Raw genomic sequence first — 72,089 nt, 5'->3', positions numbered from 1 at the left:
AGCCTATGGCACTACTCCCTTAAATTAAACCTAACCTTACCCTAACCTCAAATCGAGGGAATTCGTGAATTCGATTTTTGCCATGTTTTTAAGAGAATTTTAAATAATTCGTTAAGTGTACACAATGTGATCAAAAGTATTGAGGTCATAGCTCTTAATGTTTGAATGGTTGGTGTATAAACTCTGTACTTATCTATTTCTTTACAAATTTCTAAAAGAATGATTCATTCCCAGGCAATTGATGACGCCTTATTTTATAACCAAAGAATTCTATGGTGTTATACACATTTTCTTTTTACACTTTTAGCACCAGTAAACCAGCAATTAATATGCTGAAACAGCAGATATCTGATTCAACAGGTCAAATAATTCTGCATAATTACAATGCATGTCTAACCTCAGGTATTAAAAAATCCAACACGGGTGAAATCTTAAGAATTATAACTTAAAATGTCAGCTTCAAAGGTTTCAGTCTTGGTTGATTTGGCACAACCTGTAGTTAAGCTACTGGTGGTAAAAGCAACAGCACTTTAAAACAACAGGTCAAACAATTCTGGGGGCAGCAAAACAAGCTAGTCCACAAATTATAGCCATTTTTCCATCATTCGGCGAACAACTGTGATCTGATTTTATGCTGCACACGGCATGAGCCTGCGAACAGCAAAGCACAGTGAAAGTTGGTTACCTCACCGAGACGTCGCCTGCAGCTCTTCATCTAACAGCTCGCTGCGGTTTCTCCCTCTTGTTCCATTACTCCGTGCAATATTTCAAACTGATCTGCTGTCAAAAATCGCAGAAAGTGACTGTTGTCTTGTTTTGCAGTCAGTGGCAGATTACTTAATAAAAAAGGTCAACTCATGTTTCCACGGTGAAATGCTTTTAATGTGAAGCTGCAGCAGTAGGAAATATTTGGTTTACATTAGCAGTAACTTAATACAGCATTTCCCCCTGGAAAGACACCACAGACATGCTGCTCATAATACTACAAATGCATCAATATTGCAGTACTTTCATTTGCTGGCAGCTGTACACTGTTGTTACCTCATTCAGCAATAAACAGTGTCACATGAGACACCCATAGTCATAAGACTGAAACTTTAAAATATAGTGTTTCATATTAGATAATCTCCCACTGAACCCATTTAGCATGTCTAAAATCATATATACACTCACCAAACATGATATCAGTTACTTCCTGCTAGCACTGGGTTGGGCTCCCTTTTGCCTTCAGCATTGTTTAATTGTTTGTGGTATACATTCAAAAAGTGATCAAAACATTCCTCAGAGAGTTTGGTCCATACTGAAATGACATCATCAAACAGTTGCTGCAGATTTGTTTGCTTGCATGAAGCAAGTCTTCCCTTACACCTCATCGCAAAGATGCTCTTTTGTATTGAGATCTCCTTTTGAGTACAGTGAACTTACTGTCATGTTCAAGAAACCAGTTTAATTGATGTGGTCAGTTAAGAAACTCAGGTAGATTATAATCTTTATGCCAAATTATAACCTTACCGTCTAAATTTCGCAGAAGAAATTTACACTCATCAGATCAGGCAATGCTTTTCCAATGGCAGTCAGTGTGGTCTTGGATGTAATAAGTGGTTATTTCAGTTACTGCCTTCATATAACCTCTTTGGAGTTCAGCTATTCTCTGACTTTTGGCATCAATAAGGCATTTTTTGTCCAAAGAACTGCTGCTCACTTGATGTTTTCTCTTTATTTGGACCATTCTCTGTAAACCCTAGAGATGGATGTGTGGGAAAATCCCAGCAGTTTCTGAAAAAAATCAAACTAGCCCATCTGGCATCAACAACATATCAGTTCCAGCGTCAGTAAATCACCTTTCCTTCCTATTCTGATGCTGAGTTTGAACCTCAGCAGGACATCTTGTCCATGCTACATCTCTATATGCATTGAGCTGGTGCCTCTGGGTTGCCTGATTAGATATTTGTGTTAAGCATCTCCAAGGGTGTACCTAATGATTGGCTGGTTAATGTATGTTTCATTAGAAAAAAGACTTAAATATTTATAAAGGTAACTCAGATCACAAGCATGCAGTTTGTGATAAAAAAAAATGTGATTGTGAAGTGGTGAAGGCAAAGTAGGGCATTTTAATTGATTTAGTCAAATTCCGATCTTTACCACAGAGCTCCCATTGGTGATAGGTGGGAAAAATATTATTTTATTAATAATACTTAGGAATATAATGAATTACTTGTGGCCACAAGATGTGCTATCTGATGTGTACTAAGCACAACAGGCCCATTATCACGTGCGGTTAAATTGAATTCATTTTTTTTTAAAATTAGGGATGGATGATAATGATATCATGCAGTTGTTGTTGTCGGGCAATTATAACAATTTGCCTTATCACATAAAATAGTATTTTTGATCAGGGGATGTAGTGCAATCAGAAGAGGGTATTGCTCAGTGGGTCTAGGAAAACAAAAAAACGACACAATGCATCAAAAAACTGACCTATTGGCGTTAACTACTAAAATTAAACCAGCACCATCATCACAAAGTATTATTTAATTTAATTTACTATGGAGAGCGTTGACAGAAATATCACTGTCAATAACATCTCGTGGCCATGCAACAATTTTCCCATCCATGTCATCAGAGTGGGACCAAAGTCTCACAGAAGACTGTGGTTTGGCTGAAGTTCTCCACAATACAATGGCAGCAAGAAGTCTAATTATAGCTGCAAAGAGGAAGTGATAGTGAATATTGACGGCACAGTAAATCCCTGGCACAGAGAAGAGCCCGTGATTGCAATATAATAATTTGGCGTTTGGCTAGACAAAAGAGGCAGCAAAGACATATTTCTGAAGACTTAGACAGAAAAATGACAACAAAAGAAATAATGGTGTAATTGAGGTGAGATCTCGCAGAGTTACTTGTGTGTGTGTGTGTGTGTGTGTCTTTCGGTGGTCCCCACAGCTTGCTCCTGAGTGATGTGTAGAGAGCCTTATCGGCAAAGGAGAGGAAGTACGTGTTACATTTTTTTGGTCTGATAATGACAGATGAATGGAGGCAGACAGAGAAAAGAATGGTAGAGTGATAGAAAGAATTGCTAGATAAACAGGCAGGTGGAGCGATAGATAGATAGATCAGTTTTACAGTACTGTCTGCCAGTGAAGTTTGAATGTGCTTAGGAGCATGTCTCTCACAGTGTAGGAGTGATTGTCGGTGTGTAGGCTCTGTGAATAGAATATCGAGCCTGGATGAGCACATTTAAGATGATTGTTCAAACACACAAGCTCACAACGACGCACACACGCATTCACAGCAGCACACACACAATGCACCGTGTGCACAGTTGCTTTTTAAGATCAATTAGCATGAAAATGCCTTCTTGATAAAATCGAAAGAGGCAAATGCGAGATGACTGAGAGAAGTGGATGATTGCACGTGCTGCCTGTCTTCCCGTCTTCTTGCACACCGTTCTTTTTATTTCTTTCCTCTCAGGTAGAGACAGACAATGCAAATAGCAAAACACCAGTCTGCCTTTTCTGACCCCTAATTTGTGTCCAGCATGCCACTCTGAACTTTAACATCTTGACCGTTATGTTCGTACCATTCTTTACACAGTGTGTGGACTCTGCGGAACAAATTAAACAGTATTTGTGCGAAAGACGCATACCAAGCATCGAAATCCATCAGCCAACAAGTCTGAACAAGGCCGCAGCTTCCCCAGCTCCTGGCAGACACCAACACGAAGGGGCTTCCTGGCAACAGCTTTGCTCAGGTAGAGAAAGGTCATTAATAATGAATACTAAATCAGCATGTGAAAAAGGTTACCATTTTCAAACGCTGCACTCGCTTCCTTGTACCTCTCCCATAGCATTTATTATAGCCTTTTCACTTTCCTTTCACTGTCACCTCTTTTGTCAGTGAAAATATGAGCTATGGCTTTGCTCTGGTTCTGTAGGGGGCAGGAAGGGAGATGAGAGGAAAATGGTAGGATAGTGTGATTCATTCATAAAGATCAAGTGTGATGGCTCTAGGAGTTGTGTTGGACTGTTTTTTGTCACTGTGTAAGGCTTTTCATAGTAATGTGTTCTTAAAAACCTGTGGAAGGGTGTACGATTATAAAACTGTGAACTCTTTAAACCAATAACTATACAATGATTAATTATTTACTGGTCTGCAGTGCTTGCTTGCTTACTTTGCTCATGTATTAAAGCACAAACATGTGTGTTAATTTCTCTTCTTATTCTTTCTTTCTTCATTATATCACTGTATACAGTCAAACAGAAAGAAAGGTACGGCAAAGGTACAGCAGTTCTGAAACACAAAAAAGAATAATAAATACTTACATTTCTTCTTCTTCTTCTTTACAAGCTCCATATTCATTGTACATGACAAAGTAATCAATCACAGGCACCATTAGCGTCACTGGTTGATGAACACTTATTTGCAGATATGCATGGCAACACAATCTAGTGACATCAAAATAACGAAGCATTTTTTAAGCAAAATGTATTTAAAAACAATAACATGCACGTAACGTATGTGTAACATTAAGAATGCAGACACACCCATAATGTACACGTAATGTTATTCTTTAGCTCACAGTGCTACTCACATGTGACCTATGTAAGGAATCTTCAAATGTAAATGCGCACAAGGATAAAATGAGTTCACTAGCTGGGACCACATCCTCGGTAACAATGGGCAATGAGGGATGAGGAAGTGTGAACTGGCGCTGCAGTTTGGGGAAGGCCTCGAAGGGGACTGGTGACGGCTCCCGGGCCGGGCAGATCCCCATGTACTAATGGGAAATGAATTAAGGAAAGGAAGAGAGGAGAAGAGAGGGAAAATGGGGGGGGGCATGAAAATGAGAACAGCAGGTATTGGAGAAGGGGGGCTTTTATAGCCTGGGGCGTGAAGGGGGAGTGGTCCCGCTCCTGAAATTCAGATGATATCTCCACTACAAAGAAGTTAATAGTGTTACAAACAGACTTTCAGATCAGCTTTTGAGGGCCTTTAAAAGGTGTGAGCTTTGCAAAAAATCAGACATGAGCACATTGGGACATTCCTTCCCTCCTCTCCTCATCTTCGTTGCTCTAATAGTGCCTCAAGAACTTTGCACAAACCATGACATACTTTGCCAGTGTTCATGCAATGCATTGCCTGATCTTCAAATACATCACCTAGTCTTCTTGCAAAGTGCTACTCTCTCACGAACAGCTTCCCTTGATCCTTGTGGAGGACTCCTGGAGGACACTGTGGTGTCATGCTGTGAGGCTGTGGCCACATATGTGTGCACCACATGGTTCCCCTGAGGGAACCGTCTGATTGGATATGGGTGCTGGAGCCTGTCGCCTATCTGTGAACTCTCCCTTAATCTGGATATAGTAAGCCCACAGGGAAAGACACATCACAAGGGCTAAGTTCACTGTTGCCTTCACTATCTTTCTTTCCAACTCACTCATGCAGCTGACAGAAAAATGTATTAAGAGGACTGTTATAAACTTCAGCTTTTATATACTGACTACACTCAATCCACATGGTGAAATCACATTTTATAGTGCTGCACATGAACAAGATTTGATCAGGTTTATGGGAGCTGTTTGTAGAGTGGAAATAAAACAATATGCTTAAAATGTTCTTCCCTTTAGTAACACTTTGCATATGTTTTTGTAACCTAAATGGTGATAGCTCATGGTTAATATATTTATATATTCATCTTTTGAATACGCCTTGCATAAACCAGAGTTCTTCATTTGTCAAAAAAATCTGAGAAGTGTTATCTTCTTGTAATTATATGTCCTGCTACTAAGAGAGAAAAAAACCCTCTGATGCAGGGTTGTTGTTAATTACCCACCTAGACCTCATTACTGAGGTGTTGAATCATTAGGCAGTAGGAAAGTTAACAAGGGTGATGCTGCTAGGAGATGTTCCCAAGGCAACTTCATCTTACGTAAATGTGAATACGCATCCAGAATCTGAGCTGATGTAGTTCTGACATTATTGTTAGGACAACATAAAAATAAACTGTATTTTCAACTGATTTTGCCAACCAAATAAAGTTGAAATCTCTATAAAAATTATTAAGCGTAAGCTTAGACGTATATATGTTTGAGTTTGTGTGTGTGTGTGTGTGTGTGTGTGTGTGTGTGTGTGTGTGTAAGCGAACCTCTACACACACATGCCTAATGGACACAGGTGTGTCGGCCTGACTCTAGGTGGGTGACCTCTCCCTTTATGTTAGAACCTCATGTCATGCAGAGGCAGAGACAACACTTCCCAGGGTGGATCGATCTCCTCTACGCCGCAGTACTCTGCTCCCCTGTCTCAAACACAAAGGGAATGCACCTGCCTGGAAGTGCGGCTTTGACATAAAGCCTGGAGGGAACCAGATGTCTCTGAGGCATGTTGTGGAATTAATGCTTCCACCTCCAATCATTTATATCACACTAAAATAAGTGTAGTGCAAATGGATTAAAACAGGAAACCAATGCTATCTTTACTTTGTCTAAAAAGAACCAAAATCAAACAAAAAAGTTTAGTTAAATAAAGATTCTATGAGATGGGGTTTTAGTGCTGTTCCCCAGCCTGGGCTTTCACAGTTCTTTTCCATGTGCTCCAAGTAGTGAAGATGCTGAAGACTTGGAAAACTTTGATCTCCGGGAAGACTCAAGTCAGGAGTTTTAGGATGACACGGAATCTTTCGAGAGCAGCTGCTGACAACAACAACAACGTCTGCAGTGCTTTGCACATACACTACAGCTTGTTATACAACACATACCGAAGAAGACAAACGTTCTGAACACTGTCATGGCAAGAGTGACTAAGTTCTATAGTTTACTACATTCTACTTGTGGACTAAAAGAAGCATTTGAGATGGTGTCTGTGGAGCCATCCGGCACATCCCTACAGCTGTATCAACAAGATGGACCAGCACTTTACGCTTTGTAGAGGCAGTCACTGACTGGAATCCCCAAATTTTTGGAGGCCCAGGGTCATAAAAGGCTCAGCTTATCAGCAAGAGAGTTGGGTCAGCTCAAAGAACTTGTGGAAATTTTGGGTCCATTCATTCAAGACAAAGAGACCTCATTCAACTTAGTAACTTAGTGCAGCGCTTCTATCTGTCACTTACTCACTTACCAGACACCTCATTAGGATGCCAAATGCAACCCATTCACTTGGTGTGTTTTGTAACAGCACTGCAGAAGTCTCTCCAACTGGGATATTTTTGATCCATCATTCTGCTTCTTTTGACTGGTGCAAGATGTTCAAGGGCCAGATGGAGTCAAACGGGAGGTGAAGGAGATGATAACCAGTAAGAACACACCCTTTTCAAACATTTAATGATTCTATCATCTATGTGAATTTCATTGTCATTTATTTAATTAAATAACAATGAAATATAATGTATTATAGCTATGTTATAACTAATTGTGAGTTTACTGCAATGTTTCAGAACTTCTGTTGGTAGAAACACGGAGTCTGAGGACGGTAAGTGACGGACGTGACGGGAGGAGGTAAGCGAATTATGCTGTAGGTAACGTCAGATGCCTGAGATTTGGCGGAAAAACGCAAATCATAGCACAGAATTTAAAAACGCTTCAAGTATTCCAAATACAATAATCAATTGTCATTTAACTAACCACATCTGTCCAACTATCTCCAACACCCTGGAGGATAACGAGGAGAGTTTAGACGCTCTCCAAGATTTCATCGACCGGTGCTTCCATGACCTAGTAATGAAGAAGGCCCAGAGCGCGTCTTCCCCAGCCAAAGTTGAGACGCCGTCATCTAAAAGATGTCGCCCAGCAGACTCCCTTGGCACACCATCGCCTGCCGGCAAAGACGTTGTAGACATCCTGGAGTCAATCGATAAGCGATTGTCCAGTTTTGATGCGAGGCTGTCCCTGGTGGAAATCTTACGCCAGGAATTTAAATCTCTAAAGGAATCCCTGGAGTTCAGCCAGCAGCAGGTGGAAACACTTGCTGCGGAAAACGCCACGCTGCGGGATTCGGTCAAATCTCTAGCCAAAAAGGTGACCCAGTTAAACATAGAAAATAAAAAAATAAAAGAGACCGTTATCGATCTACAAGCCCGTAGCATGAGAGATAACCTTGTGTTTTCCAGAGTCTGCTGGAGAGGGCCCGGAAACGACCGTGAGAAGCTTCATTAAAACCCACCTGAAGCTGCCGGAGGACACGGTGAAAAACATAGGGTTTGAAAGAGTGCATCGCATCGGGGCTCCGAAGACAGGAAGCGGGAGACCACATTTACAACAGCCTCACAGCACACACTCAGATGTGCTCACACTTGCTCATATTAGTTATTATGCACACACATAATCAGACCTATGGAGCTTCTCGACGCGCATTTTTCTTCTGTGTTTCCATTTTCCTCACCCATTTAAGTGAGACACACAGCGTACATCATTCGCCATACACACACAATTATGGGCACACTAAGGTTTGTCACATGGAATGTGCACAGAGCTGGCTCCAGAGAAAAAAGGTTAAAGATATTTAACCAACTTAAAAACCTACAGGCAGACATTGTTTCATTACAAGAGACTCACAGGCCTGTCACAGGTCTGAATGAACTTAAAACACCTGAGTTTCCTAACGTGTTTTCAGCCTGTTATAATTCTAGACAAAGAGGAGTAGCAATTTTAATACATAAAAATATTAATTTCCACAATATTCGACACAGTTATAGATCCAAAGGGCAGATTCCTAATCGTTAAACTATCTATACTTAATCAAAAGCTATGTATTGTAAGTATATATGGTCCAAACAGTAGCGGTTTTAGATACGGGCGACACGGGCGGTTGCCCGGGGCGGCATCGTGGTGGGGGGCGGCATCACGGGCATCGGCAAAAAAAAAAATGCTGATAGTCATGCTGCACCGACGTCAGCCAGGAAATGTCATAGGCACCGATCGGTTTTCTATCGCCCATTTCCTGTGAGTAAGGGCGCCCTCCGTTTGCGAGGTGTGCCTGCTGCTTGCGGCACAGGGAGGAGAGGGCGGGGCGGCGGGGGATTCTCTGGCTGGCTAGAGCAGAATATAATAACCAACTCGCAAAATAAAGCAAAATAAAAACAAACCAACAAACACAAAAACACCAGACATTATGATACAGACTTATAATTTGCACCGATGTTTTTTTCGAAATTCTATACACGAAAAGTGAGCGCGAGAGCCCTCGGTGCGCCTGCTCGCTGCTGAAGTCAAAGTAAACTTTATTGTCATCTCCGCTACATACAGTCCAGTATATAGAGACACGAGACGACGAGGCTCCAGTTACAGCAGTGCAAGAAAACAAACAATTTTTTTTATTTTATTTTATTTTTTTTTTGCCTGTCCGGTTTGGCTCTTTTGCCATCAGAATTATTGTCTAAAGGCAAATAAAGATGCCCAACAGATTTACTTTACCAAATTGACCATCCCAGCCTTGCCATAATGGTCCATTTGATTCACCTTTTATTGTTTATTTTATTTTAACTTGCTGAATACGGGACAGACTTGACTGGAGGAAAGAAGGGGAGAAAGAAAGAGGGAAAGAGAAACAGCTGAGAAGAGGGACGGGGGAGAAGGGCAAAAAACAAAAACCAACAGAATGGGCAGGAAGAAAAAAAAAGAAAAAAAAAAAAAGAAAAAAAAATGCATATATCGATCACCTGGATCACCTGTTGAGAAAGAAAAAAGAAAACAAGCAGAAGAGAACAAGAGTAATAGAATAAACAACACCACAATGATATATGGGAATATGACAGTAAATACTAAATATTAAACATTATTGTGCAGCACATAAGATCAACAGAACACAGTGTGCTTTGAGGTAGGAGCCAAAAAGGGTGTAGTTTGTGGGTGTGATCACCCGTGTGTACACCTGTGAGCATGGACGCGCTTGTTTTTTTTAAAAGGTTCCTTCATGTAATGATCTGCTAGAGGGTGTGGGGGGGCCACAGCCCCGTCCTCTAGGGTATGAAGCAGGTATGGAGGAGATCAAAACTCCAGACATCCAGAGGCCCTCAGAACACAAGAGACCAAGGAAGACCAACAGAGGGGCAGCCGCGCCACTGTCCCAGAAAGAGCTGAGGAGAGTCCCAGATGAGGGTTCACTCAGCAGCCGCGGAGCAGAAGCCAGGGGGAGTTGCAGTGACGTGCCCGTGAGCTCCGCCGGCAGCCAGCTGTGCCTGAGTGACCGAGCCCCAGGCCGAGAGGCCGGGGGCACCCCACCTCCGAAGTGGCCCGAGTGAGCCCCAGGCTCCAGGCCCCGATAAGCGGCCGCCAAGGAGTGAGCCGGTGTGTACCTGGATGCCCATCCCCAGACACAAAGAACCACCAACGCACCGATGTCTGAGGGAGTCCGCCACTGGCAGGGGAAGTGGTGGTGGGGGGAGATAGACCTCCAAACCTTGGAGGGCCTGAGATGTCCCCAGAGAGGTGGCGTCTGATACCCAACCTGACATATAGACACAGACATACAGGCACACACAGATACAAACATCCATTCCCACCCTCATGCTCTCATATGCACTTACTCCACACTCAACCAACGTGGAGACAGACATAAAGAGACGCTGTACACACGATCACACTCCCCAAGCGTACTCTACGAACCGGGTCTAGGTACCCTTGCCCCTGGAGGGGGGAACTGCACCCAGACCCAGGTGGTGTTACCCTTTTCCCTGCGGTGGGGAGAGGCAGACCGCCCCGACTCCGCAGCAGCAGGGAGGCCCCACACTCCAGACCGCAGTCGGACGGCCAACTCCTCCTACTAGCCCCCCCGCTCCAGCAGGTCGCAGAGAATGGGGGTGAGAGAAGACTCCAAACCTCCCTCCACCCGCTCATTGTAGTGTTGATGCATGTGTGTTCTAAGGTGCATTTAAAACCCAGGAGGGCATGGAGCTACCTGCCAGAGAGCAGCAGGTAAGTGCATAGTCCCTCCTGCTAGCCCTCAATGTCTACGTGTATTTAAAATTGAGAGGTGGGCAACGACGCCAAGGGTGAGGTGTACACCCTGATGGTACTTTGGATTCCGTGTATCGTGCCCACCCCCAAGATCCTATATGTATGTGTTATGTGAGAGTGTGAGTAATGTGAATGTCTAAGTTGTGGGATAAAATTGAGGCAGAGGCAGCCAGAAGGGGACAGAGGGGGGGTAGCCTCCTCTGCACCCTGGTGACATACCCCTACTCCAAGGCCCTGCATGTGTGGGTGGTTGTGGTGGAGCGGGAAGAGTGAGGCGGCTGGAGATGGGGAGGGAAGGAAGGGAGGGGCAAGTGACCCCACCCTGGGGCCAGCTCCCCCGCTGACCCCAGTAGGCACCCCATACGACCCGCCAGGGAAAGGGGGCCCAGGCCCCTCCAGACCGGGGCCCAGTGCAGCAGCGCCTCCCGGCCCCACAGAGCCCGGGACAGTCCACCCAACCCCACCACAGAGAAAACTGCACCCACCCCACCATCCACTCATCTTCCAGACTACATAAGACAATAGACGCCCAGGCTGAGATCTTCCTCCATCTCTCCTGTATCTCCCCTTCCTGCAGAGAGAGTTCCTGAAGAGAGGAAAGCTCCTCCTCAAACAATAAATATAAGAAGAGTAAGAAAATAAATATACGCTTTAGGACTCGGAGTAAAGGGATCAATAACAATTTAAAATTTATAATTTACAGTTGATTTAAAGTCTCACACACAACCCGTCGAAAGGGGAGGGGCCCTGCTGCTTCCAAATAGAGCACATTTCATTTATAATGTTGTTAATCCAAGCCCATCATGTATTCATGATTTGAATCCTGGGTTGTGTGAAATCCCAGAAATAAACCCTAGACAAAGCATATCTGTGAACTAAGGTGTAGGTCTTTTAGGTTATGTTGTGGTAATCCTCGGGTTGAGGGAGTTCATACTGGAGTGCAAAATTAAAAGCAATGGAAGATGGACAAGAAAAGTTCAAAGCCATCAGGTGCTCAGTTTAGAGAAAATAGAAAAGAAGAGGAGGAGAAACGAGCCAAAGATACAGGTAAGCAGATGTGTCATTGGAAAATGGCAGGTCATCCTGAAACAATCAGAATCAGAATACTTTATTAATCCCTAAGGAAATTATGTGCGTTACAGTTGCTCCAAGAAGAAATGGTAAAAATAGCAACAGTAACAGACTAAACTCCAAACAATACAATATGTTACAGATTTTAATATTAATTAGTCATTGTCAATTCTTGATTTGTCCTGTTCTCATTGTATGACGAATTATGATGGCTGTTTGGTATCCATTTGCATACTGCATACTATGCATACTCTCTGTCTTCATATATGTGTGTGTGTGTACAACAGTTTTATATTAATGTACAATCCTTAATATGTTTTGTGTGTGTGTGTGTGTGTGTGTGTGTGTGTGGGGGGGGGGGGGGGGGGGGTGCCAGAGGGAGTGTTCGCCCAGGGCGCCAAACAGGCTAGGACCGCCACTGGGTCCAAATGTTGATGACCCCTCATTCTTCCACAGTTTTTTTAGTACACTCTCTGAACACCTAGCTTGCACACTTGTTCTTGGGGGGGCGACCTCAACCTGGGGCTAAATGAAGTAAGAAGCGACTTTGGTCTTTGCGATGCATGGCGCTCCCTTCACCCCAACAGTAAGGAATATACTTTCTTTTCACATGTCCATCACTCCTACTCTCGTCTGGATTATCTCCTAGTCAGCAGCTCAGTGCTGAGTGACATCTCAGACACTGAGATTCACCCTATAACTGTCAGCAATCATGCTCCTGTATCTTTAACACTAATACACAAGAATAATACTACGCCAAATAAAAACTGGAGATTTAATACATCACTACTCAAAGATGAAAAGTTTATCAAATACTTTAAAAAAGAATGGACTCTATATTTAAGCTATAATGACATTCCTGGAACATCAGCATCTGTCCTCTGGGAAGCAGGGAAAGCTGTGATGAGAGGTTAAATAATTTCTTTCTCATCACATAAGAAGAAAGAAGAAAATAAAAATGTTCAGGAATTAGAAAAAAACATCAAATCCTTAGAAAAAGCCTATGTGTCCTGCCAAGATCAAGAAATATTGAACAAAATACGCAAAACAAAACTAGAATTAAATGAAATTTTTAATAAAAAGACTAAATTCTTAGTACAAAGACTTCGCCTGCAAAATTTTGAAAACGGTAACAAATCCAGACAATTTCTAGCAAACCAGTTAAAAATCAATAAAGAAAAAACAACCATATGTGCTGTTAAAGATTTATCTGGGAATAAAATATATGACCTTAAAAAATAAACAAAATTTTTAGGGATTTCTATGAAACTTTATATACACCACAAATAAACTCTCATAAAAACGAAACTGATCAATTTCTCGACAATGTAACTCTTCCAAAATTATTAGACACCCAAGCAATGGCACTGGATTTGCCACTGATGCCAGGTGAACTCCAGGAAGCTCTGATAAGTATGCCCAATAATAAGGCTCCAGGTCCAGATGGTTTTCCAGCAGAATTTTACAAAGAATTCTGGACGATTCTGGCACCAGTTTTTCACAGAATGTTGAAGGAAATAAAAGAAAATGACTACCACCAAATATGAACTCTGCAAATATTAGTCTCTTACTAAAACCAGGCAAAGACCCTGTATTTCCTTCAAGCTATCGTCCAATATCCCTTATTAATGTAGACCTTAAAATAACCCCCCTCTTAATTCATCCTGACCAAACTGGTTTCATAAAAGGTATAGGCACTCATCAACAAATACACGTAGATTACTTAATTTAATAGACTACTGACGCAGTAAAAACATTGAAACCATAATATTGTCTCTTGATGCAGAAAATGTGTTTGACAGAGTTAACTGGAAATTTCTATTTGCAACTTTACATTAATTTGGTTTTGGAAACTCTTTCGTAAGCTGGTTAAAAATATTATATAATCCCCCAACAGCTTGTGTCAAAACAAATGACCAAACATGTCCAGCTTCTGTCTCCTGAGGGGCACCAGGCAGGGATGCCCACTCTCCCCTTCACTGTTTGCAATTTTTATTGAGCCACTAGCAGCAGCAATTAGACAGGCTACAACAATTAAGGGCATAAAATGTAAGAACGTAGAACATAAAATCAGCCTTTATGCGGATGATGTGTTACTTTTTCTCCAAAACTCACAAACCAATCTCTCTGAGGTAATTGCATTGATAAACTCTTTCTCAAGAGTCTCAGATTATTCAATTAACTGGTCAAAATCTACAGTTCTTCCGATTAATTGCTCCTTCCATAATTCTTCATCTACCCGACTGCAATCTGGAAATATTAAATATTTAGGTATACCTAAGCTTTCAGAATTAACTAAATTAAACCACATCCCACTTTTAAAGACAGTAGAAGGCGATCTGGCTAGATGGAAATCTCTACCCATATCACTCATGGGAAGGATCGCCGCTATAAAAATGATGGTTTTGCTAATTTGCTAAACTATTTATTTTCAATGATCCCAAGTAAGCTATCACAAGATTGGTTCAGATCTCTAGACTCGTATATTTCTAAATTCCTTCGGAAAGATAAACCCCCGCGTATCAGCTTAAAAACATTACAAAGGACCAAGGATAAAGGAGGACTAGATCTGCCTAACTTTAATCACTACTTTTTAGCCAACAGGCTTCAGTTCATCTCTAGATGGTTCAAACACACCTTCTTAGATGAACCCTGGATAGATGTAGAACAGGCACTATGTAATAATCTAGAAATTTCAGACCTACCATTTATCAGCTCAAACATCAAACGACATGAATGCTTTAAAAGCATCAACATCAGCTCTTCTCTGACAGCAGGCCCGTGCGGGGGACCTCTGGTGCATTGGCCCAACTGGAGGGCTCTCTAACTGGTGGGGAGGCTGTTACTGTATATCTTTGCAGGAGGTCTCTTCTCTACAGGAGTTCACTCTGCAGGTTCACTGCAGAGTTCACTCTGCAGGTGGGGGAGAGATATAGGAGAAGTGGAGAATGAACTCAACCTGGGTGTCTATTGTTTTATGTAGTCTGGGAGATGATTGGATGATGGGGTGGGTGCAGTTTTCTCTGCGGTGGGGTCGGGTGGGCTACCCCAGACTCTGTGGGGCGGGACGGTGCTGCTGCTGCCCTTGTGGTGGGTTCCAGAGTGTTGGGGTGCCTACGGGGGTCAGCGGGGGAGCTGGCCCCAGGGAGGGGCCACTTGCCCCTCCCTTTCTTCCCTCCCAATCCTCAGCTGCCTCCCTCTTCCCGGTCCACCACACCCACACACACACGCAGGACTTGGGGTGCAGGTGTGTCACCAGGGTGCAGGGGAGGCACTCCCCCTCTGTCCTCTACTGTCCGCCCGTGCCTCAATTTTATTCCGCAACCTAGACATCCACATTACTCACACTCTCACATAACACATACATATAGGGCCTTGGGGGTGGGCACGTATACAGCGTCCAGAGGATGCTGTATACGTGTATTCAAACCCACCTCTGGCGCTGGTGCCCTACCCTCAATTTTAAATGCATATAGACACTGAGGGTTGTCGGGAGGAGCTGTGCTGATCTCTAGCAGGAAGCACCATGCCCTCCTGTGTTTTAAATGCACTTTAGAACAGCACGCAGCAACACTATATATAAGCGGGCAGAGGGAGGTTTGGGGTCTTCACTCACCCCCTTCTTTAACCGTCGGGGCTGGGGGGCTCGGAGGAATTGCTGGCTGTCAGATTGGGGTCTGGGATGCGGGGCCTCCCTGCTACTGCAGATAAAAAGGCGGTCTGCTTTCCTTCACCCCAGAGAGAAGAGCTACATCCCCTTGGTCTGGGTACGGTTTGCCCCTCTGGGGGCAGGGGTACCCTGACCTGGGATATAGAGTATGTTTGGGGAGTGTGAATGTGTGTACAGTGTCTATTTGTGTCTGTCTCCACGTCGGGTGAGTGCCAAGTATTTGGTTGTGCATATGGGGTGGGAATGCACGTTTGTGTCGTGCGCCTGTTCGTCTGTGTCTATATGTCAGCTTGGGTCTTAGACTCCACCTCTCTGGGAACATCTCAGGTTCTCCGAGGTATGGAGGCCTATCTCCCCTCACCACACTCCCTGTCGGTGGCTGATGCCCTCAGACATTGGTGTGTTGGTGGTTCTTGGTGTCTGGGGCTGGGCGCTCATGTATGTACCGACTCACTCCTGGTGGCCGATTGGCGGGGCCTGGCGCCTGGCTGGGCCCCTTCCGGAGGGTGGGGTACCCTCAGGCCTCAAGCTATCAAAAGAAAGCCAGCAAGAAAAGGGTGGACCATGACTCATTGGTAAAGGCTGAAGTTATTCGGTACATCCAGGTGGTATCTGATGAATACAAAGTTGACTGTGTGGAAAAGTAATGAAAAAAGTTTTTCCAAGACTTTATCATGTAACTATGAAAATACTTGCTCCGGCAGTCACCAGGGCACCAATGGAGCAGGTATACAGCCATAGAGGCACTATTATGTGCCTTCACATAGCCAGACTTAACACCAAGACACTGTCAACACTGATATTTTTTAAGTCTAACCGTTCTGTTTAAAATATTCCAGGACTGATGTTCAAGTAGTCAACCTGTTGCAGGCTTGCAATTTTTAAAAAGTTATTTTATTTTTATATATTTCCATTTTTTGCTGTTATTGAATAACACCATAGTTGATGTAAGAACACTTTCAAATGTATTCTCCAAACTTTAAACATGGAAAAATTTATGAATCAGAAGGTTGAGCTACAAACTAAGTCAGTTAACATCCTACATCCAGTTGTAACAAGCAAAGAAGTTCATGAATTTATCGACTTCAATTGAGCAGTTTTTCATTTTCCTTTATTGCAGCAGTCCTCTTAAGTGAGTATGCACGCATCATTTTAAATGTTTATCAATAGAAGCTATATAACATAATTCATGACATATAACAAAGTGTTATAGGGAGACTTTTATAGTGTTTATCTGACAATAACACATCAATTTCAGCCATTAGAGACCTGAGACTTGGCTTGGACTTGCAAAAATGACTCTCTGCCTCTAAGTCATAACCGTTGAACCAAGAGTGGGAATGGGAGGTGAGACTCACCAGGACTGAAGGAGTGACTTGCAGTCAGTGAGTGAAAAGGGGAATGGGAAACCCTTCTAGGCTACTGCTTAGTCAAAACTCAACAAGAGGTACTAGTGATTTTCAGCTTGCTGTTCAACACCAGTTATGAACAAATTGTTAAACTAATCTGAAGACATACTGTATTTTCCCAGTAATGGACGTGCTAATTTATCAAATCAAATCAAATCAAATCACTTTTATTGTCACATCACATGTGCAGGCACACTGGCACAGCACATGCGAGTGAAATTCTTGTGTGCGAGCCCCACAGGCAACAGAGATGTGCCAAACACAACAACACAAACGAGCAAAATACAAGAATGGCCAACCTGAAACTAATAAATATATGTACAATATATAATAGTGTATGCATTTCTGGATGTGTATACTAAATATTTTCCTACGTGTGTGTGTGTGTGTGTGTATACACATTTTTACAAATTAAATAGTAAAAAAAAATCAAAAAAAAAATCAATAATAATAATAATAATAATAATAATAATAATAAAATATATAAAATATACAGAGTTGAATATGTGCAAAACAAGTGGCATTTATATACAGTATGGAGTGCATAATGTTAAAGTTCCAGTAGTGAAGCTGAGGTGTCTATGACGTGTTCAGCAGTCTGATGGCCTGGTGGAAGAAGTTGTCTCTCAGTCTGCTGGTACGGGACCGGATGCTGCAGAACCTCCTTCCTGATGGAAGCAGTCTGAACAGTTTATGGCTGGGGTGACTGGAGTCCTTGATGATCCTCCCCGCTTTCCTCAGGCAGCGCTTCCTGTAGATGTCTTGGAGGGAGGGAAGCTCACCTCCAATTATCCGTTCAGAGCACCGCACTACTCGCTGGAGAGCTTTGCAGTTGTAGGCGGTGCTGTTGCCATACCAGGTGGTGATGCATCCAGTGAGGATGCTCTCAATGGCACAGTGATAGAAGGTCCTGAGGATGCGGGGGCTCATGCCGAATCTTTTCAGTCTCCTGAGAAAGAAGAGGCGCTGCTGCGCCTTCTTCACTGTTTTGTTTGTGTGTACTGACCACGTAAGATCCTCAGCCAGATGTACTCCAAGGAACCGGAAGCTGCTCACTCTCTCCACAGCAGCGCCGTTGATGGTGATGGGGGTGTGTACTTCTCTGCACCTCCGGAAGTCCACTATCAACTCCTTTGTCTTTGCGACGTTGAGGGTGAGATGGTTGTCTTGACACCAGTGGGTCAGGGCGCTGACCTCCTCCCTGTAAGCCGTCTCATCACCGTTGGTGATAAGACCCACCACTGTAGTGTCGTCCGCAAACTTCACAATGATGTTGGAGCTGTTAGTGGCTGTGCAGTCGTAGGTGTAGAGTGAGTACAGGAGAGGGCTCAGTACACACCCCTGTGGAGCACCAGTGTTCAGTGTGATGGGGGATGAGGTGATGCTGCCCAGTCTGACCACCTGGCGTCTGTCAGACAGGAAGCTAAGGATCCAGCTGCAGAGGGAGCTGCTCAGTCCTAGATCCTGCAGTTTCCTGTCCAGCTTCGAGGGAACGATGGTATTGAATGCTGAGCTGTAATCTACAAACAGCATCCTCACATACGTGTCTCTCACGTATTTATGGTGATCAGATTGAGGATGGGAATGATTTATTGATGTTACATTTATGATGACTTCAGAATGAGATACCTCATTTTCATGTCATTGTTATGTAACTCAAATGGTCTGCTGAACATGTCCTACCCAAAAAAGCTATATATTTTTATTAGACTTTCAGCATGAACATCATGTTTATTGTAATTCTTCAGGAAAGGAGAGTGAAAATACCTTAAAGTGACAATCAACTCAAGATCATTAGCTGAATGAGGAGCTATCATATGGAATATTTACATCAATCTCTATTATTACTGTTAAATGAACTGTAACCAAGAAAGCAAGGGTATTGCAGATCTCCTTTTTGATTGAGAAATAATATAAATGACCTCCATCAAAGACAGGTAAACAGATGAAAAAAAAGAACAAGGAAACACACACACACACACACACACACACACACACACACACACACACACACACACACACACACACACACACACACAGTGGTGTCTTTAATGGGTGTCCAGCCCTCTAATTTCTTAATTTCTTTTTGTTGTTCTTTCAAAACACAGTCTCACATTTTACAAGCGTAATAGTGTAAAAGCCAACAAATAAGAAAGACAAAATTAAGAATAAAACGTAATCCCATATTGCTATCCAACCAATCTTAGTAGCACTTGCTCCACTGCTGTCTCTGATCCTGGACAGAAAGAGGATTAATGCTTACCAGTAACAAAATTACAAGGAAATCAAAAGCACATGTGAGACTGCACCATGTGTAGTGGCCCCTCTCGCTGCCCCCTCTACCACACATGCGCGCGCGCACACACACACACACACACACACACACACACACACACACACACACACACACACACACACACACACACACACACACACCTGTCTCCGTTCTAACACATTTCAAATCCAAAAACGTCAATAGTCATTTCAGTCACAGACAAGGAAGAATGAGTGTGTGTGTGTGCGTTTGTGTGTGTGTTTGTGTTATGGGGTTGGTGAGGTGTGTGGGGGCTACTTGTACTATGACAGACGTGTGGAACAACAAATGAACAATGCCTCGAGCAATATCAAAGATATCGATGGGAGGAGATTTGAATGGCGTGTCGGTGGAAATGTTGATTATCACTCATGTCAATTGTTGAGACAATGAGTGCTCTGGGGCATCTGTCTCTGTTTCTAGCTGTTTCTTTTCTTGTCATATCCAGGAGTTTCAAGGTAATGAATGTTCTTCTTTTCTGCTGGCTAATGTCATTGAATAAAGGGTGATGTACACATGCTGTGCAGTGTGAAAACCACACAAAGGCCATGTAGTCATATTTTCTAAATGCTGCGCAACTCTTGTCACAAACGCATGACACTATAGTTGACAAATTAGACACTATGTTACCAGCTTGCTCTTGGATTTACAGACTTTAACTGAAAACAGCTTCCCGCATAGGGTGAATACAATTATGCTATTTAAACTGAAGCCTAATAAAACAGAAAGACAAAAACATTTCACAAGATAAACATGTATATTTAAAAAAAGACAAGAACATAGGTTGACAGGCAGATAAACATAGTGAAAACAGACACACCAGACAGACAGTGATGTGACTGGTAGAATGGGTGATACACAAGCTAGTAGGGGTGGAGAGGAGAAAGAGAGTGGCAGATAGAGACAGCCAGGCATGTACAGTAAGATGACAGGAAGGAAAACATGGAGGAAGACACAGAAGCAGATCGAAGGGGAAAAAAAGAGATACACATGTATACACACAGGTATACAAGCATAAAGATGGACAGAAAGTTATGAAATATAGGCAGGCTTGCTGAAGAAAACTGGCTCTCCGAAAGGAACACATTAAGATGCTGAGACTGCCGCACATGACCAGGTCGACAACCCAGAAGCATGTGATCAGGGAGACATTTGGAAATTCTGGGTGGAGTGTAGGCTTTTTGATGGAGAGACTAGCAGACAAACAGACAAAAGAGAAAGTGAGAGTGCAAGACAGTGTTGTAAATGGGCAGGTGGAGAGAACACACACACACACACACACACACACACACACACACACACACACACACACACACACACACACACACAGGCAGACAGGCAGGGCCAGAAATGAGCCTGGGCAGAAGATAAGATTCCTGGGTGGCTTTGCCATGGGCACCGGTCTGCAGAGCACAGCAGCTTGGGGCAGAAGGAGGAGTAGGGGGAGGCAGCGAGAGGGGGTGGGGATAGTGTTATCAAGCCAGTGCAGAGGCTGGGTTGGGCAAATGGGCAGTCTGGGAATCCCACCTCTACTACTACTCTCCCTCTCTGCCATCCAGCAGCTGTGGTGAGACAGGGAGAGGAAAGACAGAAGAAAGACCAGAAAAAGGATCTAAGTCAAAAAAAAAAAAAAACGAACCCACGCATATACACCTTGTACCCGAGGTGTGTATGCATGAATTCATAGGTGTACAGTTGTCTCAGACTGATAGTGGCTTCAGATGAGTGAGGAACACAATGTTCCTTTATCACTTTATTCTGTTGGGGTTTTTTTAGCAAGAGGAAAATAGACAGAGGGAGAAAGCAAGCGAGTATGCAAAAAGAAGTACCGGATAGTGCAGCTTTGATAATGATGTTTCTCTGTATACAGGAATGTTTACAAAATGATATCCACAAAAAGTTAAAGGCACGGCTATGTGACTCTGACGAGACTCAGGTGAAACTATAGATGTTGCACATACAATCTTTTCTCCTCCCTTTCATGTGTGCTACTGTCAAGAATCATATGTCTCTGCAGTCGGAATAAGACTCTCCCAGCATGCATGCGTATGTATGTGCCTATGTTCACAGCAGGGTATGATCTGCCCAGTAAGACTAAGGATTTAAATAATGTGCTGGATGCATTTTCAACAGCGACCACACAAGCAGCTAAGCAACACTGTCAGTTCACGTTTTCTGTAATTGTGCACCGCAGTGCTAGGCAATATAGCAAAGTTAAAGAAGCAACTTGTGCAGTAGAAATGTCTCATTTTTAAGAAGATACTGATGTAGAGTTTGCTGAATATTTAATCAAAATTTTATGTAAAAAAAGAACAGTTATAAAGTCTTGGTGCAAATACTGCCACTGTGTGGCCACTTATTAAAGAAACCCTTTAATACATAGATACATAAAGCATGACGGCACAAATATTGCTAAAAGCATGCTCCAAATACATATCTGAAACTATGGATAGGTTTAAGAGAACATGATTCTGGGCACTGGATTATTGATCAGGACATCTGAATGTTACTGGTTGACATTAGTGGAGTCTAATGTTGTATTCTGCCATTTTTTTTTTTTTAAAAGAGAGGCCAAGAGAGGCTTTGAAGGAAGTTTGAGGGTAGTTTGGGTGGAATAAGCCTACAAACTTTCTGGTGGGTTGTTATTTTTTTAAGGTATGCCACAACCCATTAATATATTGCCAGTGGTGTAAAAACTGGTTTAATACATTAAAATTGCATACATTTTTTAAACTTATGCATCAAAACACATCTAAATAGAAAAATAGGAAAAGCACGTGCAAAAAGAACACATACACATATACAACGTTACACAGAGGGGCTCAATGCTGCAATAATTTTTGTCTAGAGTTCCCATTATGTCACTTTATTAAGTTTACATATTTCAGGAGAGGGAACAATTTAGATTTCTAATATCTGACCAGTTTATGGCTCAGATGTCAATAAATGAAATGAGCAGAGGCAGCATTGTCTAGATCTATCCATCTCCTTCTTTCAGTTGCCCCTATTAATGATTATGGCATCATCCATTTCCATCTCTTCCAAGCCTCTTTATATTCTATACTCTGTCAGGGCAGTGGAAAATCTCCGTTTGTCCTTCCTTTTCCCATATGGCCTGTAGCTCCATCATCAACATCCTTCTGCCGATACACCTAGTTCCTCTCATTTCTCCTCTGTCTTATGTCTCTTTTAGTTTGTACCCTAACTGTCCAAACTAAGATGATATAATTATTTCTAATCCCGAGTCTGATTTTTCTTCTCTCCAGAGCAGAACTTCACTCACCTGCTGCCTGTTCTCATTATAGATTACAGTGTCATCTGCAAACACTATAATCCCATATGCCCTCTTCTCTGGTATCATCCACAATCCCTTTATATAAAGTCAGTACATAGTCAATTTCTGTTTACATTTAATTTACCTTATTGTTACCACAATCCCTCTCCTTTGACTCCATGTTGAACTCTTGATGCTACCAACTGAGCCTCAGTTCTCCTTTCATAGAAGGCCTTACAGGCATCTGAAAAGTAAAAACTAAAAACTGGGAATAGCCATAAAGTTTCTTTTAAAAAGCAGACATTACTTAAGTAATGCAAGAAGAAAGAAAGACAACTTTTTCAGGCTGCTAATTTAACATATTCTTACTGTAACTTCAGCACTGCACCAGTCTTTCCCCTTCAGTCTCCACCACACTGCTAAAGCAGCCATTCTCTATCAATTGATTGCCTTCATAGAGACCTCAGGCTCAGCCAATTACATGCAAGCTCATAGTCACACACACAAATCTCACAATATTTTAACGAGTAAATAAAGACTGCTTAAATTTTACATTTTCAAAGCTGTTTCAAGGCTGATTAAAATAAACCATTTTAAATGTCCATTATTATACTGGCCCCCCATCTGCTGTAATATTTCAAATTTTATAAGATTTTTTTAACCAATAAATAAATAAAAATGCATCTTATAAAAAGTTGTTTCAAAGCTGATTAAAACAAACTGTTGAAATAGATAGTACTTTTTGCATTTTTGAATATCATAACTAACCATTGCAAGTGTATTGTGAGCCTATTTGTCATAGAAAAGTTAATTACTCAAGGCAAATCTATCCAAACTACAATTTATTATTGTATTTTTTTAATAATACCACCTCTGATCCATTTATACCTGACAAAATCTTAAAGTGGATTCAACATCTTTTTTATGAAAAAGACATAGCTTCTTCTGTGGCAGTGATGGTCGCTTACTATCCATATTTGTATAATTCAAAGCATTTTCATTTACATTTGAAAGCTTTTGCCAGTCTGGGGGTCTCTGGGTGAACAGCCAGGCTTCCCAGTCTTGTAAAACTGGCAGGAATTCAAATCACATGCACGCTCCTAACAATACGCTTAAGTTTTTTTATGCTGCCTACAAATGTCTGTGAACAGGTATTAATTTGCAGTTTGTAACTGTCTGATATTGTAATTGTGTTGTAATTGCATGGTTTGATATACCATATACACAATATTAGTCTTGTAATCATATTTATCAGAGTTTGGGGTCCCATGGATGCCAAAGTAATTCTTTAGTTACAGGATTTTTGTTTGTTTGCTTTTGTTTTTTAAAAAAATTTCAGAATATTCCAAAGTAATAAACTGAAAATACAAAAATTCGGCAACCCTCAAAAGATGGTATTGATTACATCTCAATGTCCTCTGTCTGTAATGGAGCCACTGAAATGTAAGCAACAAAGTGCAATGCACTGCACCAACTTTTTCAGTTCACCAGTCTGCGAGGAAACTTGTACCATCATGATAAGTATAGGATTCCACTAAGATGGAAAAACAACACCAAACTTCTGCAAATATACTAGAAAGTATATTAAACGGTATATTAAGTAAAGAATCAAAACAGTTTAAAATGTCGCTGCAACACAAATTATTTGAGGATGCACACAGGAAGGGTAAGAATCTCTTCCCCATCCATCTTCCTTTTCCCCATGTCTCAATCTAGCTGTGATAAAGGAGCGCCTCCTCTGCCAGACACATGGCCAATTACAAATTAACCAGTTTGTCAGAAGGATGGGGGTGGGGGGATCGTAATCAGGCTTCAAGAGGTGGAGCCCCTTGAAGATTAATTGGAAATGGGCCCCCGGTAAATGTCAATGGCAATCAAGGGTTTGTACAGCTCTGATTGACTCTATACACAGACCCCTCTACCCAGGATAAGCTTTCTCCAGCCGTGACATTGCTGGCACCACTCCCTTACTCTCTCCATCTCCGCTGAAAGGGAGAGAAGACAGGCACAAAAGAGACAAGGAAAAATGGCGTTGTACGACAGCGATGGAATACCAAGGAAGGGAACAAAAGAGGAACGTCTGACATTTCGAACCTCCTGTAGTGTTCATGTTTAGGAGCTTTGGTTATGATTTGAAAGAGTGCGGTGCAGAGGCACACCAAAAGAAGCAATTTTCCACCCTGGGACTACATCTGAAGTGAAAGTCATCAAGAAGGCAATTTTCTTTGCTTCCAAATATGGCCCTGGAATTTTTTTAAATGCATTTTTCCACGTCTTTTTAATGCCTGTGAATAACTCAGGTTTTACTCCTTGATAATATATTTGTCAAAATATGCAACTCACAGAAATAAAAACCTGAATGTTCAATTATTTTTATCTAAATCAAAATAACCAATAAAGAAAGATTATATCTTAAAAACTGAACTATTTAACTTTGAAGTGTAAGCCAGAACCTCATCTGCTCGGTGAGAGATCTGTGTTATTCTAAGTGGCATTGCAATTAGGAGATAAGGTTCTGAATTTAAGTGTTAAGCAGCTGCGGTTAGTAATGAAGATAAAGCTTAGAAAATACACTTTCTGAAAATTATAACTTTATATGTTTATGGCATATTAGGTGTATGGCAAAGTTGATTAGCCATTCACTAACTTCTATAGTAATTGTTGTTAGCAGCTACAATTATAAAGCTTCCTATTCTACCACATCAGTAATGTTGTTTACAATGAATCTGGTGGCAGATTTATGACTCACGATACTTGGAAAATGTTTATTATTAGGTGCTTGACTTCAAACAGAGGTATTAAGTTTTGCTGATTAAAAAGAAAACTGTCAGAAGAAGATTCAGTTGGTTTGAGTTAACCTCATAAGCTCCAACAAGTCACAGGTGATCCATGGAGACTTAAGGTTAGTTTTTGGTTTAGCCAGAAGACAAATAGGAAATTTTCTGAAACTAGAAGATGTCACATATCAATTCCAGTCTCATATATTTTGCTCTTACAGTTTTCATGGTAAAAGAGTTTTCATTGGGGTATTCAATAGGACAGGCGCAGCAGTGATGTAGCAACAAGAGCCATGGAGTATGAGTGGATTTCTGTAACTTGTAAAATAGACGGGCTAAATGACAATTAGCCAGGTGAACTGGCTGATGAGAGAGTTATCTACTTAGAATAGAATAGAATAATCCTTTAATTGTCCCACAAGGGGACATTTGGTTTTAACAGCAGCCAAAAAGACACATATACATATCTACTATAACTTTGAGGTGAGAGACTGAAGCAACTACCAGTGTGACCAAAGGGTTTTGACTGACTACATATAAAGGGGATTGAACTATATTAGAAGGTTATACCTATTACAATACAAAGTATGGCTAGCAAAGACTCAGCAGTTACAATGTGACAACTGTTTGAGTGTAAATAAATTTTACTTTTAACTGAATTCAAAGTACCTTCTCTTGCTCATACACCTTACCATTATGGAATTTTTTAAAATTTATACAATAGTAAATTTCCGTTATTTTCAGGTATTTTTCTGGTGCCCCAGCTGCTGTAATGTCACAGTTTTTATATTTATTATTATATAAAAACAAGTATTATATGTATATGTATATGTATGTATTATATTATATGTATATGTATTATAACATTGCTACCTCTGATCCATTTATAACAAAGCAAATCTTAATGTGGAGTCAACAGTTTTTGGGAAGGAGTTCTGGGGCATTGATGTCCTCTACTATCCTCATTTGTATAATTCACAGCATTTTCATTTACATTTGAAAGCCTCCCAGTGTTGGAAGTATCTTTCTTCCACTCGTGTTTTTGACACCTAGTTAAAAGGAAATACTTTCCCAAGTGTCTCAGCTACCTGTCTTCAGTGCTTTAGGATGTCTTACATGCAAAGACCCAGTGTGACAGTGAATCGAAGCAGGGCCGGTCAGCCTGCATTTGATGGCATCTTGCTGCTCTTGCCAGAGCTGCACTGTAGTGACAAATGCTGTCAATATATTGGCTGAATGTCAAAAAGTTCGAAAACAGGATTTTCTTACTCAGGCCGGTCTTGTCACAAACAATTCTGCAAGTACATTTAATTCAGCTGCCTCCTCCTGTCTCCCCATACCAATGCAAATTTCTGTTAACCGAGGCAGAAAATGCCCGCTTAGTTGATTAGATTCTCCCAACGACAGGAAGAGCAAAGTCAACGATGAGTTGAGGCAAGATGACTAATGAGGAGGGAGATACAGAGGAGGAGACGACATAGTGTTACGTCAATTATTTCATCGATACTGGCAGTTCATCAACCCGAACACACATTAGTTGTTGGTAAACAAGATTTTAGAGTTTGACGACTGCTGCACGAATGGGAAAAATAAAAAAGGAACAGAATCAAAATACAAAATGACATTCCATGTTTTCCCTCGAAAGCACAAAATGCTCAGATCCCAAAGAGGACTGATCTCTTTTCTGTTTTCTCCTCTTTTAAAGTATGGTGAATATTTAGGGTTATTGAAACTGACTTGAGGGTTAGAAAATAAAGGGTGTTCTCGGTACACATATATATTTGTTTTCTTTTATACTTGGACTTGTGCAGCCCACCCTCTATGCTTCCTGCTTAGAGCCATCAAATCATTAAAAAACAAATATCCATCACAATAATCAGCTCAAGCCATTCAGTGGTGACCGGCCTTTGCCAAGCTTTGCCCTGGGCATGACATCGCCTGTTCAAAATGAGAGAAGGAGATGAATGAGAGATGGTGATCAAGACTAGCAAATTATGATTGGTATGATCTAGTGATGCTCTTCAGCTTGATCAGTGCCTCTGTTGTCTTCCAGGTGTTGGTAAAAATTACAAACCAATAAATGATCTAAAAAGTTTTGTAGGGTTTTTTTTTTTACTTTCATGATATCCTCATTTTCTTTGAAAACTTAATGCCCACTATCTGACTCTTCAAACCCAAAGGGCATGAAGAGTCTGGTAGTCTGTTAGAGTATTCCCATATTCCCACATACCCCCTGGTATTTTTTCTGATCTTTGACACTTGTTTTGTCTCACTCATGGGCCCATCAGTTTGTCTCTCTTCTGGATATTGCCCTCTAATCAACAGTCGTACTGAGAAGACTAAATAGGGCTTGGAGACAATGCTTTGTTGTGTTGCCTCCCATCAACCCCTATCTTGGAGTACCCATGTGGACTGTACTGAGTATGCCCATAAATCGCTAACAATCATTCCACTTGTCTGTAACCTGCAGAGTCATTATTACATGAACAACGACCTGTGTTTCATTCCCAGCAAAGTAAGGCTACAGTTCCTTCCATTAGAATGCCACACAACTTCATGCAGCCCCTTTTTGGGTTACTGGTTGACCAAAACCAGCTAACAATAGTGATTCTCATGAAATCGCTGCTTTCTTTTAAAAATATTTCGTTAAAAATGCAGCACTAGCGTGTTGGACATTTTCTAATCAAATACCACCTAATGTGTGCGGGGTCATTATAGCAACGTGGCTGAAAGTCCAGCGATGTCATTTGTATGCGACATTAATGCCACAACAAAGGAGGATGTTGAAGTGATGGTATACCTGCTGTTTGGTGTACAGCTTTTTGTCAGATTCAAGGACCACAGCGTTGTTTTACGTGTAGCCATTTCCCTCGTTGCCGGCTTATAAAAATGATGGTTTTGATTTGAATGAAAGAGACGCCGTCATGATTCATCAAATGACACTACTGACTAGCCAATCACCGGAATGCAGTTACATTTTCGAATCGTTTGGAACCTAGATATTAAAAAAGTACCTGGTACCAGGTAACATTAATGGAAAACCTTAAAAATTGAGTTGAGTCATGCTCTTTTAAAAAAGTAATTTCTTGCAATAATTTCATGTTTCAGGCTTTAAAGAGTAAAATTCTGTTTATTTTTATTTTTTGTGGTCTGGCCTTGTCGTAACTGTCTGGTAAACTCACATGCATCGCCTGCTACTTGCCAGCTTTGTCCATCTTAATGTCAGTGAAACCCCACCTATCAAGACTGTTTGTCCGGCTCTTTCTTCCATATTACTTGTCCATCTCACTGGCCAGCGTCGCTCCCCATTGACTCAACTAACTCTGACAACCTCTTGTCTGCCAAACCTCACACTTTCCAGAATGAACCCAACCTCTTCCACCTGCAGCTCACTGTGATCTGCCTTTTAGCTTACTACCAAGTGCTCACTATGTCCTATCCCACCACCTCTGCAATATTCATGCTCACCCTTCAAATATCACAGTAAATCCGGTTTTCCCTGTTTCTGAGTCCAGATTTTCAAGGTTTTGGAACCGTGATTGGCAAATTCACAGATAGTTTGCGTAGTATACGCTGCTGCAGATCAGGATGCAAACATACACATGATCTGATATCCATGCATTGCTGTTGTTCCTACGTCATCATAACAATGTCGGTCCAGCATCAACTAGCCAATCATGTTGTCTGAGCACTAAGTCAGAATTAGCCAGGAAATCAAAAACTATAACAAGCAAACCAACATGAGTGACCTAAATTTGGCTAATAGGAGTCCTGACTTAATAAAATATTTGTTATGTTGAATAAATTAATAAAGAAAACACTTGAAATGATTAGCATTTGTTCCCTAAGAGAGTTTTGTATAAACAAAGATGCTTTTTAAATTAAACCTATGACATTACAACAACATGTTAGTTGCAATGTTGGTCCTGGACCAAGATTATTATAATGATGATTGTTATGGAGGAACAACACCGACACAGGGATATCAGATAAAGCTAAATCGACACCATACTGTAAAAACTGGCGTTAAAAAGATGTTATGTCAGTAAAAATAATTCCATATATGCAGGGGGCCTGTGAATTTCCAAGTATAGGAAGCTTCATCCTGATAAACATTCACAATCTAATTCCTGCTGAAGTGACACAAAGTTGGGCAGACTTTTCTAAGTATGTGAGAGCAGAGGAGAGTTTAAGAAGAAGCAGATTCGGTGTGCCAACGCAAATAAAGGCTGTACACTTACTGTCAACGAGTCTTTTTCTTCTTCATTTAAAACCTTTGACAAGATTTTTTAAAAATGGAGTCGTGCACCATATTAAAACAAGAGTCGACCTCATCAAGTTGGTCTGTGCAGCAAATAATCCAAAAGCAGATGGTAAAGAAATATTTTAAAACTATGTTTTCCTTGATTTCCTGGATGGAGCTTCACCGTCTGATTTGTAAGCCAGTGCCAGTGACAACTGCATTTTAGAAGCTCTGCCAGATATATTACAAGGGGGAACTGGAGCGGAACAGCTCACTGGCAATGCACCATAGACATTATGCAAATACCATAAGAGAACATATTAGCTAGTCTATCGGTTCCCCTCAGAGATGCCTCCACCAAATTGTCTAAGAAGTCGCAGTGAGCCCCCACTGAGCCGAGGAATGGGTGAATTTAAATCAGGGTGACAAAGTAGCCTTTCTGACATCTTGTATTGCTCTTCCCAATTTCTGAATGTATAGCGCCTACACGTTTTATACCTTCTCCAACACAGTGCATGTCTTAATTTGTGTCTCCTGCAGCAATCACATGCAGATGCCAGATAGCCAATCATCACAAATATGACTTAATGAAGATACAGCCAATCTGAAAAACCCCCAGCGGTTTATTGAAAAGCATTTGGTGTAATGTCCCATAACACTTGACATGCACATCTCCAGCAGAGCATTTGAGTACAAGTCAAAATGGCTGGATCAACAACGCTGACAATGGCATATATTTCCAGTAATAGTCTTTATGTTTGTTTTTAAAGAGGCTATGGCAATGCATGCCATTATAGGCCTAATGATGTACGATTGTCATCTCACATATTGCAGAGTTAATTGGGCCTCTGTGATCATGCCTAATGGCTTTACCAGGGAATTATTGACACAGTGATGTGGGCCGACGTGCTACAGGTTGGTGAATAAATAAATAAGCAAGCCCCCACTACACCCACCCCTTTTTGCTCAGCCACGATGCTCGTCAATCTTGGCAACTGCCTCTGTAGCAGCCCAGTCAGTTAACATTTTAGAAAATGGCTGCCCATTAATAATAAAGGCATATTAACATAAGTGAATTCTGCTGTGGTGTGGGATTCAGTGGAACAGTTATTAAAGTCCAATTTGGCCCCATTAATAATGCATCCACCTTTGACTTTTTGATATCCAGATTATGTGGTATTACTGTGGCTATACATTATTTATTAACCACATTCAATTGGGGACCTTGATGACTTCTAATTGTTAGGTGGTGGTGCCATTAAGTTATCCCTGATGAGGCTTGTCAATCAAGATGCATTTTCTCAACCTCAGTGTCCAACACGCTACACTCACACACACGTAGGCACACAGTCAGAGCCAGGTGCCAACAGTGCCAACAGTGGCACAGTGCGGGACAGGGGCATAGTGCTCCACCCCACAACCCTGCTGAGACATAGAGGTCTGACTCCTGTCTGTCACGGCCATTTGAAGTCTTGCAGAGAGGAGGCCAAACAGCATGGGGCCTGCAGTTAGAGAGGCCTGGCTTAAAAAGTTAATGGCTCCTGTTCTATACTGAATGACACTGGGAGGGTAAGTGATTGTCATGGCTCCATTCTCAAGGGGAGACTTTTGTCAGTCACTCACACAGACAGACAGCACAGTTATATAGATTTAACTAGGCAGTCGTGTACACTATACAATTTATGTCCACAGGGGAAAGTGCATATAGAGCACTTCCAAAATGTACAGTACTCTAAGTATCTGTAAATGCATGTGTATCGTGCTGAAGAACCAACACGATGCCAGGCAGCATGCTGTAACTCTTCTGATGGCACACACTGTGCCGTACAAATGGTGAATAAATGACAACATCCCCCTCAACTTTAGGCTAACAATCATGCTGAATACCATGTCATTCTGTCCAGCATGTTGAGATTTTATTGCACGGTAGATCACCCCAAACTAATTTGAAACTGAATGACAATCACTTGCTCATGAATGTTCCTGCTGCACAGAAAGGGCTGAGTAACAATTTGTGCACCGCAGAGTAAGAAGAAAAAGGAAAAACGAGTGTGAATGAATTCTGCTCCCCTGAGTGCAGGCAAGAAATGGAATCAAGATAAAAAAAAAAAAAAAAAAGAGGAAGTGAGATATCTTGTTAAATACACTGGAATTGGATACAGCAGCAGCACACAATGCTCTAGCGCTACACACAAGCACACACAGACACAGACACACACACGCGTAGACACCAGGTGAGTTTTATGCCTCACACATCCTAAAAATTAGAACTGGTGCACATTACACAATTAAGCACAATCTTTAGGAGCCTACCTGAGTTTTATAAATTGATATTTAATCAGCGCTCCGTGGGGGAGACTTTCTGGCAAATACAGGGGACCTCATGTTGAATCTGGCAAGCACTACATCCCAAGGGCCATGGTAGCACCAGCTGTATATGACACACAGATATTCCACAGTTCCGTTAACAGGGATGAATATGGTGCAAAGTGTTCTTAGGCTGCCGGGATCAGTTCATGTGACCATCTTCAATTTGTGGCCACTTAATTAATGATCATCTGTATGCCCGGTCATGCATTCAAATAATGCAGTTAATGCAGAACTCAAGCATAAAGACAAGAGTAGATTTTTTTCCCTGCTTTAATATTTTTTAGCTTCTCATTTTATTTAGTGACCCTAATTCAATACAAAACAGGAGCAAAAAGTCCTAATCTTTTATTTTTAATGTTTAATTTTTCAAGATAATAACACAACTGTTCTTATATAATATTCTTATTCTTATTTCAGGGGTATTATTATCTAATTATCTGGTTACTTGTTACATGTCAGAATCTGAATAAGTCATACATTAGCATGCAGAAGTCTTGCCACTAACTCTTATTGTGTATGCTGTGCGTTTGACTGAAAGGATCTGTAACTCTTGTGACATAAATGATGCACCAATCATTTGTATTTACAGTTTGATTAATGATGGTTGTTAATGATTAATTAATATTAACTAATCGGTAAATTCTTGTTCGAGACATTACTATAAAATGTTGGCATTAATATTCATGTTCACTGAATATTCATGTCCATTCTCACCCATCAGTATGCCTGCTAGGAGCCAGGACAAGGCCAACACTTATAATTGGCAATCTTTTCCTGTTGGTTGACAGTACAGAAGAGTCATTTCCTTGCATTCAAATCTGCGAGTTGCACAAAGCCGGCTTGTCAACTTTCCACTTCATTACAGGTCAAGCAATAGACTCATTTCTCTCAGGCGCATCGCTCCCATAATTGTTTTCCACCTCTTCTTTCGTAGCCAATTTACATGTGCTTCCTTGCTGAGTGTAATAGAGACAGAGAAAGGAAAGACGAAAATGCTCCTGCTTTTCACTTCCACTCACCGTCCATTAACGACGTGACACATGGAACGCAAAAAGTAATATGAGTTTTGTCCCTTTTTTCGTAGCATTTGCTTTAAGCCATGTGATACAGTGTGCTGAACTGAGCTGAGAATTTGATAGGAAATTGGGATGTAGAACGGAAAAGAATGGGATAAAAAGCAGACTGGAGGAAAGGTATAGACTGCACTCAGTGAAAACTAATAAACAGGTGCCTGTGTGCTTTTCGTGCCTATACGAGTACAGGCATTATCTGCAAATGTAAATATATAACAATAAATGGCAGTTACAAATTGAGATATACAGTTTAGCCTTGGAAACATCAGAAAAGGAATACTTAACAGCTTGCTATAGCCTTTTAACTGTCATTGCTTAAAACCCCAAAGGCTGTTGCATTCACTTTTAAATGAACACTTGGACTGACCAGTTAAGTCATTTTAAGCTATTATATTTTTTAAATATAAAAAATGTGTTTTTCTTTTTCCTGCTGTTCCTACTAAAAAGCTGTCTACAAAGGGTTTAATAAAGCAATGATACCAATCTCATTCCTGTGATGAGATTTGATATAATATAATTCTCAACAAAAGCAGGAGTAAAGCACTCTTTTTGTAACCACAAGCTGCCACAAGCAAACCTACACAGAGGCGGGAGAATCAGAGGCATGAAGGCGTTATTAAAATATCAAAAATCCATGAATGCAAATCACGCAAATAAAATCAGATCACTTGTGACTCAGGAAAAAAGACAGCAAAGATGAAGCACTTTCATGTACCTTCTGGCTTAGAAAAAAATATCAAAATAATAAGAATAAAACAGAAAGCAAAACAAAAATGATCATGGAAGAAATGTGACTATTTTTTAATGAATGCTTAAAATGATACAGCACGGCATAAACTGTATCTCCAACCTGCATCCACATCTTCCGCTTCTATTGACAGCTAGGTTAAACTCTTACATGTAATAATTGTGCCTTCTGGACATGTGCTTTTAAATTATATTATAATAATTATTTATTTTTTAAATTAGAAATCGGTGTTAGCACATAGCACAATGCACAAGATGATACACACAATACATGCAGACAGTTTGGTATTGGCATTCCTTCATCCACTATTCCATATCAGTGATGCATTGTTAATTTCATGTAAAATTCTTGTTCGGAATTTTCTCTCATGATTTTTTAATCATATTCATACTGCTTATACAGCATCCTTGTATCCCTTCCCTCTGCATCTCACTCCTGTGTCTGCCTTTATAAATCATCATCCTTCTGAAGTCATACTGCTGCGATAATCGTGCCCCCTCTCTTCTGAAAATCTCTCTCATCCTCTTTCCCTCCCACACTGTTTCTCTGTGTCTCAAAACCCCATTTCTTGACGCCAACTGGCAGCAGCAAGCGAAGACAAGTTTCTCTTATGTCACCCTACGCACAGACTGCACGATAATGCTAATTCACCACGACAACAATTTAGCATCGTTACTATAAATGTTTAACATGTTCCCAAACAGTTCCCGTCATGATTGGCAACACAATTACTCAAAGAAAGGAGCTGACAAACTGAAATTTAATGCGAGCCAACGTTACCCTGGATTGCATCAGTGGTACAGAATCGACTGCAACAGACCTTTTTAACCAAATCTGGCGAAGCAGAATCAGCAGTCGATGTAGAAGCACATATGTGCATTTTGGGACTCCTTGATACGCATGATTGCAAGAAGGTGTAAGATTACTCAAAAACTCGATCGCTTGTCACCGCTCTCTTATCCACATAGAGCAGGCTGATACTTTCTTGGAGTGCTAAAGCCACAGTTCTTCCTGCCTTTTGAAGTCTGATGAGTGCATGTTTCATTAGTGAGAATTGGATTTCAACTTTGTAGCATGCATTTTATCATTGACGAGCATGTGTGAGTCTCCTTTATTGCATGCCTGCTGTTTGGGTAAACTTGTGACAATCTGTTGGAAGCTTTTCATTTTCCATTTCACTCGACCACGAGGCTGTTTTTCTGGCTGCACTGCAGAGAGACCTTCACAAGGCCGAGCTTTTAATTGCTTCTTTGCAGGGGGCTCGTCTTGACAGTGCCTCACATCCTTTCTTCTGTGAAAAAAAAAAAAAAGGAACGAAATCTTAGAAATAGCGGCAAAAGGATTTCTGCCTACGCTTGATCTCCCCTGTGGAGTTTGTCAAACAAAAGAAGATCCTTTAATTTGGTCGCAACAGGAGCCTTCCACTATACTCGGCACGCACAAATTCGAGCAAGAAAAGTCAGTGCCCCCCCCCAACGTCCCAGGAGAGTTGGCTGACCTCACAAAGTTGATGAACATGTGTGTGACTGGAAATGTCTTATAACCAACATATATTGTTTGCAACACTGTAATCACTTACTTATTTATATATATATATATTAAGCATCTTATGTAAGAAAGGTACATATGATGATGATTTCTTCAATGCATTGACAATGAGGTGTGCGTTTCATCAGGCTTACCAAACCATCTGAGTATTGCAGTGTATAACTTTTTTTTTCTTAACACTGCTGTATTTGCACTTGCACCATGGTCTCAGCAAGTCTCCATGGGAACTGGCACAGGGGAAATTGTTTCTCATAACCAAGCACCTAAGGTGAGAGGGGTTTAAGAATTCAGAAAAAAAACCCCACAGCAGACAACAGTGCTGGTTTAAACAGGAGCTAGTGACTTGCTCTAACAAAACATATGCTGTGTATGTGTTTTGCCCCTAAAGTGGTGAGTTGTAAATCAATCCACGATCCTCACATGTGGCTCCGCTGCATCTCAAGTTTTAGTATATCATCAGAGTGTGAAAAAGAGTTGTAACGCTTTTAGGAAAATTGGATTTGAGAGAGCTTGAGTTTAAATTTCAGTGTAAGGAGAACAACGTGACAGGTAATTTAATATACAATATAACACAGCAAAGTAAGTTTGAGGACCTTGAGACAAGATTGTTGTGAACAGAAATACACAGCATTGAACAAAATGCATTGTTTTAGTATTTAATTCATATTGCCCTTCTGACTGGATCCATCCACTTTATATCACAACAAAATACTTTCAGATATGCAACATACAATAGGATATTCCACATCTATATTCCTTTAGCTGATTCCTTTAAGCACAACTTATAGACAGTTTTAGTAGGATCTTGGGTCACCACGGACAGAACACCAGAACAGTTTCAGTGTCATTGAAAACTTTCCTTTTTTGGATAGACTCTTGGTTAGACACCATTCTTCCAAAAGATATTTCCTCTTTGATGTTTTATGATAGTGGTGGGCACGTGTCCAAACTTAACTTCAGTTCTGGGAGCTCAGTCTAACTGGGAAGTGTGGAGTAAATATGATACATATTATCATATTTGTAATCATATAAAATATCTAATTTTCACTTTGATTCTTTTCTTTTTCAGCCATTCTGTTGTAGACCTGTTGGTGTTCTTGGGGATAACTGTCCTGTAACATGTGAATTTCAGCTATTTGATGGCCTCAAATTTCACTTTAGAGTATTTTGGTAATGAGGTTTTGCAGACATGTGACCATAAACAATGGGAAGTTAACTTCTCCATCATTGTAGACATGTTACAATCATGATAACAACGTAGTAAATAAGTGAATAAGGCTCAGTCACACGGATCTATAGAGGTCATCTGGTTGAGTGTCGCTGGGAAATTATTGCTAAAGCTCCCCTCCAGCATCCTACAGACTGGCCTAGCAACCACTCTGTCACTAGGGAAAAACATGTACTCTCCAACAGGTTGTCAAAAACCTCTTTGAAATTGCTTTGGTCTCTAACATATTGCTACAGTCATAGTTTGAATGGAATTGTTAAAACTTCTCTACAAATACTTTCCAGCTACTCTGAACTTTAATGAAACTTGTCACAAACCAGAGAGGGTGAAGGTTTGTCTTCAAAATAAAAGTTGCACCTTTTGACACATCCTATCGGCAGTGCTACTGGCAACTTACTTTGAAGGGAAACTTTTTTCCATTTCTGGCTTGCTTTGACTTGCTACCTACTGCTTCCTAGTAGTTAGCATGTACGAAAATATACAGGCAACCATAACAATCAATTAGCAATTAGTGTAAACACTTTCATTGCTTTCATTCATGGTCGATTCAGAGACAAAGTAGCTACTCAGGTTCTCTTGCGACTAAACCAGTCCAAATCATCACACTTCCGCCACTGTGCTTAACAACTGGTAGGAGCTTTCTGCACTGACATGCTGTGTTTAGTTTTTGCTAAATATGCTGCTGTGCATCTCCACTTTGGTCTCTTCTGTTAGAGAATACTGTTCCAGTAGTCTTGTTTTTTGTTCAGATGGTATATCGCAAACCTAAGCTGCTGCGTTGTTCTGAGAGAGAAAAGGCTTTCTCCTGGTAATCCTTCCAAACAAGAAATTCAGTCTTTTTTCTAATTGAACTGCCATGAACTTTGACATTTAACATGCTAGCTGAGGCCAGTACAGGCTGAAATGAAGCTTCTTTTTTTTTCTTTTTTCTTTTTCTTTTTTGCTACTTCGTTGAGCAGTGGATGGTCTGACCTTGGAGTGAATTTTCTGGGATGTCCACTGCTGGGTGGTTTATTGCATTATATTAACATACGCCTGAATACTCCAGAACAGCAAACTTCCAAAACCTTTGCTTTTATATGGATGGTCACACTTGCTAAGATCAGATAATCAATAATTAAGCACATTTGATTAGCATCATCCAGCTATTTCCTTACTTTATGTAAGTGGTAAGGGTTTACTGAGTACACTGAAAACTTTCTTTTCACATGACTATTTAAATGCACAAATCTTGAATTTAAACATACTTTATAAGTATGTGTGGGTGTATGTCTGAGGATTTTCTTTAAACTCTTTATTTAAGAGAAAAGTATGCCCTCACAATCTGCCACTGTGTATAAATCTTGAGTAAAGTAGATTTGTTGTGCTCTCGTTTGCCCTTTCTTCCTTTTAAAGAGGTCTAACATGTTGTGAAAGAACCAGTGATCCATTTGCCCAGCAGGATCTGCTGCTCTGTGGGGAGCTGGAGGTCTGGCTGTCCCTGGAGTACCTTGATCCCTCTCATCTATTTCCAGGTAAACCTGTGTGCCATCTTATTGAAACCCCTTTCCTTACTGTGCTCAAAGCCACGTAGATCCTCGATAGTCCAACCCCGACGCATGCCTTTGCCATGTAAGGATTAAGGCTTAATATGGTGTCAGCTTCAGCTGGGTTCAGCTAGATAATTGAACCCATGTGAACTAGTGTAAGTATGTCACAGTAAGAGAAAAGCTCAGGATTAAAACTTCATTCTCTCATTTATTTCACATCGACATTCCTTTATTCAGTAGTCACCAGTAGTAAATACAGTAATTTATTAGGTTTGAATGAGATGTAAAATACTTAGATTTAGCTTCTTTGCTGAATTCGCTCATGTTTTATATCTATTTCCTGTGCACTTTCCCATTTCAGTATAATCTAACATCTAAATAATATAAAATCCATGTGTTTTCTTTTCCACTATTTTGAAATTAACTGAATTTAGTAGCCTAGTTGGGAACAGCTCTTGCCGTGTGTATCTCACACATGAGTATGCTAGTATCTTTATGTGTGCATAATGTTTAACATATTGCAGCAGAAATACAACAAAGGAACTGAGCAGCTAGATCTATGACAGTAGCATTAATCATAAAAAATAATGTGTATGGTTGTTCTTTATATGAAACACATCACCTAATATGCATTTTAGAATCTACAACAAGAGTCTGAACTGGCTGGTGGTGTAAGTTTCCAAAGCAGCTGGGGGGATTATGATCTTATAACAATGAAAATGTATGAGGATAGGAGATGCAATGAACAATCCGGTGTGATGTGTGCTGTAGCTGACAATTTGTGGGGCATCAGATGATGGTTGCCTGTTGATTTCTGTGGGCTGGACGACTGCGGGAATCAGCCTGAGCACTGCTCAGTCAGTCTGTCGTCTCTGGCAATGAGAATGAATGTCAGGCATTATGCTTGATCAGCTATGACCACTATATTCGCCCTCAGGAAATGTTGACAAATACTTGAATCACACACTTTGACTGACTCTGCAGCTCTGCGCCCCAAAATCTCTCTTTTTTTTTTCTCTCATCCCTCCTGTCCCTCCTTTTTCACAGTTCTCCTTTTCTCCTCTTTTCTCTCCTCATCTGAGACTATGATTTGTCATGGTGACTGAAAGAGGAGATAGAAAAAAAAAATGTTTACTTCAGGAAAAAAAAATGTCTCTAACGTGTCTTAATGTATTCTTTTAAAAGAATTGACGCAGTGGCACGGAAAAAGATTAATTTATCACGCCATCAAGCACAGGAACAGCTGCAGAGAAGGATGGGTGTAAATTGCAAGTCGCTGACAATGCCTGCGTTACAGATGGATTTCTCTGTCTGCGTTTCATATTGAGATGCCGGGTGTGTGAGAGGAGAAGAAGGGAGCGATGGGAGAGAAAGGGGGTTAGCGAAAAAAAGCAATTTTGTCAGCTTTCATCCAAACTTTGTGACGGGGTAATTTTGATCCATTAGCTCTAAGCTCCTTGCCTTGGCCAATTTTCCATCTTTCTCACTTTCACAAGATCTGCTCTGCGGGAAAAATACCTTTGGCCTTAATGGAATCTGTTTTCAATGCAAAAAATGTGCACGAATACATATCTGTTGGATGCATCCGCTTCCTGCTAACACATACTGTTGTTTAAGTCAGTGTGAAATTGTATGCAGGTGTCTAAATTGTTAACAGAATATCAGTCTGCTCTTTCTTTAAGTGGAATTAGAAGTTTCATGACAGTTTAAGAAGTTTTAGGAATTGCTCCAGTAGTGAGACTGCCTAGAAAAGCCTGGGAGATGGGCAAGGGGCCAAGAAGCCACCCCCTCAAAACTGGGATTGTGAGATGACAATAACAGGCGAGATCAAAGGCAAAATGGGGAGAAGGGGGTGAAATTCTAGAGAGCCACCTTCAAAATCGCATCACTGGCTGAGCGAGCGTGGCAGCATTTAAGGTGCTATTTGTAATATCTTTGTCCCCTGGCCCACATAATGGAAAATAGAAGCAAAGGCGGCTACAATCCACCAAAAGCGTTTATTTAAGAAATACATTTTTATGGTTCTGTTTTCTATTAAGATGTCTTTTTCAGTCTAGATGAAACAGTGCGAGCACGGGCAACACAATGCAAATGCTGCATCCACGAAAGGCACATTGTTCAAGCTTGAAATTATCAGCATAATAAAGGATCAGAGATTGAACCATTGCAGTACGCTTTTACCAGATTTGTACGATTAAAAAAAAAAAAGGGTGCCATTTATTCTATATCAGACTTAAAATGGCTCTTCCCCTCCAGCACTGTTGTTGGAGTAGCTTCTCCTGCCAAACATCTTCAAAGAGCAAGAATTACTGTATATACACAAACAGAGAGCCTTCTGTCTTAGACTACAGCTCAGGGCTAACTTCCTGTTGCACATTCTGTGGGGAGAAGTGTTAACACAAACATGTTTTCAGAAAGACGGATTACTCTACTGTGTATTGGTCCACTTCTCCTTCCCCGTTCACTCTCCAGGTTCTTGGATTGACCACCAGTGTAGTGGGGCACTCAGCTGAATTGTGGACCTGTTTGGAGATTTTTTTTTTTTATGTCAGATTAAAAATGCCAATTATGTCTTATCAAGATGGAGGGTCAATAAAATATTGAAGCAACAGTGTTTACTCAGATTAAACCTGCAAGTGCCAGATGGTGATTATGGGACAGTTCAAATTCAAGTTTGGTGAGAAATAGGGGACGTGTTGAATTATGGATCACACGGCAAGCCTCTGGGAATGCAAAGAATAGATAGGGAGGTAATCCCAGAATGCTGAGGAACCTGTGAGAGGTAGGAGGACAAGAGCTGATAAAAGAAGTAGGGGGAAAAAATTGTGGATGGAGGAGTTTGGTATCTTGGTTGGTTTATTTTCTATCTGTAAAGTAACATCTCCTTCAGAGGCCCTGTTTTAATTTACAAAATGAAATATACGGTGCATTCAGTTTCAATTTCATTTCAACTGCTGGCAAATATTCTATTTACTTATTTAACATACAAAATCGTATCACAAAAAAAAAGAAAATGGACAAAAAGTAGTGGCACTGCACTGGAGTCAGAAATGAATTCACATTGGGATTATTTTCAGGTAGCTGTAAAAGGTAAACTAAAAGGTAAAGAACCTGATTTAATAAAGAAAGCATATTGTCAACTTGCAATCTCTTCTACTTCAAACATAATTCAATTTCACTTGTGAAAGGAGATACCACTTTTAATTAAATTTGTTTTAGTTTTCTTTGAAGGTGCAATAGGTGACAGACCTCAATTATAATGTACTAATTAAAAAAACATAAATAGATAAATAAATAATTTAATATACGAGGGGAGAAAGTAGAGAATGTGTAACTCATGAAGCTTGTGAAGTTCCTGCTATCTCATCATTCCCATTAAAAGAAGGGAGAGCAGCTAAAATTGAAAGTGACGGTGGAGTCTTTAGGAGGCGGCCTGTGATTTCCAAATTATCATATTTTCCGAGTCAATAATAAAATGCTTATGATAGTGCTAGCTATGCTGACAGGCTTTAATAAGATAGGGTTGCTGGAGCGCGGCAGAGCGAGGGGCCGAGCGGTTGTGTGTTTTTTGCATATGTATCACAATGTGTCTATACCGCGCACCTGAGCGACACTTCACACGAGTGTGTGCCTCCGTCCAGCTGTGTGTGTATGTTTGCGTGCTGTGAGCGTGCACTTTGTTGCATTCATGCGTCTTATACGGCATGTGTGAGTCATCAGCGGGCAGCACAGTCTGCCAAAAACCATCAGTTCAAACGTACAAGATGTAAAACCAACAGAAATATAAATCACGCCTGTGTCTCAGAGCCAACCCTGGGATCCTTGCATCTATATTTTGGTTCTGTCTTTGTTTGCGCGGTTTGTGAGATGTTTATCATGCATAACATCGCAAAACCCGTTTGAATTTACAAGAGCTTCTGCTCAGTGGCAAAGTATCATTGTTTATTAGGTTACTTCAGCAGAGATCATTTAAACAAGCGAAACTCTCGCCACCATAAAACACTAATAGTGTTCTCTGGCAACACTGTCAAAGTTGTCTTGCTTTTGTTGACACAACACATCCTAATTTAAAGCGTGACTGTAATGTAGCCCTCTTGGCTTGCAGAAACCTGTTTAGCTTGATTGCTAATGAAAGCGAGCCTGCTGCTTGATGTGTTGTGAACTAAACCTTGAGTGTGGTTAAAAGTATTTTTTTAAACCTTTTGTCACAGTTTGAAACTAGCACGCCCGCTCCCATCACTACATGACTATGTGCTATCATATACCAGTGCCACATACTGTATGATACATGAGCCACAGTATCTGGGGACATCATTGATACCATATTAGGAGAAAAGATAAAAACTAACAGGTCCATTGGGCACAAGTGTAGATCCTTCATTAGGGCACTGCTCATTGATTTCCCTGTTGGTAATTTCACACTGATGAAGTGAGTGGGTACAAATATGCATGGCCCAGTGATTACCTTGACCCCATCCTACCCACAGCCATTAGGAAGTGGGTGGAGAGGGGGGCTGCTGGGTAGAGATAATTGTCTCTGGGGAGGTCAAGAGGGAAGGTTAGGCCTGGGTCCCAAAGATGTGCATGCTTTTAGTATGCTGTCATTGTGGTGGGAAAGTGCCAGGGGTACCATACGGGATGTAATCACCACTCACTTAAAAAGACACAAAAAACCACTTTAAAGATGTTTGTGTCGACAATTGCAAATTCTTACACCTATATTTTTTAATAGAAAAGATCACAGGTTTAAACGAGGTAGTGGCCACTCAGTAACAAACGTCAAGTTGAAGCACATGTTCATGTTGCACAGTTACACACCAGCAGCTTTGAACTCCTGGTCCATTTTCACCAGTAAGTTATGACTATATCTATTTTCATGTGTTTGATCATTTTATCGACATAACCATGACTGACTCTGTGTAACGATTGTATTTGTATATAAGAGAGGCTTATAATAATGGCCTTGCCACTCATTGGACTGCCATAGGAGGCTGTTATGAAAAGTGGGCACTGGCCTGTCCTTTCCAATAACCTTTCCTTGGGAGGGAGAAGACAAGGAGAGACAAAACAGGTAAAGGAAAGAGAAAGACAGCTGGGGACACAGAGAGAAACCAGTTACGGTAACGGTTGGTGGCATTATCGTCTAGATGGCTGACAGGGAGGTCTGAGTCTAAAGCCCTCTCTCATTAGATATGCGAGCACATTAGTGGGGACGGCTGTCTTGCTAAAGGTCAGGGATGGAGGATGCTGGGACGGCGGCAAAGCGGGAAGCGATGAGCATCCAACCTTCGGGCTCACCTCTTTGAACTTCAATCATTTTGGCCTGGACTTAATAGGTCCCTGGAGAGGATCAGAAGCAAAAAAGGAATAGAGAAGGGAGGGGAGCCTTAATGGGACATCACGCCACCTTGACATTTTAATTAAGACTCCCAGCCATTAGCATGCCAGAAGTTGGACTGTTAGAATGGAGCCTATGTAAAAGCAAATGACAGCATGTCATTTTCTTTCGTTTGTGTGCGTAGCAGGACACCGTGATGGTGATCAGTGGCTGATTTGCCAAAACGCTGACGCAGATCATTACTGTACACATTATGCAATTAAGTGCAGTGTTTGTGTGCAGATGCATCATCAAGTGACATGGCTTTATATTAAGATTTAACACCAATAATAATCATATTCTTAATAGTGCATCTCTGCTGTGCTGTTTCTAGTTCAATTTTTCACCATTAAACTAAGTTCATGAATTTTTTAGGAGAGCACAGATTAAAACATTACAGAAATATGCTGCAGCTTCAACATACAGCGATAAGAAGCAGAGCGATACACTGTTGTTCAGATGGTACAAGTTGTTGTAATAGGAAAGCACTTTTTTTAAAGGAAATTAAATGAAACCTTTTTAATCGTTGCCACAGGTATGTGTGGGCAATAATTTTAGCAAACACTAAAATGCAGACAGCATTTTAAAGTACTGAGACATAGTTATATAAGCACTACCACAGAATCATGAATGCATTATGATTGTTATAATTATTGTAATTATGAAAGAACAATATAAAAACTTTTCCTTTTGTGAACATTTATGTTTATTTGCTTTAGCTGTTTCATAATTGTTGGCTACTGGGTCATTGAACCCAATTAACATCTGCTAATATTCAGCAATGAAATTGTTCAGCCAAAAGCAAATTTAAAACTAAAACTCAAAAGAATGGTGTATGAAATAATGTAAGGCCTTATTAGAATTATATTCATCAAAAAGAATAAATCAGAAGAAGTATTCTGCAAGAACTTGATTTGAAGAGCTAAATCTGAATAAGGATAAAATGTAAGCACCATACCGACCTCAGCAAAAACCTGCACACATGTTGCTACCTTCAACATACAGCCAGTCAGTGTGATGAACTTAATGGACTTTAGCCCCAAATTTGACAAATCCAATCTCAAGCTATGAAGAAAGGAGGCACTATTGATCTACAGAGCCACCTAATTTATCACACCGCCTGAAGTTCCTCAAAAATAAATAAATAAATAAATAAAAAATAATAAAAAAAATTGACCAACGGGGGTTATTCAATACAATTTTCTTCATTGGTTTGTGGAATGAAACTGCTCTTCTTCTGCAAAAACAGTAAATGATGACAGGTGCCAGGACAGGATAAGAAATGTGACAGGAATTCTTTGTTGTCTTTCACTTCAGGAAGCTTCATTGACCACATTAATAGTCTCTGTGATCTCCAACCAATGATTTACTGACCAGATCTGTACAGATGTGTCTTGTCTTGTCTCCTTTTACTTACCTACCAAACTGAAATACAGCTCTCTACAGAGGTGCTCCAGCTTCTGAAAATGTGGACATCTGAACACTGTACAGGCCTATAGTGATACTGAGAACAGCTATAGTAGTGCATGTCTGCCATACTATCATCCTGGTTTGAAGTCTGTCTCAGACCTCCAAATGGTACAACACATGTTTAATTGCATTTTGTTGCATCCATTTCATACAGGGTCTTCTCCTCTGAAAGGGTGCAGGTCTCTCTATACTCCCACAAGAGACCAGACAAACATAGCAATCTTTATAAGTGCAGAGGGAAACCATTGTAAAGGCACTGACCCTGCTGAGAACAGGGCACTAATAGCAGTACCTCTTAAGCCAAATGTGATAGCAACTGACAAGCCTCATCCGAAAGTGCACAGCGAACAAACTCCTGTACAGCTTGTGCCCAGCGCACACCAGAACAAGAAAAGGAATGGAAACCTATACATAATGTGCCATGCATGTGCCCTGATTTTTGATGTGGTATAGCAAGGAAAGGGCAGGACCTCTCTCATGACTTCTACTAAGCTATAGATAAGTCCCTACATTGTAAAAATTTTAACCCCTATAAGCTGTTTACATTAAGATGTGGTGGTTATGTCTACTTCATTTCCCAGGTACTTTACTGACCACTGACATCTCAAAACATTTGATTCTCATGACTGTAAAATAGGGTGTGAGCTTACCTGATACAACACCAGGGGTTAAGGTGGGATTTGAAAGGTGAGGCACACTAAAATCTGGTATACACATTATACTGACATTTCCATGCCAGCTAACTGTATGGACTAGCCAATTTGCACAAAACACCCTTTGTCTTTCCTGTTTCTTGAGTTGACTTTGAAATTACCTTCTACCTCGGAAAACGAAAACAGCATTTTATCACACCTTCTTTCTCTTGTTCGATGCTCGAGATGAATACAGCAACCATAAATTTAGTGACATCTGCATAACAGGGATGAAGATGCAAAAAGGATGTGTGCACTGTTGGGTGACATCACTTTGTGATTACTTTCTTATTTATTGAGTATGTTTCTCCCTGCCATCAGGTGGAAAGAACAGCAGGCTGAAGCATGTAGAAAAAGAAAAAGAACTTTCCTGGAAATATTATGTATAACCTGACAATTAGATTTATTCACTTATTAATCAAAGGTGCTGGAATATAATTCTGGCAAGCTTTAACCTCTACAACTAAGATGTCTAGTGGACTAGATGAATAAACACACACACACACAAATTCAGGCCTTCTTTTCTTCAGATTTATAAAGTCCTGATGGTCCTATACATCACAGTCACTGTGAAATTGTCCACATGTGCACAAGCTGGATTCCCACTCCCATCTGTAGCCATTAATATATATGAAGACATTCCCTTAGTTTATTATTCACAGATAAAATCACAAGTCATGAAAAGAGCATACTCTGTTGTGACATACAGCATAGTTAAGTCCACAGATATTTGGACAATGACAACATTTTTCTACTTTTTTCTATAGCAGGGTTGAAATCAAACTGTCGCGGTGTAACTGAAGTGTTGACTTTCAGCTTTAATTCGGGGCTTTAACAAAATATATCATTAACTGTTTTGGAATCGCATTCTTATACAGAGGGTTTTGTTTTTTAAAGTAATCAGACACTTGACTGAACAGTGGTTTTCCAGGCCAGATGAGACCTGTTCTCCTGTTATTCCATGACAAATTAAGCAGATAAAGGATCTGGAGTTGATTCCAAGTAAATACATAAAATATTGATCTGTGCAGAAAGTGAGCAGGAAATCCAACAGCACAGTCAGTCAATAACTGTAATTACTGTATCTGCCAAAAGAAGGTAAAATGTAATAATGTCAAATGAAACCAGATATAGATTCATTTAAAATCAGCCAGAAAAAACATCAGTATTTGTTTAAGGCACTTTATTAGTGCCACAGTCCCCTGTTCTCTCAGTGGATTGTATTTATGCTGTGGATGTACATTCGGTGTTTTTCCTGGTGTCAGGGGAATGATCTACACCAGTGGGAGGCTACTTTGTTTCCTTGCAGAGTGTTTAGCTATCAGCGTAATGATGAACCTGTGACAGAAGCCAAAGCAAACAGCCTCTGCAGAGAGAGTTATGATGCCAGACATTAACAGATCGGCAACACTGCACAGGAGATAAGCCCTCAGGGTTAGGTCCAGTGGCACACATAAAGGGAACCCTCTTTTTATACCTCCTGCTTTTTCATTGACATTACCCGTTGCGTCTGTTTTTTTTTTTCTTTATTTGCCTTTTCTCCAGAAATTTGGAGTGAAATATGTGAAACCCTGTAAACCATGGCCACAGAAGGAGAAACAAATGGTGCCACAATATGCAGCCAACAGTTTAAGCTTTAACAAATGGCTGTAGCTGACTGAAATTATTAGATTTTACTATGTCAGAAGATTTTTTTAGAACCATATCTCTAGTTAAAGTAAGGTTCATTAATATTTAGACAATGTAATTGGACAACTGGCTGACAAGCAGCTTCATGGCCAGATGCAGCCCGTTCCCTTATTTAATGACAAATTAAACACATAAAAGATCTCGAGTTGATTCCAAGTGTTTAACTTGTATTTAGTATTTTTTTACTGGAACTGTCAAAGAGATATTGATGCAAGTCAAAGAGACCATCATTAAGCTAAAAAAAATAAACCTATTAGAGAGATTGCAAAAACTTGAGGACTGGCAAACTCTACAGTCTACATTATTAGAAAAAAGGCCGGCTCAGCACCAAAGGCCTGAACCACCACTAAGAAGACAACTAAAGTTGATGAAGACAAAATTATTTCCATGATTAAGAAAAAAATCCTAAATAACCGCTTCTGTTAGGAAATCGTTGTATTGAAATTCTGCTCATTTGCATAAATACAAGACAGCAGGTTTACAAGGTGGAAACCACCGGTTACATTAGAAAACAAGAAGCCCAGATTAGACTCAGAAAATATCTGAAAGATACTGAACAGCTAGGAAAGGAACAGCTCATGATCCAAAACATACCTGCCATCTATTAAACACGATGGAGTATATGTTACGGGCATGTATGGCTGCCAGAGGAATGGGCCAGTAATGTTTTTTGATGATGTGACAGCTACTGGAAGTAGTAGGAAGAACTCTAACGTTTACAGAGCTATAATCTCTCCTCACACAAATGATGTGAAAAAACTGATCAGATAGAACCAATGGATAATGACCCTTCAAGGCAAAGAAATGGGTTATTCTTCCATAGTCAAATCAGTCACCTGATCTCAAACCGACAGATCGTATTCTTCTGTGACTAAAGACTTAAGGCCATCATTTTTACTCCAAGTATAAAAAAAAAAACAATCCTTGCATTAAGATTCTATTGTCCACATACTTTTGAGCCTAAGTAGATGAAATTGACAAGAAGGCACAATTACCGAAGAGTCTACAATTCAATGGAGAGTGATTAATTGGTTTTCCCTTTTTTGTCTAACTGACACCTAATTGCTCTCGGACTCTGCGGAATAATTTGTTTTCTAGCTGAGAAAATGAGAACAGATGTGTGATTATAGATGTCTGTTCATAAATATGAACAAGATCAAAATGACAAAAAAAAAACCTGTAAAAAAATTAATAATGAACGCTTAAACGTGTAGAAAAAAGTGTAGAATAGTCAAGAAAATGTTTTGTAAGTGTGCATACCATGGACATGAAATGTAAGATGTATGATAAGTGAAACTGTACTTTTGTTTTCTTTTATAGGATGCATCAACCCAAGACTATAATTTTGCTGCCTAAACCAAACGAAAGAATTAAAAAAAAAGTAAATGAAAATGCAACAGTTTTGGGTGTAAAACTAATTCAAAGAAATGATAAAAAGCTTTTTTTTTTTCATGGGTGGTTTGAACTACATACATTGTACATTGTGTCACATAATACGTGCCACAATAACTCATACCTTCCTCCAGCCTTGTGTTGCAAACCTTTTACTTCTTAAACCTAGACATGAATCAATAGAGTGAACCTGTTTTGGATAGCTTGCTGAATTTTCTTTATATTTTGCTATTGTGGGGCATTTACCTTGCAATACCACCTCACAACTTGAGACGACTGTTCGTACCCAGAAGACACACAAAAGTGACTTTCTCTAGTGGCTTGATTGGCTGCTTCTTATTTAGCACTGATTAGAGATATATAGATATCTTTTGTCTTTGTAAAGTAAGCAAAATAAACACTCTTTGCAAAAGATATTGAGGTTTTGTTTCATGTTTGACTTAACAAAATCGCATCTAATTTAAATTACAACATAGAAAATGGCCAGATGTTTCAATCGTTTGCATTTTGTTGCTATTTGACGACAGGTTTTATTTATCATCCTCAGATGGTTTTCGCTGATTCTCTCTTGACGGATTTACATTTTACATGGACATAGTTTATGAGGACAGTGAGCATTCATTGGAAAATTTGTTGTGAAAAGGGTCAACAGGACTTTTTGACTCGCACTGATACAGAGTTTAGTGTATTACTCATAACATTTATGGATTTGTGCAGTCATCCGCTAGAGCGGCTAATTGTGTTGTTTTATCCCAAACTTAAGGACCAAAATACGGAGCTAATAAAGTACATCCACACTTCTTCTGCCAAGTCAATTTCAGTTTTTAAATAAAGAGCTTATGTTTGAAGTAGTTCATATTAATAACTGTCTGAGAAACTTAAATGTGCAAGTGATAGATTCAGAGTTTTGTATGAAAATTGTTCTGTCGGAAACATAAACTTAAGTAAATCTATCATCTCAAGGCTTCATCAAAGTTTAGGGAGAGATTTAGTGTTCACAGTGAAAGCAATTTGGAAAAGCAGTCCACCTACGGCAAAACAGAATGGGACTTATAATCCTGAGCATCAGAGCTGAACCTCTCAACTAGTGCAGACTCCATGTAAATGGGCTTAATCAAAAGCTTTACATCTGCTGGTGTCATAATTCCGATGGAAGGTCATTACTAGTTTGGGGAGCAGCTGAGCATTTCTCCATTAAAAAAGGAGAAAAAAAACTAATTAGTTTGCACAACAAAAAAACAAAAGGGCTAAAACATGGCTGCACTGCGGGCTATCTTGCAGATAACTCTCTTAGCCAGACACGTTTCGTAATTAGTTTTTCCCCTCCACTGGGATATTCAATAACCTGCAGTTGGAGTGATGGAAGAAGAGATAGTGATACTTATCTCAAATGTTTTCTCGCCACAAAAAATAATCCTGTCATTCAAAAGGAGAGGATTAAAACTAGAAAGAGTGCTCATGTTTTTGCTGGTAAACAGGTTTTGAAGGAGGGACATTTCCTCATGGGTTTAGCAGGGAAGCATATTTATTCCACTCGAGCTCATTTTTCGGGTCCCTGCAGTCTTCTCTCATACTTTTTACTTGTTTGGAGGTAAACAAAATTGCATAAAGAACCTAAAACAATTGCATTGAAACGATAAGTAACTTAAATAAGGCCAAGGACAGTGTTTCTCGCCTTGCAGTGTACGCCTAACAAGAAAAACTTTCCTTCAAAGACTCAACTTTTCTTAAACAATAGTCTTTTCAGCTTTATATAACAACAATTCTGATGGTCCATATAGGGTACATTCAAATAAGACAAATTATGAAAATGGACTGATTATCTTTCTTTGGAGCCATAAAGACAAACCTCATCAGTGCCAACCCTTCTGTCTGTGATGTGGTCTGGTTCAGGCTGGAGTGACCACTGGCTCTGGGTGCTGATGGATAGATATGTTGGTGCATTCGCATGTCCAGAGTCTGGGAGATGGGATTACTTCTGACAGCTTGTTTGCTCTTATTCCACCTGGCTGGAGCCAACCCCTGAGCATCACCACAGGACAAAGACACTTCTATGCAAGCAGTAAAACATACAGCTTTATAAACCATTCAGGTACTAAGTCAGCTTATCATGCTGTCCAGTCTAAAGACTGGCAAACACTGTTTAGATTTTACACTGCAGCTCATTAAGTAAATGGCTAAGATATTTTTGCAGTATATTTTCAAGAAGCAAGAGACTAAAATAACAATATGTATTCATTATGAATTATAATAGCTAGCAGTGCAGGGCATTGAAGTGATTGAAGTGATTTTGATTAAGTATTGTTCTTCATATTTGATAATATTTTTGCTATAAACCTCTCTGTTTGATCTGCCTTTTGAATTACTCACTCCTTTTACCGTCTGCATCAGTGCAAACATCGCACTTCTTCCATTTTTATCTGTTGTCATGAAATGACATTAAGAAAAAGCTGCATTTGCACAGCTATATCCATCAGTGCGGCAACAGTGGCCACCACAGCAGGTCATTATTTGTGGTTTTGAGTGAAATGTTTCAGCAACTATTGGATAGATTAATATTAAATGTGCTTCAGACAGTCGTGTTCAATCATGCAGAAAAATCTCATAACTTTATCTATCACCATCATCAGGTTTATTTATTATTTATTATTTTACTTGCAAACCTGCCTCATCTATGCATATCTATGTATAAATATTGTTAGCATGCTAGCATTGTAATCTAAGATTGTGAACAATGTTTATAATAATGTTGCGACTTGGGGGAGGGGTCTGTTCAAGTCTTTGTGCGTGTTCAAGTTCAAGTTGTTATTGCAGTTATGTTGTGTTGTTCCATTATTGTTGTTAAATTATAATGTGACTTCTAGTTTTTTCATGACTAAGAGCACTGCTGAGATCAGTTAACAGCAGGTCACCATGACTGAGGCCACCGTGGTGATTACTCACCTCTGGCCACTGTTAACACACTGTTTTTTTGTGCATGTTAATGTTAATAAAACTGCATTATTGTATCTGTGGGGTGTAAGAAACCAGAGGAGTCTTAAGGCTTTTTCTTCTCTATGAGCTTCCCACAGTAATTAAATTATATAATTTAGTAATTTACTTAATGAGACTATATAATTATTTTCGTCATTATAGTTTTAGGGTTTTTTTCCGTCGCTGGGGATCAATTCCCATTCCCACTGAATGCATCATTCTTTGTGCATTAAAATGAATAACGACTCCAACCAGTACTGCAACTGATATCATTGCATGACTGACTGTGGAGGCTATTCGAGTGAACTCATTGTCATCTACAAGAAACCACTTTGATATGATTTGAGCTTTATGACATCATGCATTATCCTGCAGCCATCAGAAGATGGGTACATTGTGCTTATAAAGGAATCGGCTTGGTCAGCTGTGGTCAGGTTGTAGTGCTTAAATTATGTTCAACTGCTGCTAAGGGGCTCAAAGTGTACTAAGAAAATATCCCCCACACCAGTGCACCACCAACAGCCTGAACCTTTGATGCAAGGCATGCTGGAACAATACTTTCATTTTGTTAAGGCAAATTCTGACCCTAATATCCAAATTTTGCAGCAGCAATCGTGATTACTAAGACTAAGCAACATTTTTGCAATCTTCTGTTGTCAAACTATCATGAACCAATGCAGATTTTAGACTCAGTTCCCTATTCATATTTGGAAGAAGTAGCCCATTTGCTTCAAGGTTTGGCTGTTTGACTGTTTGACTGCTGTTCTGCACATTTGGTTTCATTGAGTGATTATTTGTGTTACTGTTGCCTTCCTATTAGCTTGAAGCAGTTCGGCCATTCTCCTCTGACCTTTGGCATCTACAAGACATTTTCACCCAGAGATCTGCCGCTCTCTGCATGTTTTCTCTGTTTCTGACCATTCTCTTCATACCCTGGGGATGATTGGGATAATGCCAGTAGATCAGCAACTTTTAAAATACTAGTCTTAGTAGTCTAATAGTGTTTTAAAAAGTCTTTTTCTTGTATACTTTTATAATTTTAGTTGAAGAGGTCAAAAGGTAATGAACGTGACTGGAAGAGAGGCAAATCCAAAGAAACAGAGGAAAATCATCCCGGGAAATGAGCATGCAGTAAAACTGAAAACCAAGTGTATACTCATTAAATCCATGTCATTATTTTGGACCGCTAAATCATTAATAAATATTCGCATACACTCCCCCTGTTGGCTTACTTACAACAGGAAATAAGTCAAATAGCCAAACCAGGGCAGCTACATACTGTAGGGTTTCTGATAGTGGTGGAACATGAATCTTTCGGAAAGCACTGCAAACTGCAGCTAGTGTTACTTTGCAACGAAGTGAACAGTTTTTAAGAAATGGACTTGGTGCTTGTGTGCAGCCATGTGGCTCTGTAATGAGCATATTTGTATCATGACTGATGCATCTGTTTTTTTTTTCAATACTGCCAGCTTTGCATCTCCACAAAGTGCTAGATCAATCAGCTGTGAATGGACAGGTCACTGAATACTCACTTCCTCATTAGGAAAACCAGCCGGCATTTTAGAAAGCTCGGCGTTCTTTTTGGAAAGGCAAATTAAAAATCGCCTTAAACGAAACACCAACCGTTCGTCTTCCCTTACACCTCCAAGTATAGGACATCTCGCTCAATAAATGAATTCAAAGAACTATTTCAATGCCCTGTTGCTGAAGCATGACATATATGAACGATTGCGCTCCAGGAGATCTCACAGAGAATCATAAAAACCTGAAAAATAAAAGTTTGTGAAGGCCACAAGTTCAGCTGAGCTATTCAGAACTGTATTGTGAGACTTTCATGTAATCCTTGAAACCTTTTGGTAAGCCGGGAAAAAAAATATAAAAACAAAATAAATAAATAATTTAAGATGTTTCTTTAGCAGGAAACTATTAAAGCAGCAAGTACTTCCAATTTCATCAACACGATAACATGCACATATGCACACGTGCACACACCTACGCTGAGATCAAAGCCACCGTAGACAGGGTTTGCCCGAGTTGCAGGCCACTCTCCATGGATGTACATTCACAAAGCATACCATTAAATATAATAGGGGTTTTATCATCGACTGTCAAGAAATATTGCTTCATTTGCATTCAGATTTAATTTACCATGCAGAAGCTGGTGCATCCAAGAAATGTTCCTGTATGCCCTCCCACTTGTGTCACACACATATGCACACATGGACATGCTCATGATTTTTAATACGGTCGTAAAGATAGGATCTTGCATAAAGTCGCTACATTTTAGTTTCCAGTTATTAAGTGATGCCGGGTATATTTGCTACTATTAATTCACATTATTGTGTGAATAAAAATAAAACATAAAAATCTCATGCAAAGTTGTTGAACTTATATTTGCCGACACATACAAAGATTGTTATTATCTAGCTGCTAAAAAGAAGATTTTTTTTCAGCACTACTCGATTCTACTAATCTAACAGTAAGCGGGACAATAAGTGAAACAAAACACGGTGCTGTCAAAACAATTAATGGTAAAAATGTTTGAAAACTAAATCGATTAGCTTGCAGATGCATTTTACATACTCCAATTTAAAACAAACGCAGTCCCTCACGCTGGAGAAACAGAGCTATTGTAAAAGAGTGAGACTCCTTGCTCGTCTGCCTCTCTATCTCTTTTCCTGTCTCTTTTCACCTGGAGTAATGCAGACTCTATTTCACAGACAAAATATCCTCTGTAGAAGCTGTCAAAGTGTTTACCCACAGGCCCGAGTCTCTATCTGAGGCCTGACATCTAATATAGAGAACTGGCCTGCAGCACCCACCGCCTTCCCTTCCAAACGTCCACTCCAAGAATGAGAGAGGAAGGGGAGATGAGGTGCAACGTGGAGACGAGGAGTGGTGGTGGTGGTGAGCAAGTAGGTGGGTGGGGGTGAGGGGCTGGACAGGAGGTTAGAGGACAGGAAGTGCAGAGAGAAGAGTCACTGAGTTTAAATTCACAGTGGTCCTTTCGGAGAATAACGGAATAAATTAACTAAATACACATACTATATTCTCATAAAACAAAAGTAAGATGGATGCTTAACACACCTTTGACTTTGTACCATAGTGGGGGGGGGGGGGGTTACAAAAATAATCGCACAGACGCAATGAAACACACAGCTCCACCAAGTGGTTCTGAAGAACTTTGTTAATTTCTTTGTAACCTCTAAACCGTAATATGAAATCAACTTTCAAGGTGTTTTGTTTTTCCTAAGGTGTTTATGAAATACAGTAAATGCTATAAATGTGCTAGTTTATCACTTCATTGTACCTTCGGAGTGTGGAGGGTAGCGAAAGGTACACGTTTTATAACCTACCAGGAAGACATTTCTATAAAATCAGAGCTGCCTCTTGAGCACCATCAAGTTTTACTATCATCTTTAGCTTGCATAAGGAGGGCAGAATCTAAAGGGTTGCTAACTCTGAGCTCACATGCGCACACACTGAGAGTCGCAAAACAAACTTACATATGCTGTTTAATGCAACCAAATGTGCTCATGTTATACATACCGTGTGCACACATGCCACACACATCCTCTGCACAATGGGGGATCTCAATCCAATTAGCTTGATTATTAATTAAAGCGTGCACTCAGAGGAAAGCTGCCACTGGTGGAGGCGGCCCAAAGGGGGGTGTCTGCTGAGTGGGCTCTGGACCCTGGACTCACTGTAGCAAAAGGTGATTAGGCTGCATGGCCGACACACCTATCTATGCTCTCTGAACAATACGCAATGACAGAGTCGCTTGCATCCTGCGCATAATGCACTGATACAGCTAACGAGTGCAGACACAACTCAGCTGCATTCAAAGTGTTTTTTTCTTTTCTTCTATCCTGTTTCTTTATCATGCAACTCAAAGAAACACTTCAAACGGTCTTTCCTCATTGTCATAGTTATGCAGTGACCCTGTACATCCACATAGACATGCCATTTCTATCCATTCAACATGTATATGTGGTATCTTTTTCTCTTTGTGTCTCATGTAATGTTGGCTATAAACCACCAACTTAAATAGAGACCTACAATAATGTAAAGCTTAAAGCATCTATTTGTGTGAAATGCACGGGAATTAAGAGGATAGAGATGACTTCAAAGCACAGATTTGTGTAGATATTTCATTGATTCACTGTCCTGTTCCTTCAGTCTGGCATTTCTAAAATAGAATATCAGCATGGACAAAATCTTCCCTGAGATGTACATGAGACATCTACAACCTGAATTCCTTAGTTTTTACTTCTGTTCTCACCTTTCGATTGCCGAATTCTTTCTAAGCGAGCTGTGGTCGGCTCCACGGTTATTTGATGTATTATTTGTCATATAAATCCTTATAAATAATATATGCTGCATATATTTGTAGTACAATTGCATTTATGCAGGATATAGAAGACATGCAATTTTTAGGCCTTTTCATCTAAAGACTGTATGAACCACTAGTTTTGTTCCTGTGACTCCCTTAAATTTGTGGCTAAATCTATAGTCATAGTCCATAGTCTCATTTGCATGTTTATCACCTATATATTTTCATTTTCTTGTTTACATATGGTAGAAAATTCCACAGCATTCTCCATGACTGTGGGTATTTATGGGAGAGTGTTATGCATTGTTCAACACCTAGAGTGCATTTTCTTGCTTTTGAAACTTTGATTTACACAATTATTATGTAGTTTTGGTTGTGATAGAAGTAAATGACCCTTAACTGACGGCTGAAGAAAATCACAAAGGCTCTACTTCAGTCAGCTCTGTGGCTGTGCAGCGCTTATGCTTTTAAAAGCATGATTGGTGAAGATGTAAGAAATTATCACCTTCTCTGAACTGTATTGTTCTTATTTTATTATGTTTTGTGATTGGCAAAACACTTTTGTAGGACAAGTTTGGTAAAGTGCTTCATAAGCAGACCTCATGATGATAATTGGTAGTTGTAGTTTTGTCACTAAAAAAACTATTATCTGGGCCTTTAACGCCTCTCACTCTAGACAGGACTGTAACTCTGTGTATATTAGGTTTTTCTACTCTTTCTCAACTGCAGCTGGTTCGAAATTGAGCTGCTTTTTAAGTGATACAAAAAACGTTGACACATCAGTCCTATTTTAGCTCAATTCCACTGGCGACTTGTGAAAAAGGGAGTTTTATTGCGCGTTTATTGCGCGTTTTAAAGTCCCTCTGTGGATCAGCTCTAAAATATATTGCAGATGTTCTAACTCAAACTATATTTTGCCTCGTGGTCATTGAAATCAACATTCCAACAAGTTCTCTTATGGGCAACTGGGCTTTCTGTGCTACTGGCATATTAAATTTGAAATGTTTATATTAGTTATTTATTTTCATCTTAATCATGCTGCTTGTTTATGTGGGTTTTTGTATGTTGTATGTGGTCTTTTTGGAGACAGGGAATATGTCTGTATATGCCTTTGGGTCAACTTCTGTTGTTTGACGGCTCCATCACACTAGTAGAAATTGGCCAGAACTTCCTTGCCACTAGGAAAAATCTGTGACTACGCAGTGATTAAATTAAATTTAATCATTTAAGCTGCATGCAAGTACAGTTGAATTTTGAATGTCTGTTTTATGACAATTTATGTGTTTGTAAATGGCAGTAGATTTTCACCACTTTAGTGCAATCTGTGTTTGGATATACAGATGTAATGCATGTAATTGCCAACTTGACCACATTCAATTGCAAACTGATAGCAGACTGACCCTGTCTTATTGCCATTTATTATTAGGGGTTCAAGTTTATTGCACACTTTTATAATAAAGGTATATTTGGCCATGCCGCAGTTGCCAAATCAATCTTTCCCAGAGTGTGACTGTAGCATAAATAAAAATGACCTGACTTGACTTGATAAGTTTTTACCACATTTTTAAAGTTTTGGGGGTTTTTTTTGGTTTGCTTGTTTTTTTGGTTTTTTTTGGTCTCACATTTGAAAATCTGTAGCTTTGATTATACATACAAGGAGTGCAGAATTATTAGGCAAGTTGTATTTTTGAGGAATAATTTTATTATTGAACAACAACCATGTTCTCAATGAACCCAAAAAACTCATTAATATCAAAGCTGAATGTTTTTGGAAGTAGTTTTTAGTTTGTTTTTAGTTTTAGCTATTTTACGGGGATATCTGTGTGTGCAGGTGACTATTACTGTGCATAATTATTAGGCAACTTAACAAAAAACAAATATATACCCATTTCAATTATTTATTTTTACCAGTGAAACCAATATAACATCTCCACATTCACAAATATACATTTCTGACATTCAAAAACAAAACAAAAACAAATCAGCGACCAATATAGCCACCTTTCTTTGCAAGGACACTCAAAAGCCTGCCATCCATGGATTCTGTCAGTGTTTTGATCTGTTCACCATCAACATTGCGTGCAGCAGCAACCACAGCCTCCCAGACACTGTTCAGAGAGGTGTACTGTTTTCCCTCCTTGTAAATCTCACATTTGATGATGGACCACAGGTTCTCAATGGGGTTCAGATCAGGTGAACAAGGTGGCCATGTCATTAGTTTTTCTTCTTTTATACCCTTTCTTGCCAGCCACGCTGTGGAGTACTTGGACGCGTGTGATGGAGCATTGTCCTGCATGAAAATCATGTTTTTCTTGAAGGATGCAGACTTCTTCCTGTACCACTGCTTGAAGAAGGTGCCTTCCAGAAACTGGCAGTAGGACTGGGAGTTGAGCTTGACTCCATCCTCAACCCGAAAAGGCCCCACAAGCTCATCTTTGATGATACCAGCCCAAACCAGTACTCCACCTCCACCTTGCTGGCGTCTGAGTCGGACTGGAGCTCTCTGCCCTTTACCAATCCAGCCACGGGCCCATCCATCTGGTCCATCAAGACTCACTCTCATTTCATCAGTCCATAAAACCTTAGAAAAACCAGTCTTGAGATATTTCTTGGCCCAGTCTTGACGTTTCAGCTTGTGTGTCTTGTTCAGTGGTGGTCGTCTTTCAGCCTTTCTTACCTTGGCCATGTCTCTGAGTATTGCACACCTTGTGCTCTTGGGCACTCCAGTGATGTTGCAGCTCTGAAATATGGCCAAACTGGTGGCAAGTGGCATCTTGGCAGCTGCACGCTTCACTTTTCTCAGTTCATGGGCAGTTATTTTGCGCCTTGGTTTTTCCACACGCTTCTTGCGACCCTGTTGACTATTTTGAATGAAACGCTTGATTGTTCGATGATCACGCTTCAGAAGCTTTGCAATTTTGAGACTGCTGCATCCCTCTGCAAGACATCTCACTATTTTTGACTTTTCTGAGCCTGTCAAGTCCTTCTTTTGACTCATTTTGCCAAAGGAAAGGACGTTGCCTAATAATTATGCACACCTGATATAGGGTGTTGATGTCATTAGACCACACCCCTTCTCATTACAGAGATGCACATCACCTAATATGCTTAATTGGTAGTAGGCTTTCGAGCCTATACAGCTTGGAGTAAGACAACATGCATGAAGAGGATGATGTGGACAAAATACTCATTTGCCTAATAATTCTGCACTCCCTGTATATGTGTGCTTAAAGAAACATATCCAAGTTAATTAACCAAGAAATGTTTTGCTTTAGCTTTCTGTATATCTGTCCTACTGCTGAATGTCAGAGGTATAATGTTTGAAATTCATTTCATGTATTTTTTTGAAAAGGTCCTGGTTCAGTGTTAGATATTGTTGCATGTGATGAGGATGGGCAATGTAACACAGCCTTGGAGGCAAGGCTTCTCCCATCGTTTCATTCACAGGATTGAATTAATGTGTTCTGCTGACCCCCTGACCTGCTGATTTACATTGCATCTCAAAGACACGATGTAATAAAATGCTGGCAAAATGTATCTGCTCTCTCTTGGCTAACCGGCTAATGCAATGCACGGTGTGCGGAGCTCCAACAGGGACATTTAATGAAAATGAGGAAGTATGGAGAAAAATTGGAAAAAGCCTTTCTGAAATTAATCGAGGACCTCTATTAAAGCAACAAAGGTGGAGGGAAAAAAAGATCATAATTGAAATCCCACACAGAGGGCTTGTCTTTCTTTTACCCTTTCTAAGACAGAACTTCTTTATTCAATAACTTTTTGATGCCGTGCTCCACCAGTGAGCCGAGACGCAGCTCAACATTACACAGGTACATTTTCCTTTAGGTGGTTTTAAACAAAGTGAGTTATTTTGACAAGACACACAGTGGAGGTGACATATGTTCATCTGCAAGCATATGATAAACATCTCAAATGGGATCAAAACCAAAGAGACCAAAATACAGCTGGAAGGAAACTCAAACTTTAAAGTAAACAGATTTTTGTAAAACTCTCATATGGGTGTGTGCGATGCCTAAACTTAAGAAGTAAAAATAAAAGAGAGAGAGAGATATCTTAACAGTGAGTAAAACAGAACATCAACCACAGTTTCTGGATTATCTTGTGTATTGTGGTTTATACCACCAAATCTATTCACATGCTTTTTACAGTTACAACATCATAATAGTCATCACTTCTTTCTGGGTACATTGCCATGGTAACTTATGCTGCTAACATCACCTGCTCCAGGGCAAGTTAGGTTGTAGATTAGAGATCACAAGGCATGAAATCACCACCCACTGACCCATCAAGCGTCACCATCCCTGGAAGATCCAGGAATACAGACGGTGATAGGGCCAAGTGTGTTTCCCTAATGAGCATTATTAATATATTTATTATTAATATATATACATACAACATACATGCAGCTTAAATCTTGGCTGCAAACAATTTAAATACATTTTTATTGTTCTATAAGGATTCATATCTGATCCTAAACCCCATACAGTGCTTTTCCTCTCACCCAGTCACACTCAGCAACTGTGTTATGTGTTTATCTTCCATTGTAAAATCAGCCGCTCTGCTGCAAGTACACTTACCCATGTTTGTGATTGGTTAGATACTGTCACTCCCACCATTTTTATGTGAATGCGCAAAATCTGAATTAACTTAGCCAATAACAAGCTTCTTTGGACTTCTTATCCTGATTGCCACTTTTAGAGTAAGTAAATCGAGAGAACGGAAAGATGCCTAGGGTATGTTGAAGATGGTTCATGGTAGAGGTTTGATTGCAAAGGTATTTTTATATTTGCATTGTTTTTGTCTTTTGGCCAATAGATGCTCCAGCAACAATCATTGGCAGTCTGTTAGTGGCCCAATAGGCAAAATTCAGAGCAAAACCTACATGTAAAGCAATGCCTGCAGCACCATTGGTATAAGGCGTAAGTGTGTTGGTCAGTGGGAGGTTAATAAGGCTCGATAAAAGCACCTGTGTCTCTTTCACTTTGTTAGTGATGTGACTGAGGCCTGGGCAGGACCCCAAATCCCAAGGTTGAAGGGGATGTCTGCTGATTGGTGTAGACACTTCCCAAATAAGGGCCTCCACCTGCTCCATTCTCTCACACCCTATATTTACCAGTTCACACAAATATAGAGGCATGCACACAGACACACTGTAGTTGTATAGACACAGACAGCGGTTACAAACACTCCTCTGGGAACAGGTGGCACAGACCATGCGTGGGTGATGCAGCGACCACAGAAGTGATTCTTTTCTGCTACCATCCTATCTGATTCTACAGGATAACCTTTGTAAAGCAAGGACACAGGAAGACAGAGACACTGTCTGACAACATCAACCTCTTCAGATGCTGAGGTGAATAGGGGAGTTTTTCAGTGCACCTGGGCTCAGTTTTGTTTCCTAAAAGGAGTATTTAGCTTTGTTTTTTTTAAATCCCTAGTATATATCTTTTATCTCATTCTGTTTTTTGTTCTTTATGGCGTGGAAGGGGGTGCTTTCTGTGAAATCATATGATGAAGTCTATTTACATGTGTAAGAAACAAAAAAAGTAATTACTGGATCATTTCAATTTGACACACAACAACTACACCCCCCCCCAAAAAAAAAAAAAATAAAAAATTAAAGGAACGCTTTTAAAACACATCAGTGGGGAAAACATGCTGGATATCTATACTGGTGTGGACTGAGTAATGTGTTAGGAATGAAAGGATGCCACACTGTCTGATGGAAATAAAAATTATCAACCTACAAAGAGCTGAATTCAAAGGCACCCTAAGAATCTAAGTGGAAAAAAATGATGCTGCAGGCTAGTCTATTTCACCCAAATTTCATTGCAGCGACTCAAAATGTTGCTCAGTAGTTTGTGTGGCCCCCATGTGCTTGTATGCACAGCTGACAACATCAGGGCAGGCTCCCAATGAGGTTCCCTGGGGGATCTCCTACCAGATTTTTACCAGCATATCACTGACTCGTGGACAATCTGGGGTGCAACCTGGGGGCATCGGGCGAACCAAAACATAATGCTTTCCATGTACATCAGGTGGGATCCAGGACCCACTGCACCAGGTCTGATAGTGGGTCCAAGAATTTGATCCCAATGTCTAATGGCAGTTAGGGTGCTGTGTCCTAGCCTGTCTGTGGGTTCCTCCATGGATATGCCTCCCCAGAGTATCACTGCCTCACCATCAGACTGGTCATGCTGAAATATGTTACACATCATTCTCCACAGCTTCCTCAGACCCTTTCACATCTGTCACATGTGGTCAGGGTAAACCTACTCTCATCTGTGAAAAGCACAGGGCAACTCTGGTGGACCTGCTGACTCTATGGGAAATAAGAATAGGGCTCCATGGTACTGGGTAGTGAACACACAGCCCACTAGAGGACGTCAGGTCTCAGGCCACCCTCATGATATCTGATTCTGATTGTTTGATCAGAGACATTCACACCAGTGGCCTGTTCAAGGTCATTTTGCAAGGCCCTGGCAGTGCTCATCTTCTTCCTCCTTGCACAAATGCACAGATACCAGTCCTGTTGATAGGTTAAGGACCTTCTACAGCCCTGTTCAGCTCTCCTAGAGTAACTACTTGTCTGCTTGAATCATCTTCATGCTCTTAAGGCTGAAGAAAATCTCCTAACAATGGCACATACTGATGCGCCATCCTGGAGGAGCTGGACTACCTATGCTCCAACTGTAATGCTACCAGCAATGACTGACCCTAGCGAAATACAAATGTAGTGAAAAAACATTCAGAAAAGATGAGGAAGAAAAAAAATGACAGTGGCCTCCACCTTTGCATATGCTTCCACACCCCGTCAAACTGGAATGTCTTGAGACTGTAATAATCAAAGTGTAAGATGAAGACTTCAAATTTCCGGCATTTAAATGGCCAAGGCTGATAACTGAGATTTTCAAAGCACATAATTTGGAAATCTGTTAGGAAGGAATCAGAGTGGGCAGAGGAGAATGCCATACTGGAAGAAAAATATCACCTATGATGTGACATTTGAATAAGAATGGAACACATTAAACAATTTCTGAAATATCTCAAACTTTAAATAAAGGAAAAGTGACATGACCTGAACCTGTCTACAGATTGCACACCAGCAAGTGATCAATACTTACATTGTACTTCGCTGAAGCCTGAAATTATTGCATATGCTGTAAAAGGCCAAGATGTAGAGGTGGGGTTTTTGGAAGAACAAACATTTGAAAAGGAACAAATGTCAGTGAAATTTACATAAGTTAAAATGAACCGCAGGAATTTTTTTCTTTGCCATTTTCTTTTATAACTTCTGCATTCTTATTTCCACAGAACACACATTCACTCGAAATGAAACTATAAATTGCTGTATAGTGATGAACTCAATCTTGGCAAAAGAGACACGTAGAGGGATAAGGATAATGAAAGAATTAAAATACAACACAAGTCTTTATGATGATTGCAGCACACACTCACTAGTTCTGCAATGTGACAATAATACATAACAGAATTGCCAGTAGCATTTATTTCATGCTGTGTTTAATTCTGCAGGAATAATGATAAAAGGAAACAATCAAAATGTGTGTGAACACAATAAAGAGAGTGACGGAATGGGCTATTGCTCTCCCACAGGGAATAATTGAGCCCTAACCGGGGGTCGGCGGAATAAATCACCCTCCTATCTACAGTAGCTTATGACCTCCAGTACACCCACCAGTTTCTCCTCTGAGGTTCTATCCTTACATGTGTGAGGGGCTGCTTCTAGTTCTGGATATTTCTATGCCCAGGAATCATTTTGTGATTATTACCAAAAGACCTTGTTCTGCATTAGGATGTAAAATTCAGATGAAAAGTCAATGAGCTTTATCTATATAGTGCAACTAAACCGGTGAAAGTTTTTGCAATAAAACGTATAAGTAGTCCCCTGAATGTGACTGCTATAATTCTTCAGTACTAACATTAATTTGTGTCCCCCCTCCATGTTTAAAGTTGTGTGTTTCTTTGTGGGTGCCGTGTGCATGTTCTCGCTGAAAAGTTGTCTGCTTTTGAATTATCGTGTGCCTCTGCATGCCATTGTGTTGTTATGCTCACATCAACCTGTTTGTGTGTGTAAGCGTTCATTTACGCACGCCTGTGTTTGCGCGTATGCATTTGTCTATGTATTTGCATGTGTCTGAGCTTGTGTCACCTACTCCATTTCTATGGAAATCAAATGCGGCAGCAGCCACAAGTTTACACATTCCCCCTGTTTTGACTCCATTCAATCAACTGTGTGCATAATTACCCTGGTGCCGTATGGTAATCTATTGGGACCCAAATATTGCAGTTTGACAAATCCTTCATTTGTATTCAGTCGCTACACAAAGCATCAATCGTGCTTTAGCACACATGCTGCCCACCAACCCCCAGACTCTCTCTCCACACTCACACACGCACACCACACACTACACACTACACCAACCACGCCCCTCCCCTTTTCCCCAGAAACACAGAGCGGTGTGGAACCAAAAGCTGGCTGATTAGAACAGCGAGACACGCTGGGATCTGGGTTTGTCATTAATATTTCTCTCTTTCAGATGGTACCTCCTACAATGCAAAAAGATACCACCACTGGGCCAGAGACAGGGATGGGCCTTTTTATTGGGGGAGAAGGACAAACAGAAAAGAACAGCACAGAGGTGAAATAAACATCTTTTTTCATCCTGAAGCTGGAGGGTTAGTTGACAGCTGTTGAATACTGCCTCTTGTTTCAAACGCGCAGTTTTCTCTTCACTTTATTTATTGTTCACCCTTGCTATTTTTGACAAAAGATGCTCATCGTGTGACAGTTATATTATATAAGTGGTTTTCATCTGTTCTCATCTCAACAACAAAGAAATAAAGAGATCCTTCCAACAAACTCCGGAGTGATTCAGCTCTTTTAAACCTCCAAAATTATGTGTACATCTCATCAATGCACAAACGTAAATCCCCACAATCCCACGCTGCCTGGGGGTGCCTGATTGAACTAGTGACATTTTGAGCCTTATTACATGCTCACAACACAACAAGGCACAACAAACAAGAAGACCAATTTCAGTTTTCTCTCTCTCTCCCTCCCGCTTCAACCCCCTCACTGTCATTTTCTTTCCTCTTTCATTCTGTTTGGGATTGAGGATGAGGGTTTGGGAGGAGAGCTGCGGTAAACAAGGGCGGAGAGAGAAAGAGAGATTAGCACCAGCTAATAATCCTCTCTTTGAACACGTGCAGCTTCATATTTCTAAATTAAAGTGGAGTGCAAGGAAAGGGGCTTATTAAACATTAAACGTCATCTAGCTCCGTCGCACTGTTCACATTCAACCCCTCCCAGCTCTGCCCTGGAGGCTTGCAGAATACTGTGCAGTGCTGGATTTGCAGTGCTGAAGTAAACTAAAGCCATACATCACCCAACTGATCAGGCCTTGGGAGAGGGGCCTGGGCCAATCATTTTGAGGTTAAACAATGTAATTTGGATCTTGTAAGTGCAATTTATTTTGCCCGTCAGACAGAGGCTCTGAAACATTTTCTCTTTTTTTCTCCTCCTCCATTAGATAAAAGGAGGATGGTATTTGGAAGAGAGTGAGGAGGTCCCACAGAGGTGAGACATCAGCGGTCATTTGCTCATTGGTGAGAAAAGAGTAGATAAGGCAATGGCTCACTAGCTCAAACAAACATAAGAAATATTTGCCTGGGAACAATTACAAAAGATCTGTCCTTTTACACGGATTTCAAAAGCAAAATACAACAATACTTCCATCATTACGGTAAATATGCAGGAATTAAGATTACCTACATATTCTACATAAGACGTACATAAAGTTAAACTTGACTTCTTTACCTAATTTACCTCATTTTAAGACTTTCAAAGGACCAAACGATTTTGTATCATGTCCTGTGCTGTGCTTTCTTTTCACCTGGTTTCATGGCTGTAGGTATATTTCCAAAAATCGTTATGTGGTTTTATATATAGCTTCTATAGATAAAACCACTAAGTACTGCATGTTCTCTTCATATACTGACTGTAAGCATAGTAACACAGCACATGCATACTCTTTATGTAACAGGTAAATGCAACTGAAAGCTTGTCAAGTTTAAGCCATCCTTGTTGTAAAATGCTTTTTTTCTCCTTTTACTAGCACTAAAACTTCTCCAAGGTCAAAAACTAAAAGAACATATCTGTCTAGTACCCACTACCACAGTATATCACTCCTAATGACAAAATATCACCAATTATCTCCACTGAGACATCGCTGGTTGTCTCAACAAGAATGGGATTATACATACTCTCTGAATCCCTGCTGGAGATTTGCTGACCAGAAGCCCAGTTTAATGTCCCCTCCAGTGAGAGCTGTTATCCTCTCCTTGTGAACATATTGTGGTTATGTCTCTTAATGTGTGCTGGGGTTGGTGCCGGTCAGAAAATCTCCTGCAGTTTAGAGGATTAGAGCTACAAAGTGCCGCTGGTGGAAAGAATGAGCTAGCCATTTGAGTGATACAAGTGAATTAAGAGATTAAAATGGTTTAGAAAGACTGATTACAAAACCATAGGGGTTTAGAAATGGAAAGACAAGCCTTGAGATGGGAAAAATCCCTTGTACTTTTCTTGTAGGTGGTGGCTATTATTTTGCTCTTTTGCAAATACCAGCGCTCGATCTTCACCAAATCCTTTTGAATTCATCGAGTCGCTGAACAGACTGATCTCAATGAAATAAGCACAAGGACTGCAACCTCTTACAAACACATTGTCAAAAACATCGTATGTTAAAATTACTTTCTGGCTCTTTATTTCATATTTAATCTTCAGTAACTGCAATAATTGTAAAGCTTGTGAGCAGATATTACTATAAGTGTAAAAGTCACTAAAACACTTTGATGCTCACTGAAGCATCTCAGGAACTACTGCACGGACTGACATGAAATTCAGTGCTGCCCGCAATGAATCGTATTAATCCTTTAAGACCTACCATAGAACCAAGTCCGCAAGTGCCATTTTTGGGAGATTTTTAAGTTGTTATACAACAATACAACTGTTATAGCCCAAATTTTAATAATATGTGTGCATTAAGTCCATAATAACTACATAAATTGCAAAAAAGTGCTATAAAAAAATTATTGCGCTAGCTTACGTGTTTCCGGTTCTACAGGGATTTAAAAATAGTTACGCAAAACGGAGCGTGCCCGCTTTAAAGGGTTAACTCCCGTGATCATCTGGGTGGCCAAACTCTCTCCTTTCAGTTTGTGGCTTACAGTTAAACTTGTAAAAAAGTTTTTAGATGTAATTTAGTTGTAAATTGGTGGATATCAGAGGAGGCCCTGATATCTATAGGGTGTTCATAGGTTGCAGCTTCTCTATTTTGAGAGGCACAGGGGATTTCATAATATAAAACAAGGCTAATTGGTTGAAACACACCAGAATAATTCATAATTAACTGTTTCTCTTCTTTGAAACAAATCCAGGTCCAGTACTGAAATTGTGATTTAAATGATGGATATATTATAACATTTAAAGCGACTGACTTTTTATGCAAATAAAAACCACATAAATATTATGCACCGATGGATGAAATTCTCTCTAATCAATCAACAATCAATACTGATGTGCATTAGTCTAATGATCATTTTCAGATATTTGTTTAAGTTAGCTAATGCAAGAATTTGTTGAATCAGCCTTACAGGACTGTTTAGTTAATGGAGAGCATGGATTTGGATAGGGGATGTAGCATAATGTGAAAGCCTGGCTCCTGGCATAGTCCTGGAAAAGAGCTGATGCACAGGAAGTATATCCTGGAGGATGTTCAAGTGACTCCAAGACATCAGATGAGATTTATAAGTGTAAACAGATATTTTAATGAATTTGGGATCGAGCTACTATAAAAGTACAATGTTTACCATGTTGTTTCCAGGGAATACCATTGCCAAGGTCCATTAAAACGGACAAGTGCTCCATGAAGTACAGCCAACCTCTTGGATGACTGGATATAACAAGACTCACAGCATCTATGAAAATGTAAACTACTGGAGTACTGTCACAGGCAGAAATCAAAACACACTACATGTTTCATTTAAATTGATTTAAATATTTTTAGAATTTTATGTTTTGTTTTGTTTTTCTTATTATCATTATTATTATTATTATTATTATTAGCCTTTCTTGGATCATACAGCATGTAGCAGCTTCTAGTGCTGCAATGTGTGCACACAAGGTTGTAAGTTGCACCAGTACAGGTAAAGCTGTACTGGTGTTTTGTGCTATTAAGTGTTGGCATGCTAACACAGTAGATACTACTTGCTAAATCCAGTCCATCCATACAAAATAATAGTAACCAAAGTAGAGCCAGGAATTCCCCAGCACCCAGAAAGCAGGAGAGATCCCTCCTGTACCTTACACCGATTTCTTCTATCAACACTGTTATGCTAAAATTGATCTATTATAGTTCTGCTATATGTTTAAGTTCCATGTCTTGTGAACCAAAGCCTAACTTTTCAATGACGTATATGATGGGAAGTATATTACTGGTTCCTCATGACCTTGCTCGCTGTCATTTTTTACAAAATTTCCATGACCCTGGTGATGTCTTCTACTCACCAATTCTTTTTCTGGTGAGTGTTTTATTGTGTCAAGCTTTAGCACAGCACATACGGTGGCCCTGAGAGGCCAAACGGACTGGAACTTAAGAAAACACCAGCAATAAGAAAAATGCTGCAAAAGCACACAAAACACATTCAAAACAAATAGGAAAAATGAAAACAAACAGGAAAGAACACAAGGGATGTTTTTCTGGGGAGACAATAACCCGACAGACCAGTTCCCAGAACCGAAAAAATGGTGGGTGTGTTTTATCATGATTCATATAATACTGATGATTGATTTTAAGGCTAATAGTTAGGCTAACACACTTACCTGTCATCTCTTCTTTCCTCACAAAACCGATAGATCCTCCACTTCTTTTAAATGTCTCCCAGTGCAATTCTTAGCATATTTTGGTTCCTGCAACTGGTCCGTCGGGTTATTGTCTCCCCAGAAACACTTCCCTTGTGCTTTTGGAAATCTGTTTTTTCCTATTTCCGTTTTCGTTTTTCCCTATTTCCGTTGTGTTTTGCTTGCTGTTGCAGCATTTTTCTTATTGCTGGTCTTTTCTTAAGTTGCAGTCCATTTGGCCTCTCAGGGCCACCGTAAGCACAGAAGTTAAATGATCACAAAATTAAATCTATTTCAGAATGAAATAGATGAAAGGGCAAAGGTTGTCATTCATAATGTTAGTGCAAAGGTGTACATTTCCCATGTGCTACAAAGTACCTAAATTACTATGACTTTAAATAAAGATCATATTGGACAAATTAATATTAGTCTTAAAGGAAGAGATATAATTATCTTGAAAATCTAAATGAATCAATGTTACAAAGTTACATTCTGTTTCTCTGAACCTTAATTAGGAGAGGTCACATGTCAGTGTTGTTGCAAAAGAACTTTAATAAATCAAACACATGGCAGTAGGGTCCTTTTGTGTGAGATGAAACACTCTCCTCGTGAAGAAAGAAAAAACAAAAACAGATTTTCCAGTTCCAAACAATGGCCACATTCCCGCAGTGAAACACTGCTAATACAAAGAGCAACAGTAAACTTTAGCCAAAGCTATACTGCCAGAGATTATTCTGGAACAAATCGATCCAAAAGTAGCCTGCCAGGCGTTGCAACTGTGTCCCAGGAAAGTGTTGAGGAGAAGAAGAACAAACAGAATGAATAAGAAAATGAAAAAAAAAATGGAGAACAGATAGGGGGGAGATAGAAAGTGCTGGCCACTGCAAAGTCTCCAAACAAAGAGGATATGTGAGGCGTGTACCTCAAGCCTTTCTCCTTTACAAGAAGAGCCAGTAAGCACTTTTCTCTGCGCTGAAAAGCTAGCTCTCGCTCTTCGTGTCACATCAGCATTTTTTTAGCGAAGCTCACAAGCACCATATCCAGGTGAGGGGTGTACGTTAAGGATTTCTTCCTTTCCCCTATCAGTCTTTTTCACTCTTACAGTCCTCTTCCTCAACCCGCCCCCGCCTCTCAGTTTCTCTCATCCTCTGCCAATATGTCTCTTCCTCGTGCTCCCCCTCTCCTTCTTGCACTTTACAATTCTCTTTCTGTCTCCCTCAAGATGTTTCAAAGCTCATATCACTCCTTTCAATCTCTTCATGTGTGCTTATGTGTAAGCAGATTTCTTTACATTTAATGTCCATGTTTGCTCTTTAGCATCTCCTGCTATCTGATCAGTTTCTTTGAAATAAAGAAAAGAAAAATGAAATCGATAAACTGCATATTTGAAGCACTTAATAGTTATGCTATCCTATCCTTCTCTTATTATTTGTAGGAAAATTAGTATTTGTTAAAAATTATTATTTTGCTTATGATGTATATTCATAGCTATTTTTTATTTCTTTTTAAAAATGTTTCTTTGATGTGTAAAGGGTAATCACATTGTGAAATCTTGTGTACTGAGGAACGACAAACAAAATATATGAAATGACTCACACTCGGACACAAAAAAATTGGCATACAAGCTTACATACGCACACATGCATGAAAGGGTCCCTGGGTGGCTGAATAGCAAAGCTATTCATGCGACTGGAACACCCCTGACTGTGAACACCACTTTCCCTAGAAAGTGAGGCTGGGGCACAAATCACATTTTCTGCACAATTAAAGCAGGGCTGTGGCTAAGTGTATCAGAGCCTTGCTCTCTGCAGGAGCCCAGGGAGTCAGCAGGCCCGTCCCCTCTCCCCTTGTAATGGCAATGTGATGAAGATGGTTTCCCTGTAATTAGTTTCTGAAAGTTTTCATTCAGTGAGTGAGGCCACAGACTGTGCAACACAGAAAAGACCAGTTCGTTCTGCAACCCAGCGCTTACAGCACAGACCAACTATAAAAGGAGGCTGATGATTAATCATATTGGCCAGGTGTGACTGTAAAAAAAATCTGTTTTTTTTTAACTGAGTAGTGTTTTAACTAAAAGTATTTCTATTCTTTAATAAGTCATCTGTGCGCTTGTAACAAGGTCAGTATATTTCTCCTGTTTATTTTCCAGCATGCTTAACATAATAGACTGTTAAAAAAAAACAACTGTAACAAAACCCTAAGTAATAAAAGACTGCCAACTGCAGACTATTTCCTGATTTAAGCAACATAAATAGCTATTAGCTTCTCTATCTAAGGACATAGAGCACAATAGTCCTCTAGAACGCCGTAGATTTGAAACCTGTCACTTTACTGTAAGTGTAAAACATGAACAAGGGCTTTGGGCTTTGAGATCACTTGCAGCAATAAAAGCCAGGTAGTTAATATTATATTACCCCATTACACCATCTCCTACTATTACAGTGGTCTTATAAGGAGAGAGTTTTTATGAATTGAAACTTTCATAGTTTTAACGTACTTGTAAAGCAAAGTTTGGTGTAGACTCTGTTTTAAGCTTAACGTGTAATCATGGGGAAGAAAGCCCAAAGTCAGTCAGCAAAACAGAGCCTTTTACATTTATGTGGATCCTTTTAATTTATGGTTAGGAATACATTGTGCATACAAAGGATGTGACCAGGGTCTGGAGTGTGTCTCTGGAGTCCTGTTAAGGTTCAGGCAACAAAAGCACTTGAGGTTAGCGAAGGGTTGTGGCTTTGATTTGATGTAAATAAGCATGGTGGACTATTTCTGTATTCAAACTAGACCTAACTTTAACCACTGCTTCCTAAACACAGTAATAAAAAATTATGAATACAGTAATGCTTTGTTACTAGAAGTGAAAAGTGCACAGAGAGATCAGACACTTTGGAGAAGTAAGTAAATTTATTTCTTATACATTCAGAATTAGGATATTTGTGTTTCCAGCACAATGTTAACTCTATATAATAATAGTAAACACATTTCTGTCACATTTTAATTTCCTTCAAAGCATATTTACTGGC

The sequence above is a fragment of the Simochromis diagramma genome, unplaced genomic scaffold, assembly GCF_900408965.1.
Source record: "Simochromis diagramma unplaced genomic scaffold, fSimDia1.1 OVJJ01000483.1, whole genome shotgun sequence".
In the NCBI taxonomy this organism is placed as follows: domain Eukaryota; kingdom Metazoa; phylum Chordata; class Actinopteri; order Cichliformes; family Cichlidae; genus Simochromis; species Simochromis diagramma.
This window is presented reverse-complemented; position numbering follows the sequence as displayed.